This window comes from Ziziphus jujuba, chromosome 12 (genome assembly GCF_031755915.1).
Source record: "Ziziphus jujuba cultivar Dongzao chromosome 12, ASM3175591v1".
Lineage (NCBI taxonomy): Eukaryota > Viridiplantae > Streptophyta > Magnoliopsida > Rosales > Rhamnaceae > Ziziphus > Ziziphus jujuba.
Genome location: NC_083390.1, coordinates 12,832,429 through 12,902,938, shown reverse-complemented (window position 1 = coordinate 12,902,938; position 70,510 = coordinate 12,832,429). Strand labels below are relative to the sequence as shown.

The following is a 70,510-nucleotide window of genomic DNA, read 5'->3' as shown; positions in this document are numbered from 1 at the left end:
TAAATTAATTAATTCCTAATTGAAAATAAGGGAATTAATTAATTAGATTAGGAAAAGGAAAGATTCGGTCAAGCTAGAACTCTTCATTGTGTGCCTGGTTTTTCCTAGGGTTTTTAGGGTTTATTTTGTTTCTTTCAAAGCCAATTTAAAGGCTTATTTTTCAATAAGAAAAAAACTTTGATTTGATTAAGAAAATACTAATGAGATTAATTATCTCTTTGTTCTTTGAAAATACCTAAAACACCATTAGAGAATTGGTTGTTTTAGCTTGACTTATCAATAGGTTTTCCATCCCTTATTATAGCGTCTACATTATATTAAGGTTTCTAACCACAAGTTGGTTAGGGGTTGAGATCCATTCCATTAGAACTTGAACTTAATTGAGATCCGGGCTAATATAATACAGATTTAGGAGCAGGTCGTCCTAGGTTCGTATCAGTAACTATAGAGCCTCTGACACTTTATTGTGTTTGTTTAATCTCTTCTATTCCTACCTCTTAATATTCTTGATATACCTACTATTATGGATTTTGTTCATAAGCATAGCTTTCAAATATTCAATTCAATTTATATTCTTTTTATTTTATTTGATTTAGTATTTAACGATATTTGTTTTCTTTATTTTTGAGATGATATTCAATTGGTGTTTAAAACAATGACCTTTCCAAAATAACATTGGATCTAAACAAAATGATAAATTAATGAAGCAACTTCATTGTGGTTTCAATACTTAGTTTTTCACTATAACCATTTTATAATTATTTGTATAATTATGAGTGGAAATCTCACAACAATTTGAAATTAAATTGTTGTTAGTCTTAGCCACTGATTTTCTTTCTTAAACGACAGTCAAGGCAAATAGAAAAGTTAAACCGATCACTTTAATTATTATTCATTTGTATTTTGTTTAATCAATAAGAAAGGTAATGACTAATTTATCTAGTAATCTTTGAAAATCTAATTAATGAAAATTAGGAAGTAGAATATGTTTATATGCTCGATGTTGTTATTCTGGTTAAAGCATAATTGTTAGACATAATTAGTTATAAAGTTTAAATAAACTTATTAACAGCTTAAGTTTTTGGAATCAATAGTAATTTTATCTAATATTAGAATTCAAAATTCTAGACACTTATTTTCAAATCACACTACCATTGATTTAAAAATACTTAATAACCAAAGTAGACTATGAGCGCAGGGGGATGTTAAACATAGTTATCAACATATTAAATTTGCTTTTAGGTTCAATGGAAAAAGATATATAGGCTTTATGAAGGTATGTGAGTGATAAATGAAAAGCCAGGTGAGCTTCTCTAACCAAATTAATATGGACCAATGAATATCATCAATGATCCACATTAAAATCCTAGATTTTAGTTTTAGTCAAAAATTTATCAATGCCTCTCTATTTATATATATACATACAATCCCTATATGGTGGAGATGTCCATACAGTTTTAACTTGTGGACATGCATAGAAACAACAATTATTGAAAAAGTTGTCATCAATATTATCATATAAAAATGATGGTTTCTTCGAAAATCACCTTTTTTATGCATGTCTACATATTAAAATTGTACGGATATCCACACCATAGAATCTATATATATATATATATATACATGATTCCATTAGCCATTTTCTCACTACAAGTAAAAGGCACCAAGTTTCCCTCAATAAAGTTGGCTTCCAAAAGTAAGAAATTCTTGAAAATTTTGAGTTTCAGAATGATTATAGAATTGATCACTAGGCACACCACCAACCATCTCTAAATGAAATGAAGACGATCCTTGTCTATCTCCACTTTACTTTATGTTAATATTTTTGTTACAAAATGGGCATTTGATCATCATTGGAATGAAAAGCTTTTATATGCAATCATTACACGGGTAATGTGGCATGTAACAAGCCACTCATCATTAAACATATATAACAATATTTATGCAAATCTCAATAGGGGAGAATCTATAAACTTTGGTAGGGGGCCAATTTAGAATGCCAATTTTTTAGCAAATTAGCTTCTACAAAATCCATTACTAATGGAGATTTGAGGATTATAATAGAAGATGGAGATTATACTACACATATCAATTATATATATATGGTCATGCTCACATAAAGATAACCTAAGATTTTTTATATTAGGTCTTCCATTATTAGCCCTTTGATCACATCAAGGGCTAGAATTTAAAAATCAAAAGTGGTAAATATGTATATATTAACATACTAAGACTCTATTTAGGGAAAGTAAACCTAGTCAAGACCCGACAATTAATAAATAAAATTTTAGATCTCAGCCCCTGAAGTGATTAAAGGCTAGAAAGGAAATCCTTACCTTAATCCTAATATTAATTACTTGATTTAAGTCTAGTTGTATATATGTATACATATTAGACATAGAGGATTCAAATTTGGAAATAAAAGAGTAGTTTTACTACCATTGTTTGCGTCGGGCCTGCACACATCAAATTTAAATCTTAAATTATAAACTTACTAGGTATAAGGGTTTTTTTTTTTTTGTGTAAAAATCCCTCCTAAACTTATAGAGGGTTTGTAAATTGCACCCTATAATTAACACTCGACACTTATGCCTTCATAGCTTGATTCATCCATATATGGGTATTAAGCTCTATTACATTACGGGTAATATCAAAATTTCCCTTAGCACCAAAACAAAAGGTACAACTAGAATTGTCAATTCGTTGCACTATTTCAAGGGGCATTAGTGCGAAAAATTAAAAGTTTAAAGAGCATTACTGCAAAACCAATTAAATTTTAAGGGGCAATATTACAGAATTAATTAAAGTTTGAGGCATTACTGTAAAATATTTAAAAGCTTATGTGACACATTTGAAATTAACACTTTGTTTCATATGGCATTATGCTTCCTTTTGCCTTGTATAAATGTGTCATGTTTATGCCTTGTTTTGCCTCTTCCAACTCATACGTATATAAACATATTACCAAAAACTATATAAATAAACATATTAAATACCAAAAACTCATTAAGATGGAGAGTAAATGGGGTGGGCGACAAAGAACATAGGAAGAATTCAAAGAGAGAGACAGAGAGAGAGAGAGTATAGTACCTTTGAAAATTCATTCAAGTAAAAACCAATTGTTGAAGACTGTATTTATTTAAAACAAGTCCATTAAGGAGGATGGTCCTAGAGTAGTTTGTTCAAAGTCCTGCAAGAAGGATGGTGTTGGAGTGGTTGATTTAAACAAAACTTAATTAGTAAAAATGATAAGAGTTCCTACAGCTGGGAAAGATGCCACTAGTTCTTCCCAAAATGATGAACACATTCTAGATTGGAATACTGGTGGAAACAAATTTATTTTTGCTAGGTAGAATATTGATTATCCAACAAAGCAAATAGATATTTTTGGTAATCTTAATAAAAAGGTAAAAAGTAAAAGTTTTTTTTTTAATTTTGATTGTTTTCATTGTTGTTTGAAGCGTTTGAAGCAAAAGTTGCATTTATTATGTTTATAAGAAAAAGGAAGCATAATGCCACATGAAACGAAGTGTTTTCATTTTTAATATGTCACATGAACTTCAAAATTTTTACAATAACACCCCTAAACTTTACATAATTTGCAATACTACCTCCTAAAATTTAATTAGTTTTGTTGTAATGCACCCTAAATTTTTTATTTTTTTTGTAGTACTGCCCCCAAATATGGAAAGAATAAAGTTTGGGGGGCATTGCTAGAAAAAACCTGATGTGAATCCATTCGCGCCGAGACAACCGCAACACGCTGGGTTGCTGACCTGATACGGATGAAGACAGGGCCGATCACTAAGGCTCAAGCTAAGATTCATCCAAATTTGCTGCCTTTATCCATGGAGTAATTAATTCTCAAGAGCACTTATCCATACCTGAAGGTCCAAGACCTGTTTTAGGCATACAAGTGGTGGAAGGTGATACGGACCCGAGTAGAGGTTTTAGTGCATTCATGGAGTCCGAGCAGCAGGAAATGGTTCCAACTCTTTATGGATTCAATAAATATCACTAAGAGGTCATGGAAAAAATTTAAGGCAGAAGCAAAACCAACTTGTACGGACTTATACGGACAGCTTCAAAATTTGGCTGAAAATTACTATATTGCTTACTGTCTTTACTGTATTTTGCTGAGTTGGCTTTTTCTCTTTCCGCCAAGCATGGAAAATGTGTGGGACTCCATAATAATCTTATTTGGCATCTTAAAAAGCATATAGAAGCTGATTTGGAGCTAAAACTGGTCAAAAATTGGTCAAAGTCAACTTAGTCAAAAAGCTAATATTTTGGTTTCCTAATTTGATTTCTATTTTTTGTTTTTGGTAATTACCTTTACTTTTGGTTTTTATTTATTTATTTTTAAATATGCAGAACGTGTATGATGATAGACGCAACCTTGACCTAATGCTAAAATTGCAGAATAACACAAAAACAAATAAAGCAAATAAAGATAGATCAAACCTGAACAAAATTCGGTTCTGATACCAAATGATATGAACCTAGGATGATCAGCTCTAATGATACCAAACCCGTATTATATTAGTCAGGATGTAATTATGTTCAAGTTCTAATGGTTACCTCGACCCCTAACCAACCTATGATTAGAAACCTTGGTATATGTTTAGGAAGGTTATTATTTTATTATTTTCATTGTAAATTAATTAATTCCCAATTCAAAATAAGGGAATTAATTAATCGAAATTAGATTAGGAAAGGATGTGAAATTAGGCAATTTCCTAATTGGATTCTATGTTGGCCAAAATATCCTAATCCTTTTAGGGTTTTATTTGTTCATTCAAAGCCTATTTAAAGGCTTATTTTCAATGAGAAATCAAGCTTGAATTTTATACAGAAAATTATTTATGAGATTGAATTATCTTTGTTCTTTTGAACACCTAAAACATCATTAGTGAATGAGTGTTTTAGTTTTGACTTATTAATAGGATTTCCATTACCTATTGTGGCGTTTTTATTATATATCAAGGTTTCTAATTACGGGTTGGTTAGGGATCAAAGTGACCATTAGAACTTAAACATAATTAGATCCGGGCTAATATAGTACAGGTTTAGGAGCAGGTCGTCCTAGGTTCGTATCAAAACCTATAAGTTTAAGGTGCGTAGGTGGTGAATTTAAATATGTGGTGCAATTTTGCAAATCCCCTTAGTTCTGGGGACATTGCTGTAAAATATCCTACATATAATAAGTTAGAAGTATTCATCTAACAATCTTTTTTTAAGTAAAAAAAAAAAAATAGACATATTACAGAACTAATTGAGATAAACATCTAATGTTAATAGAAAAATTTTATAAAAAATGAAATATGCAAATACTTTTAAATTTTATTAAGATAAAATATAATGTTAACTGCAAATTTATAAATCAAACAAGTATATATGTGAAATGGGTTATTCTAAGTTTAATATATAAATAAATATTAAAATTAAAATTAACCATGCAACACAATGATTAGTGAGTTTTATATTCACTAATCTAGCTTATTTTAGCTTAATTATTTGTTTGTTTTCCAAATTTTTTGGTGATATTTGATATTTTTTGTGTGATTTTGTAGAAAGAGCTTCAATTGTGAACAAGAAAGAATATTTGCTCAATTTATGGAATTTTGAAGCTATTTCAAAAACATTTCATCTTCGAAGCCAAAGCAAAGCAACAGTGCAACGAATTATCATTTTTAATTGTACCCTCTGTTTTGGCACCAAGTGATACGAATCCACCCCTGCCCACACAACCGACAATCCATTGGAGTGCTGACCCAATATGGATGAAGACCGAGCCAATCACTCGAGCTTAAAATAAGAGATTTAAGGATAACCGATACGAACCTAGGATGACCTGCACCTAAACTTGTATTATATTAGCCCGGATCTAATTATGTTCAAGTTCTAATGGCCACCTTGACCCCTAACCAAATTGTGATTAGAAACCTTGGTATATAATGAAGAAGCCACAATAGGTGATGGATATTCTATTGATAAGTTAAAACTAAAATACTCATTCACTAATGGTGTTTTAGGTGTTCCAAGAGAATAAAGAGAATTCAATCTCACAAATAAATTTTTGTATAAAATTCAAGCTTGATTTCTCATTGAAAATAAGCCTTTAAATAGGCTAAGATTACACAGCAATAGCTCTAAGAAATTAATTCAAAATCGGACACAAAGTGTTGAGAAAAAGAAAGTAGAGAAAAGGAAAGTGCCTAATTTTTCTTAGTTTCCTAAACTAATTTAGATTAATTAATTTCTTCATTTTGAATTAGGAATTAATTAATTTACAATTGAAATAATAAAATAATAATTTTCCTAAAATTATTTTTTCAGCAAATAAATAAATAAAAATCAAAATACAAGACTAATTTCCTAAAATGAAAAGTCAAAATAAAATTAGGAAACTAGTTGACTAGCTTGACTACTAATGTATCTTTGACCAATCTCCAGCTTGGTTGGGCTCCAAATCAGCTTCACATTCCATTTAGGATGCCAAATATGATTAATAATGATTCCCACATGTTGCCTCTTGATTGGAATAAGTCAAACAAGAAGAAAAGTCAAAGCCAACGATAAAACAGCATATTTTCGGCCAAATTGAGAGGCTGTCTATAAAAGTCCTTTTTAGATGCTTTTGATCCTACCTTGACTGGGTTCCATGTCCTCTTAATGATATTCATAGAGTTCATGAAGTGTTAGAACTATTCCTTGCCGCCCGGAGTCCAAATTTGCACGAAAATAGCTATCCGGGTCCGTATCGGTCTCCGCCACTTGGAGGCTTAAAACGGGTCTTGTATCTTTAGGTATTATCATGCCCTCTTGAGATTAAATCACTCCATGAATAAAGCCAGCCAAATTTTCCTTAAATCTCTTAAGTTGTACCCTAATGATTGGCCCCATCTTCATTTGTATAGGACCCGTACCCCAACGGGTAGTCGGTTGAACGGGCACAGGCGGAATCATATCATTCCCCTCCTCATGAAAAGGATTTGCCCTCAAATCAAAGTCACCACCTGCAGCAAAAGGAGATAATCAGCAATAGTAAATGTATCACTAACATTATACTCACCCGGTAAGTTAAGTTTATAAGCATTTTCATTAATCCGCTCCAAAACTTGAAAAGGTTCATTCACGCGCGGCATAAGCTTTGACTTTTTTTATTTTGAAACCTTTTCTTTCATAAGTGCAACCAAATCAAATCTCTTGGGTCAAACACTATCACAAAAAAATATAAAAATACATGCTCATTATGGCAAAAATTACACTTTTTAAAGTTAGCAAATAATCTCTTTCTAATTTTCAAATTGCCACAAAGTAAAGCTCTCAACAATACAGATAAAGTTCTAAACAGCAAAAGCATCTTTAAATAAGCATCTTTATAATTCATAACCAGCAATGGTTTCTTAATCAAGATGGCTTTATTATCATTCCTAAAACTCAAATAACAATTTTTATTTTTCCTTTCTTTTCTTTCTTTTCCTTTCTCACTCACGGTTTCATTGAATTTTGCATCACTCTCGAATTTTTCTCTAAGTTTCTCACTCTTGGGTTTGTTAAAATTTTTCCACTCAACCTGGTTTTTAGAGGACTTATCTTGGATAGCAAGCTTACCTTTCCCCTCTTGAATGAATGGTGGAATTGTTGGTGTCATACTAGCCTTCTCTTTGAGCCTCTCGGCTTCCCTCCTTTGTTACATTTGTAGTTGGTCTCTAAAAACTTCCTTCGGGGTCAATGGCTCCAGCTTGACCTTCTTACCTTTAAATCTAAAAATTATACAATTCTCTCAACCATAATGAGTAGCATCTTTATCAAATTGTCATGGTCTACCTAATAGTATATGTCCGGCATGCATAGGCACAACATCACACAAAACAACATCCTCATATTTATCTATACTAAATTTTACTTTGGCTTGTTTATTCACTTTCATCTCACCACTATCATTAAGCCCTTGTAATCTATATAGTTCTGGATGTATAATAGTTTTCAAGCCTAATTTATCAACCACAATGTTACTAATCACATTTGTACAACTTCCACTATTAATTATCATACTATAAATCTTACCTTGGATTTCACATCGGGTGTGGAAGATGTTTTCTCTTTGAACTTGATCCTCATCCTTGTATACAGCAAGTACAATCCTAGAAACCAAGTTTAATTCAGCATTGGATACATGGAGTGTCTCAGCTTCATCTTCAAGTTGTTCCTCTGCTTGTTCGATCTCACACTTACTTTCTTCACTTTCCGATTCTAGCTCACCATTACCTTTTAACACCATGATTCTTCTATTCAGGCATTAGCTAGCGATGTGTCCTCATCCCTGGCACTTAAAACAAATAATTTCTCTAGATCTTGAAGGTTTAGGATCAAATTTTACCTCATTCTTTGGTGCTCGGATAGATTCGGCTTTGGACTCCTTTTTTAGCCGATTTGAACTTTCTTCTCCAACTTTCAGCTTTAGGTTGTTTTCAAAGGTAGGATTGTTTCTCCAGCCACTTGGATTTGATCTCCCACTGTTGGAAACACTTCCAAACCGTGAGTCTACACCCATCCTCTTGAATTGATGCTTTAATTTAATAGCCACATGCAACATCTCCTCCAATTCCACATATTGTTGCAATTCTAGTTGATTGGCTATCTCACGTCTGTTGCAATATAGCCCTCATGTCTGTTTGCTCACCACTCCCCGTAACTCGGGAACCACCATGGAATCCTACGGACTCTTCTTCATTAATTCTTAAAGGTGGATCTCCTCTTCTCACCGTTGAATCTACCATGTTAGTATGAATAATACAAAAATAAAATAAATTCTCACCAAAAAATCACTCCCTCACATGTTTCACTCAATCAAGGTATCAACACTCGTGTTTTCACACTAGTTCAGCTTTTACCCTTTTTTAAGCTCACACACTCTTGCCTTTTTCCACTCAGTGAATTATCTCAAAGTTCTAGTTAAAACACCCCAAAAATAGTAATTAGATTACAAGTATGTTTTAATTGAACTTATCAACAAAACAGTAGCAAAAAGTAAGCAATACCAAATGAATTAACAAAACCTAGTTTTCAGGTTTCTAGGCAAAATAAAGCAAAATAATAAGGAAAACTTTGGAATTAGCAAGAACTGGACTAGATGATAAGGGATCACAAACAAGAATTAAATCGAATAAAAATATAAAATAGTGTTGGTTGTTGTCCTTGTAATTCAAGTTTTGTATCAAATCCTTCAACGAATTTTAATCCAAATAATTTAAACACCCAAAATTCAAATATCCAGCAACAAAAAATAATTCTCCAGCAACTCCAAATATTGAATTAATGACAAAACAGCAACTCTAATAATTTCCAACAAACAATTCAAACTCCAACAAACTGAAAAAAAAAAAAATTACTCGGCTTTTCTTCTTCCTTTTTTTTTCACTCACAGATCATAAAACAACTGCTGTAGCAAGAATCAACACCAAAATTTGTGATTCCAACACCAAATAATCACCAAACCCATGACCTCACAAAAAAAATACAAATTGTGCAGTTTTTTTTTTATATATCTATTCGGCTTTTCTTTTTTTATTTTTTTGAATATATGAATGCAAATATTTAAGACTAAAATAGTAAATAAAAATCAATAGAAACCATTAACAAGAACAATGATGAAAAACAACCAACAGACTAGGAAGCAAAAATACGGTAAAACTAGGAAAACCTAATTTGACTAGGAATGAGTTTTTTTTTTTTCTTTTTAAATATGCAGAATGTGTATGATGATAGAAGCAACCTTAACCTAATGTTGAAATTTCAGATTGACATAAAAAACAAAGAAAGCAAATAAATATAGATCAAACCTGAACAAAATTTGGCTCTGATACCAAATGATACGAACCTAGGACGACCTGCGCCTAAACCCATATTATATTAGCCCGGATCTAATTATGTTCAAGTTATAATGGTCACCTTGACCCCTAACCAACCTGTGATTAGAAACTTGGTATATAATGAAGATGCCACAATAGGTGATGGATATCCTATTGATAAGTCAAAACTAAAACACTCATTCACTAATGGTGTTTTAGGTGTTTTAAGAGAACAAAGAGAATTCAATCTCACAAATAAATTTCTATATAAAATTCAAGTTTGATTTCTCATTTAAAATAAGCCTTTAATAGGCTAATATTATAAAGCAAAAGCCCTAAAAAATTAATTCAAAACCGGACATAAAGTGTTGAAAAAAAGAAAGTAGAGAAAAGGAAAGTGCCTAATTTTTCTTAGTTTCCTAAACTAATTTGGATTAATCAATTCTTTTATTTTGAATTAGGAATTAATTAATTTACAATTGAAATACTAAAATAAGAACTTTCCTAAAATTATTTTTCCAGAAAATAAATAAATCAAAATCAAAATAAAAAACTAATTTTCTAAAACGAAAAGTCAAAATCAAATGAGGAAACTAGTTAACTAGTTTAACTACAAATGTATCTTTGACCAATCTCCAGCTTGTTTGGGCTCCAAATCAGCTTTTACATGCCATTTAGGATGCCAAATATGATTAATAATGATTCCCACACGTTGCCTCTTGATTAGAATAAGTCAAACAAGAAGAAAAGTTAAAGCCAATGGCAAAACAACATATTTTTGGCCGAATTGAGAGGCTGTCCAAACAAGTCCTTTTTAGATGCTTTTGATTCTATCTTGACTGGATTCCATGTCCTTTTAATGATATTCATTAAGTTCATGAAGTGTTAGAACCATTCCTTGCTGCCCGGAGTCTAAATTTGTACGAAAATAGCTATCCGGGTCCACATTGGTCTCCACCACTTGCAGCCCTAAAACGGGTCTTGTATCTTTAGGTATTATCATGCCCTCTTACGATTTAATCACTCAGTGAATAAAGCCAACCAAGTTTTCCTTAAATATCTTAACTTGTGCCCTAGTGATTGGCTCTATCTTCATTTGTATAGGACCCGTACCCCAGCAGGTAGTCGATTGAATGGGCATAGGCAGAATCATATCAACAACCTTGCTACCTCTATCTAGGGAGTAACTCATTCTCAAGAGGGCTTGTCTATATCCAAAGATACAAGGCCTATTTTGAGCATACAAGTGGTGGAAGCCGATATAGACCCGAGTAGTGGTTTTGGTGCATTTATGGATTCCAAGCAGCAAGAAATGGGGTCAAATCTTCTTGAATTCACTTGATATCACTAAGAAGTCATGGAAACTGGTCAAGACCAAAGCTAAGCTGGTCATTTAAGTGGTGTTCGCATGAGAGAGGAATTGGCCAACTTTTGCTATATTTTCCGTTGGCTTTACTGTATTTTACTGGGTTGGCTTTTTCTCTTTCCTCCAAGCAAGGGCAACGTGTGGGAATTCATGATCAACCTATTTGGCATCCTACAAGACATATGAAATCTGATTTGGAGCTTAAATTGGTAAAAGATTGGTCAAAATCAACTTAGTCAAAAAGATAGTATTTTAGTTTCCTAATTTGATTTCTACTTTTTGTCTTAGGAAATTACCTTTACTTTTGGTTTTTATTTATTTATTTTCTGGACAAATAAGTTTAGGAAATTTATTATTTTATTATTTTTATTGTAAATTAATTAATTCCTAATTCGAAATAAAGGAATTAATTAATCAAAATTAGATTAGGAAAGGAGAAGACTTTCAGCCATATTAGAAATCTTCATTGCATGGCCGGTTTTATCTATTGTAATTAGGGTTTATTTCATTTTCTCTTAACCTATAAAAGGGCTTGTTTTTGAGGAAGAACACACCATTAATAATATTCAGAATTTATTTTGTAAGATTAAATTTCTCTTTGCTCTTGTAAACACCTAAAACACCATTCGTGAATTAGTGTTTTAGTTTGACTTATCAATAGGCCTTCCATCACCTATTGTGGCGTCTTCATTATATACCAAGGAAGAACACACCATTAATAATATTCAGAATTTATTTTGTAAGATTAAATTTCTCTTTGCTCTTGTAAACACCTAAAACACCATTCGTGAATGAGTGTTTTAGTTTGACTTATCAATAGGCCTTCCATCACCTATTGTGGCGTCTTCATTATATACCAAGGTTTCTAATCACAGGTTGGTTAGGGGTCAAGGTGACCATTAGAACTTGAATATAATTATATCCGAGCTAATATAATACGGGTTTAGGTGCATGTCGTCCTAGATTCGTATCACCAAGGCACATGAAATACCAACGCTACCCCTGACTTAAAGGAGTTTAACGTCCAAATATGGATGGAATAAAACACGGGGGTATTGCTAGAAAAAATCTGCAAGTTCAAGAGACATAGATGGTGAATGTTAAATATGTGGTGCAATTTGCAAATCTCCGTAAGTTCAAGGGGCATTGTTGTAAAATATCCTACATCTAATAAGTTAAAAGTATTCATCTAACAATTTTTTTTTAAATAAAAATATTACAAAACTAATTGAAATAAACATCTAATGTTAATAGCAAAATTAAGAAACAAAAAATAAACGAGATAAACAAATACTTTTTAATTTTATTAAGATAAAAGTATAATGTTAATTGCGAATTTAAAAGTGAAACAAATATATATATGTGAAATGGATTATCCAAAATTTAATGTATAAATAAATATTAAAATTAAAATTAAATGAGCAAGACTAAATGATTTGTGAGTTTTATATTCACTAATCTAACCTATTTTAGCTTAATTATTTGTTTGTTTTCTAAAGTTTTTTGTAATATTTGATATGTTTTGCGTCATTTTGTGGAAAGAGCTTCAGTTGTGAAAAAGAAAGAATATTTGCTTAATTTGTGTTGTTTTGAAGCTATTTCAAAAGCCTTTCATCTTGGAAGCCAAGGCAAAGCAAGAGATGAGCATTTCAAAGATTCATCTTAGTTTCCAAGCTTACTTGAAGTATCAAGCCTTACATTGAGCTCATCAAAGGGAAGGACCCCCTAAGATTCATTATTGCATAGAGAGCAAGGTATGGGTGTGCACACTCCAAAAGAAGGGTGTACACGCCACTCACTTTTGAGGAAGAATCAACCCTTGTGTAGCAAGAGTGGTGTGTACACTCTCCATTTGAGAGTGTATGCACCACCCATTCCACTAGCATCTAAAATTTGGTACATGTGCACACCTAATTTGCCCTTTTGACCTTTTTCCTTGGAATTTGGCTATTTATGGCCTAAGTATTGTGCTTTAATGGAGCATGTGACTTGATATGGACCCATTGATCAAAATCTAAGCTTGAATTGGCTCAAAGAATAGGGCTTTGGTCTTACTTTTGGAAATGGAGGCTAGAAGTTTCTATAAAAAGGGAAATTCACAAAATCAAAAGAGAGCTTTTGGAGAGGAAGAATACACACACTTAGATAGAGAAGCTCCAGTTCTTGAGATAGATTTTGGAAAGATAGACACCACAACACAAAATTTAAAGAGAGGAACTTCAAACTAGAGAAAGAAGATCTAGGATTTGGAGATTTGCTTGAAGATATCAAGGAATTAGAGCATCAAGGGCCTTCGTCTGTTAATTTTCTTTAATCTTTCTACTCTCTTTTAATATATGTAAAGTTTTCATGAGATTTTGTATAAAAATGATGGTATTTATGGAATTCTCTTTGATTATGTTTTGCCCTTATTTATATCTATAAATATGTGCTAGATCTTTAATATATAGCCTTAATTTGGTTGATTAATAATATAATTCATTTTTCAATTATTTGTGTTTCCATGGATTATTTGATACATACACCTAGTTAGATTGAGAAGTTGGTAGGTGTTATCTAGATTTGTGAATTTTAGCTTGAGAAAGCATAATTTGCAAATTGGTTACTAAGAAAACACTATTTAGGCATTAATTGAGCTTGAAAGAGCCTTATAAGGCTTGTGTAACCTAAATATAAGTCTTAATAGAGTTTGAGAGAACTATTTGAGACTAGGATTATAAAATGGCACTTAATTGTGTAGTTAATTGGTAAAATGTGGAAAAGATTTTAATTTGAGTAAATTTTTCATATATCTTGATTGCCTTGAGATATTGTGAGAGTGAAGTTAAAACCCTTTGTTAATAATTGATTGCAATTGGTCATTAATCACTAATCAGGTAGTCACACGACAAGTCTAAGAGAAATCAATGTCCTAGATGCTTGACTTCATATATTTCCTTGAATAATCATTGATGTGTTCCTATTCTTTCTTATTGTATCCAATATATTAGATTAGTATTTAGTATACTATGTTATTATATAGTATTTAACTTAATTTCTATATGTTTGCTTGCCTAAATAAAGTAGGACTATGATTACTATGGTAATGGACCTAGTTTTGCATGTCTAAGCAATCTTTCTGGAAACGATATCTAATTCCTAAGTTACTTTATTACTTGTATGACCTATGCACTCAAAAGTAATCAAACATAAAATTACAAATTTTATTATCTATTCCATTTTATAATATCAAATTTTACATTATTTTCATGATAAATAGGTAAGCTCAATGCCTAAATGTTTAGCGTATGTTTGATATACAAAATTATTATTCCTAATAAAATAGAAATATTTATTCATGGAATTAAATGGTAAATTAAAATCAGGTTTACCTTTTTGAATATTTTTGAAAAAAATTTAATATTTATTAATTCATTTTTACCATAAGATAATCCCATTTTAACCTAAATTTGTCAAATTATAATAAGGATATTTTTGTAATTTATCCATATTAGAAGATAGAAATAGGTAAAAAGTTTCTAAAAGATTAGTTTTTCCTTCAAATGGAAAGCTTATTTATTCCTATAAAATAACTATTCTTAAATTGATAAATGTACCAAATATAGGAAGAATTAAATCTATGGCATAGATATTCTATTTCTACATCTGTTCCACAAACAAAATGTGTTCTTAATTTAAAAAGTCAATATATTCATTTTAGAATTTGTAAATATTTTTTGGACGCCAATTATAATTTTTTTTTTTTGGGCAAAAGCCATTAAAGATTAAATATAGTCATATATATATAATACGGGATTTCCAAAAATTTTAGTGGGTTGTGGCCCCAACTCATGCCCTTCGGATTCGCCCATGAATCCAAATGCTATAATTATCATTATGTAATGTTATGCATGATTATAAATTATTCGATTTATGATACATGTGAAGTTTGAAAACAACATGGATGATATCAATGAAAATGGGAACTCAATCCCCATGTATTGATATTATACTTTTTACACATAACAAAGGGCCATTAAAGCATTCATTAATTTATTTATTTAGTAATTTTGGTATGAATCAATTTTCATATCAAGGGAATGAAATAAATGCGTTACACAATGAAGAACAAGCTTGACCATCATTTTTTTTTTTTTTTGTTCTTTTTTTTGAATTTTTGAATTTTTCTATAAACAAGTAAAAGTTGACTATCAAAATTTCATTTTTTTGGTTTTTGATCCATAGACTATCAGATTGATTACTGACCATATCATAGTTTTAGGGTTGACAAAGACTATAAATAGTCTATAGCCATAATGTTTTAAAGATTTTTATCTTGACCGACATTTGGTTAAAGATTTTAAAAGCACAAAAGTTCAAAATTTTTAATTTAATGCAATATCAGATTTTATCTTCCCTGTTGAGAAACTATGTTATGTGTTTCGACGTGGAGAAGAAAATATATTTGAAAAAATGTCCTCCACTACAGCGCCGAAAACGATGAAACAATATGATCATGTTATTTTGCTAAAGAGAGTGAAATCTCTAAATTTAAGGTGTGCTCCACCAATCACATTCCCCTTGTTTGATATTGCATCCACTATATTATTGCTTTTTTCTTATTAGTTCTTTCTTTATCTTCTTTTTTTATTTGCATATTTGGATTGCTAGGTCTTTCAAACCCTAGCTCAATCTAATTTTTTTTTTTTCCCAAATATTTAACCAAGCCTTGGACTTGGAATGATAATTTGAGTAAAATGTGTTATATATATTATATAAAGCTATACTACGGTGCAGACGGTTTGACGACGATTAGTAAAAAAATTGTCTTCAATTCTCTTACACACATATGAGAATGGACAACAGTTTCTTCAAAAAGCATCATTAATTCCCTTGATTCGCATGCAGATCATCCGTACCGTAAATTCTTTGTATATATATATATATATATATATTGTATGAACTTGACATAATCAATAACTCACTTACAGGGTTCATTAGTGTCATTAATAGGACTAGCTTATTTACTGACTCATATAGTAATGCCCTTGACATGCACTTTCTGTGATACTCCAGTTGGCCCATTAGATTAGAGGACCAGCTATAATTTTAAATGCCCATTTGTCTTATTTATATTTTATTATTATTATATTTATTATTAAATTTTTATTTTGGTGTGAGTTAAAAATAATGAATAAGTCATGTAAGTTACACATGACTGTAGTTTTTAAAAAGCTGGGGCTTTATTGATAGGGCAAGCAAGAGAAAATACACATTGTATTTTTACTTTAGGATTTTGTGTCATCAATTGAGATCGGGTTAGATAGCAACGTGTCCATTTAGGGACTGCTATTATGTTTCCTATTTTACAGATTGTAGATCAAGTTTATCAATAGCTATTTTTGGAGGTTAGTAATTCTGAAATTAATTTATTTGTTGAATTTAATGGAATTTACTATGTGTATAAGATCTATGTTTATATCTACCGCAACAATTGGTATCAGAGCCACACACATGATTAAATTTCTTCATCTGTGTTTTATTGTATTGTTATAATATATATGCCATTGATGTATGATCCATATAAATATTTTTATTTCATTTTTCCTTCTCTGAATTTTGGTATGTATGGAGATTTTGAATTGTTATGCTAGATCATATATATATATATATATATATATATATATATATGTATATATATGTATTATTATATATTGTGCCGCTGTCATATGATAAATTCATTTTGGGTTTTTTTGTAAAAATTTATTTCTGATGAAGCCATGACCTAGGTATTCTTTTTTTTTTCTTTTTTTTTATTAGAATGGAATAATTTTAAGCCTTTATTTTTTGTCTAAAACAAATAAAAAAAAAACTATGAAACCCATGAAAAATTACTCGTGGTATACAAGTTAATTATTCTTTGGTTTTGGATTGAAATTGATCAAAATTGGACCGAGGTCCACTTACCCATCACAAGACAATTGGACCACTACTGGAATGGCTGGAAATAGCAACGGGAAAGGCTATTTTTCAGTTAGGTCAAAACCAGTTCGAGTAACATATCTTTGTGGAATCGGATCGTCCAGCAAACCTGGCTAGGTTTGGAAGATGACCCAAATGACATGTCATTTGGCAATGGTGATGTCAGCATGATCTCAGACAATGTGTCAGTGGTGCTGATGTCAACATGATGTGTTCTACTGACATTAGCACGATGTCAAACGATATGTCGCAAGGGGCTTAGGCTGACATCAGCATGTCGGTTGCTAATGTCAACATGATAATGTCTACGGATCTTTTTTATTATTTAAAAAATAGGATGGTGACATCAGCATATTGATGTCATCATACTGACATCAGCAACCCATTTATAAAAAGAATTTAATTCTTTATTAATTATTATTTCCTTATTTATTTATTTTACTTCTTATTTTTATTGATTTATTAACAAAATTCATTCCAAAATTTTGGTTTAAAATACTTATGTTCAAAATTAAATGCCTTTAACTTTCCCTAAAAAGGCTTTGTGCTTAGTTGATATAGTAGTGTAGGATTTTAGGTACTCATCTATCATGTAACCTATTTTGTCGACATTATGCATATCAATGTAATATGTGTTTACATAATAAATGGAGTTTTAGGCTCTTATCTGTTGTAAGATCTAATTTTATCCAGTTCATGGATGTCGATATGATATTGGCATAGTGGATAGGATTTTTTGGTATTTACCTATTTCATGAAATTGCCAATATATAATTTCCCTCTCGCTTGTCAATTAGGGTTTATATGGATGATTAGTTTACCCTATTAGTGGTTTTAGTTACTTTGTAGGATACTTAAAATGGCAGTGGAAGTTGATTAAATACCATGAATCATAGGCTCTGACTTATCCTATCAATAACTTGGTTCAATGCATCAGATTGTGGTGATTTGATTGACTGTCTTTGTCTCGTGACCTATCTTTAGTGCTACAAAAACCCTAACAATATTTATATTCTTCACTTTATGTTAAGGGGATAAAAAATAGTAATTGCATTGTTTTATGTATTAAATGCTTTGTTGTGTTTGTTATTTTCTCAGCTAGTAGTACCCCAAATGTTCTACCAATGACTACTATGATAAAGTTGGATGGGATAAATTACCAAAAGTGGAAGAAAACTCTATTTATGAATCTAACTTTTATGAAGTTGGATATGGCTTTGAGAATCCACCAAAGATGCCAACAGACGAAAGTAATGCCACAGTTAAGAAGCTGTATAAGGATTGGGAGTATTCTTGATTATTGTATGATGATGATGAAGAGCTATATGGATGAATCTATATATGTAAGTCTTCCAAAGAAGGAAACTGCGAAGAAGCTTCTTGAGAAGATAGGCAAGAAACTTATTAAGTTTGATATGAATGAGAAGTGTCGTTACTTAGATCTTCTGAACAATACCAAGTATGATGGAGTTAAAGGAGGAAGCATATTATGTTACTTTATTCTTATTATCACAAGCTTAAATACCTTAAGGTTGATATTGGAAAGAAGTTCCTGACTTATTTGAGAGTATTAGGTTAAGTTTCAATACCAAGAAGGAAGGATGCAACTTGGAGGAGTTAACTGCCTTTCTTGTCAAGGAAGAAGATGGTATCAAGTTAAACAAGTAAAGGTCCATTGCGATGGTATCACATCAAAGGGACAAGTCTAAGAAGTTTTTCTAGAAGAAGGGACAAAGTTTTAATCCTAATAAGATGAAATTTTCTTGTGTAAAGTCTAAAGGACATAAAGGATAGTGTTTCTCCCTTAGGAAAAAAGAAAGTACTTCAATAGAAAGTGCAACTACTATAATAAGATTAGACACAAGAAGGCAGACTATTGAAAACTAAAAGGAAAGCAAGAGAAGAAAGGTAATCTCTTGATGACTGAGACCAATATTATTGATGTACCTATAAATACTTGGTGCTTAGATACTAGAGCTATAATTCATATTACTAATTCATTGTGGAGATGATAAGTCAAAGGGGGCCAATCAATCTTAAGCAACATGTTTACATCAAAGATAACTCAAGAGTGAAGTTGGATATTATAGGAATGCTGAAGTTGAATCTTACCACATAATATGTTTTAGAGTTACAAGAAAATTTTTATATACCTTCAAACAAAGAAATTTGTTATCTGTTTCTCTTTTGGAGAGTCAGGGTTACAGGTTTTTCTTTGATAATAATAGAGTTGAGCTGTATAAGGATGGTAAACTTGTTGGTTTTGGAACTTTATGTAATAATTTATATCAACTTAATTTATTTAGTAATAGTCTCAATTCTTCTGTAAATTCTATTATTGCTTCCAACTGCCCAAGAATTAATGATAATTTCTTGATATTGCGGCATAAGCATATAGAACATAGTTTTAGACACAGAATAGAAAAGTTAGTGAAGGATGAAATACTTCTTAATCTAGACTTCTGATGATATGAATCTAGGTCGAGTTGCTCCTAAATTCATATTATAATACCCTAAATTGAAATTAAGTTCATATTCTAATGGTTACCTTGACCCCTAATCAACTTGTGATTAGAAACCTTGATATATGATGAAGATGCCACAATAGATGATGGATGTTCTATTGATAAGTCAAACTAAAACACGAAAACTCTATTCCATTGAAAAAAAGCACTTAAATAGAACAAAGAGAATTCTTCTCATAAAAAATTTTTGAATAATAATCTAAGTTGACGTTCTATTGAAAAATAAGCCCTTAAATAGGCTAAAGTTATAAAACAAAAATCCTAAATCAACTAAAGATTAAAGGTAAATTGGGCTAACATAGAAAAGGATTAGGAAAGTGCCGAATTTTTTCAAGTTTCCTAAACTAATTTATATTAATTAATTCCTTAATAAACTATCAACCTTCATAAATTAATTTGGCCAAACAAATAATTAAATAAAAACCAAAAGAAAAAACTATTTCCTAAAATAAAAAGTCAATTTTCAAATTAGGAAACTAGTTGACCAAACAAGTTGTTTTTGTCTAATCACTAGCTAGTTTATGCTCAAAATTAGCTCCAATATGCCATGTAGGATGCCAAATAAAATTAGAATTGGTTCCATACGTTGCCAATGATTGGGCTAAACAAAGCTTACTTGGAATGCAAGGAAGGTCTCTCCTAATGCCAAAATGGTGAATTTCGGCCATATTGAAGGCTTGTGCGTAAATGATGAATTTGGATGTTCTTGCTTGTACCTTAACATGATTCCATGGCCTCTTGGTGATCTCAATCATGTTCTTAAACTAACAAACTAGCCCCTTATTGTGTAGAGTCCATAGATGCACCAAAACGGCTTGCTGGGTCCATTTCTGCCTTAATAACTTGGATGCACAATATGGTCTTTGAATTTTCGGGTATCATTATGCCTTCTTGAGATTTAATAATACCTTGAATGAAAATAACCAAATTGTCCTTAAATCTCTTAGCTTGTGCTCTAGTAATTGGCCCCGTCTTCAATTGCATAGGATCAGCATCCCAATGGGTATTTGATTGCATGAATACAGGCAGATTCTCATCATTCCCCTCCTCTTGAAAATGATTTGTCCTCAAATCAAAATCATCACCTGTAGCAAATAGAGATAAGTTAGCAACATTAAAAGTAGCAATCACATCACCTAGTAAGTCAAGTTTGTAGACATTTTCATTGATTCTCTCCATGATTTGAAAAAAAGTCCATCCCCTCGAGGCATAAATTTTGACTTTCGTTGTTCCGAAAACCTCTCCTTTGTTAGGTGCAACCAAACCAAATCACCCGAATTTGGTAGGGGTAATTGGAGAAAGTGGTCAAAAAAAGTAATCTAATACTCTAATTAATTTAGATTTATATAAATAAATATGATGTTAAATTTATTTTTGTCAAAATAAATTGATTTTGTTGTATATTTTTTGTATTGATTCCAATGATCAAACAAACAATCGAAGCAATTCTATTCCCAATGTTATTCAACTTAATTCCTTTCCATACATTCTATTCAACATTCAATTTCATTCCATTCTCAATTCTTACAATCAAATATGGATTAAATTTCATTCCATTCTCAATTCCTACAATCAAATATGGATTATGTTATTTTATTCTTTACAATAAAAGGAAAATTCCATTTAGATATCATGTGGTTGACCCTCACTACATTTTTTTGCCATGGTTTTGAAATTTCATCATAACTTTACCTTTTTCTAATCTATTAAAGCAATCTCATATATGAGATGTTAAAAAATCAATATTTTATAATTAAATAATATTTGCTAAAATAGAGTTATAAGATTTTTAAACTAAAGATAAAATGTTAAAAATAATTTTTCAAAAGCATATGATTGAAATGCTATTAGGGAAAAATTAAAAGGTATAATTAAAATTTTCCCAAAAAAAAACCAACAACAAGAATAATAATATAAATGAATTCCCCCCCCCCCCCCCCCCCCCAAAAAAAAAAAAAAAAAAAAAAAAAAAAAAAAAAAAAAAAAACAACAACAACAACAACAACAAAAATATGACGATGATGATGCTGTTTTGGAAGCATTGGTCATGGACATCTTGGCTTTTCTAACCTCCCACAGATTCTGAAATCGAGCTTGTGAAAGAAAATTTGCACGAGTGTTCAACTTGATCGATGTACGTATGATGATGGAAATGGCATTTCTTAATCCATTTTATATCAAATCTAATATTTGGAAATAGTAAATTGCACAATCAGAGCTCTTTATGCAGATCTTTTCTTCTGTTTCAAGCAAAAATTAGATTTTGGGAGGCTGCAGAAATTTTGGGGCTAAAGAAGCCAAAGACCCTAAAGAAATAGCATATGATATCTGGTACATAACAAATTGCATAAAATACAATCCCCTCCTAGTGCCAAAATTATAGATACATGTCTAATTCTAGTCATGAAAAACCATGAACTTGGCCATATCGTGTCCTTGTATTGTGCTTCCAATCAACGTGGTATATACGTTACTAGTTCTTAATTCTTCCTCTAATATTAAACTAGTGCTATTGATTTGCTTGATATTTGAATTTTAAATTCCTCTTTTAGGTGATTTTAAACTATCCTACTACCCTGAAAATGGCAAGAAGTTCATTTAAGTCCCTCCCATGAAACATATGTTCTCAACATTCTGACTGTTCTATAATCCAAGGCGTCCTCTTGGACTTAGCACATAACGAGGGCTAGTGACAGCTCTGTTTCAGTAAACCTATTGCCTGTATCTTTACTAAGATTGCTCCTTTGTGCACCTTTGTCCTCTTTCGTAGGTTCCGGAATTCACTAGGCATGGATTTCCTATGGACCCCACTAGTTGACAACAATTAGGTGCCATTGGCACTATTTATGCGCTTGATACTCCCATGGTACTGGAGATATCCTCCTGACCAACAAAGATGAACCAATAGAAATAAGAGTGAAGAAATATGGACGACTTGGCTTGTGAGACCTTGGTTTTGATAAGTCAGTGGGTCACGTAATCTGTTTTGTGTGATAATTTTTTATAAGGTTGTCACGCTTACCTCCTTTTACTTTGTAGAAATTATTCAAAATGCAAACAGTTCTTAGTTTCTAATTCATTATAATCCTTGCTTCTGTCTTGTAATCGAAAAGAGCAGTTTAGTCTTAGGATTCAGAATTTTCTAGATACGGATGGTTGAAATATATATATATATATATATATATATTTGTAAGAAAACTCATTCTCAATTACAGTAGACCTTACTCAAACGTTGTAACTTCAGTTAAACAATCTTTAATGAGAAAATTGTTGGGGTCTCTTATTTATTAATTCTTTCATACCCAGCAATTGATTAATAACTTGTTTGAGACATAATAACAACAAAAGGAGACATAACAACGATAAAATAGCCATATTACTGTTCTTCTTGTCGTGAACTTATGGGAATTTTTTTTTTTATCAACTTCCAATTCCATTTACTTTTTTTATTTTTAAAATCAATCTCTTAATTAGCGTATATAAAATCAAAATTCAAATCAAACAGTAAGTTATATATATCTATTTGTGGGCATTTTTGGAATTTATTGGTCTAGCTCACCTGAAAATTGCCATATGATTTCCCCACAGATTCCTCTCTCCATGTAGTTGAACCATGCTATGTCTTGGTTTCACACTTCCAGTCTTGTCAACCAACAGGAAGTATCCTAACCATTGGCTGTACCCTTTTTATGAGAAGTAACTTAGTCTAGCCTAAATTATTTGAGGGAATATTTATTCATTATTCTGTTTTGTCCCCCAGTCAAGCTGTGGGGTCGTGACAAAGATGCTGCGCCTTGTACAGATTCGAGATAATGGACATCATTTAATTAGGCTAACGTGACATGAACTTTACTACTGAAGAAGTGATTGTTTCTATCACAGATGTAACTTGTGCGCGCTGCATTAGTCCTTTATGTGTGTGTCTCTCTCTATTTCTGTGTGCCTGTATATACACTCAGGTATATAATATATGTATGTATGTATTTAGTTTTATATGTCTCTACGTATATAGCTTCATACATGCTAAGATTTAAGATGAACAGAAAAAAATTCCATTTTCAGCTAAGAATTGTACCATGGAAACGTTACCAAAAAGTTATATTAGCAGATAGATGACAAGTTGGTAAATGCTGGTTTTTAAGCTACTGCATATATGAGGTTTTTTTCTTGGAAGGATTTTATTTTGATTATCCAATTTGACACACTTTTTGTATGCTCAATACGCTAGATGATTATCATATTTCCATGGATGGTGGGCCATTTATGTTAAGGCTGGAATTTGATTGTCCATACTCCAAAAAAGAGATGATTCGCCAAATGTTTCCTTTGAAACTTTAGATAATTGATATCAGCTCACTTTTTTTTTTTTTTAATTAATTCATTGATATGGATCAAATATGTTAATTGTACTTGAAGAATTCTGTCTGCTTGTCATTAGCACTAAACCTGCTCTTTTTAATAGTATCTCTTCATATTTTTGTTTCCCCATTCAAGGGCGTCTTCAACAAATCTGTTCCAGTAAAAAGGAATGTTCAACACGATGGCAAACAAGAAGGCAAACACTTCATTTAATATGTGTAAGAGGAAGAAGAAGAAGAAAATCAAACAAATAAAGAAGATAATAAGCAAACTCTTAAAAAATGCTTGGGTATATGGACATAAACCTTGCTGAAAATAAGTTTGATATGCATAGTTGGATCCACTTCCTATATGCTTAAGCTTTGGAGATAAATGATAACTTAATTAACATGATATGATAACTTAAGCTTTGGTAAAGCTGTATGTCTTCTTGTTTTGGGGGTTGGATTTTTTCTGTTTTCTGCAAATTACTGCCAGTGTTTAATATTGATATGCTGGATTATCGAAAATAAACTCAATATGCATAGTCAGACCCACATCCTGAAGTTTAAACTGTGCTACCGTGATTCAGATGTGTTGTCTTGTATGTCTTTCTGTTTTGGCGGTGGTTTTTTTCTTATTTTTATTTATTTTTCTGCATAGCATGCACTGACAAAGAGTTTTAACATTGATATGCCAGAAATGTACAAGTAGTGTCATCATATGAAAATGCTTCATGGTTATTCGTTTCTTTCTTATGAAGTTCTCCTTAAGCAGTGACTCGGATAATGCAGAAATTACCAAATGACATAATGCTAGCGTCATTTTCAGTGACTGTGCTGGACATAAATTGTAAAAATAAATTTTGGTAATTCTTTGTTGGACAATGACAAGTTCCTTTTGTTTCTCTTTTCCTGATTCCTGAGGCCATATTCTTCTCATCTTCTTTCCATGCTTTTATATTTGTGATCTCCACTAATGGGTCCCGTTGAAGAATAATAATTGATGAGGCACCTTTGGTTATATGACTTTTGATTCACCGGACCTTCTTCTACTGACCTAAAAATACGAGGGGCCGTTTGGCATCATCCCAGAATCTCCTTTACCTGTTATGGAATATATTAAAGCAAGAAAAGGAGCTTCAAGTACAGCAGCTGGTTAAAGAGAAAGGTACTTCAATAACTCTTCTTTCTTTTCTTGTTTTTCAAACATTCGGGCCACAAACCTTGAGAATTTGTCAATAATTATATTCCTTTCTTTGAATGTGAACTAATGAGGTTGCCACTAAATATATTATTAGTTCTAGACAGAAGAAACAGATGCTTAGTCAGGAAGAACCTGCCCCCTCTTGCTGTAAAACTGGCCCACCATTTGTGGGGTCCACGATCATAATCTTTCAGTTAGAGTCTAAAGCTGAGGGAATTATGATGATCACAATCTGATAAGCCAGATTTACCTAAATATAAATACATATATATATATATATATATATATATATATATATATATCTGATAAGCCAAACTTTTTCCTTGCTCTGTGTCTTGCATACAACAAACAGTAAATTGAACTGTGGTGATCAACCAATAGGCTAGAATGTGTCTTTTGATACTTCTAACAACTTCATTGCCACCATTGCTTTATATTCTACTTTTCCTCATCAAGATTAATGGATCTTTTTCTTGTTGATTGCCTGTTTAAAATATTGATTTGGTATGTAAATCTTGTTATCTTTGAATCTCAAGACAATTTTTATGTGCACCAGACCAAAAAACTGAATGTGTGGCACTTGGTATGGCAAATGCTTTGGAAAATCAATCATTGGATTTTGATTCCAGTGATCAAAAACTCTTGACCGAAACCCAAGAAAATCCGTAGATTGATCAGATATAATAGACTTTTACGATTTGCTGTTGGCCATTGTTGGCCTTCTTTTTTTCTTTTCTTTTCTTTTCTTTTTTCGTTGTGAGAAAATTTCTTTTTCCCTTCAGTTTCAGCCTGGATATGGATTACAGGATTAAAGCTAACACTCACCCTTTGGAATATATTTCTTTATGAAACTTTTATGCAGATTGAGTGCTGTTCATTGCTTTCCTACTGCAAAAATTAAATAGAATAAATAATAAATAATAAAAATAATAAAAATAATATTAAAAAAAAGGTGCACAAAACTATAAATAAATTGGACCTTTTTGTAATTTCATTTTGTGTCTGTGTTTGTGTGTATGTGTAGGAGAAAGGCTCAATGGTTATTGGGTTACTTTGTATCTGAAACCACCATGAGATGCTGATCCTATTTTGGTTTCCTGTATTGCTTTATTATCACTATTATCAAGGGATGTTGGTCCAATATTAGCCTTTTGCTTATATGCAGTCATTTTACTGAATTTTATACCAGTAAGTGTGGTCTTTGTTAAATAAAACAGAGGAATAAAGAGCAGAGAATTTTCCATTCACAAAAATGTGCAAGAACGTAGATTCTCTTTCTTTTCTTTTCCTCTGGGAGAAGGCTGTTATTTCATGTATATCCTTTTCATGCGTGTAGATCAGATTTGAGATGAAATATTTAGTTGATCAGACGGCTGTGGAGATAGGATTCACTGATTGATGGTACATCTTGTGTCATCAGTAATACATGTCAAGCCAAGTAAAATTGGCCATATGACAAGCAAAGTTGGCATATAAAATTCAGGGCCTGAAGATTCCACTTTATTTGGATCATCCTACATATACATGACCCTTTTTTTAGTTTCAATTTCTAGAAAAGTAAAAATATTTGGATAGGCTGATCTGATTACATAGGAATGTGTATTTCAATCTTCATTTTAATACGATTGGGAGGTTATTTAATTCAATAAAAAAATTTTTTTTTTTCTAGAGCACTTTGTTTATGGGAAACCCAAAAAAATAAAAATAAAAAATAAAAAATGAAGGGGTCATGGCCTGGGTCCTAAAATCTAAGGTTAGATTCTTTGATTCCTCCTCCCCTACAAAGAACAAAAAGAATCTGCCAATCACACCCACATCCTCATCAGGAAAAGAAAATTGAAGGGAAAAATAAAAAAAATAAACAAATAAATAAAAGGAAAAGAAAAGAAATTTTTCAAAAAGAAAGAAAGACCCATTTGGTTTTCCCTTTCAATCACAAAAAGAAATATCCATTATGGCAATTCACATCAACTTATTTATTTTTTTTATTTTTTCCTTCAAAGCTTCTCACACTGTTAAGAAAGTTGCACCCATTATTCATCATGGTGGGGCAACCTAATTCAGTAGGGAATCAAGGTAAGAGAGAGAGAGAGAGCGCGCGAGGTGGGAAAACAGCAAGATAAAAACAAACCTTACACTTTTCCTCTTTTCTCTCCTTTTAAGACTCAAATTAAACTGTGTTGCTTTCTCTGTTTTTGCTGCATCAGAGATTCTCTCCAAACCCTTTCAGGTCAAAGAGGGAAAAAAAAAAAAAAATTAAAAAGAAAAGTTTGGTAATGAAATGAGAAAGGAGGAAGCACAGCTCATGGCATATATTCTCATCCCAACATAACCCCACTTAATGTTTCCAGATATGGAGTGAGAACATAGGACACTCCAACAACAACTCCAATTTATAAAAGAGAAACTACAGCCTGAGCCTGCCACATATTCAAAACCCATATAATCTTAAAAAGAGTCTAAAACCCATATTTATGCTTCTGTTTTCCATCTGTTTCTTTTCTACAATTCACTTATTATTTTCCAGAATATGCAAAATCAGAATATGAATTTGGTCTTATCCACTGATGCAAAACCCAGACTGAAATGGACTCCAGAACTTCATCAAAGATTTGTCGAAGCAGTAAGTCAGCTTGGAGGTGCAGATAGTTAAGTATATACACTTGATCATGTTTTCATTTTTATTCATTTTTTTCTTTTTTTAAATTAATTCCAAGTTATCTAATGTCTGCTTTTCATATATCGACAGAAGCCACACCAAAGAGCCTAATGAGAGTGATGGGTATTCCAGGACTCACTTTATACCACCTAAAGAGCCATTTACAGGCAATTTTCTCTTTAAACATGATCTCTATCTGATTATTTTCATTAGCAGAATTGAAAATAAGATTGAAAACTTTTTTATGCTTGTTTGTGCAGAAATATAGGCTGGGGAAAAGCCAACAGTCCGAAAACTGCTCTGACCGTAAGCAAGAAGGTAGTTTTTATAACCTATAACAATACGAGATCATAAATGATAATTCTGTTTTGTGATTTTTATGATGTGTTTTATTTTTCATCTTTCATTTTTATCTTTTTGCAGATTTCAAAGAGATTCAGGACGGTGATGTGCATTTCAATGCGGAAATCAACGAGAGAACAGAGAACCAGATTAACGAGTAAGAGTCAGAAATAAATCCCATATGTTTAGATGAATTTGAATTGCAACGGTAAAATTAGAGCTCCTACTAATTAAATGTTGTGTTTGATCAGTAGCTTGCAGATAGCTCAGGCTCTACAGTTACAAATGGAAGTACAGAGGAAACTTCATGAACAGATTGAGGTACGACCTAAACACATTCCATTACAAGCTGTTAAATCTCTGGTTAAAGTACCTCTATATGACAACAAAGCCACTATTTTTCAGGTTCAGAGACATCTGCAGCTAAGAATTGAAGCTCAAGGGAAATATTTACAGTCAGTACTGAAAAAGGCACAGGAAACTCTTGCTGGGTATAATTCTTCTTCTATGGGTGTAGAACTGGCAAAAGCCGAACTCTCTCAATTAGTATCAATGGTTAACTCTGGATTGCCTAGTTCTTCACACTCTGAATTAACAGATAGAAGAGGTTCAAGCCTAAAAAACTTGGAAAGTAAGCAAATGAGAGGCACAATATGTTCCATGGAAAGTTCCCTAACATCTTCTGAAAGTTCAGGGCGAAAAGAAGAGGATCAACCAATGGATCAAAATGGTGAACCCCACAAGTCTAACATGGCCTCCGTCGAACTACAATTGATCGAGGTTCATCCAGAATATAAGCCATGGAATAATGTTCCAAGCAATCAGGCAAGCGGGAGGAAGAGAAGCGGAAGTACCATCTCTGATGGCATTTGTGTTGAGCAACCAGTTCCAAAGAGATCACCAAACCATAGAGACAAAAACACTAACCATATGAGAAAATCAGGATTCCTGGAAACACTTGACCTGAATAGTCAATATCAGAATGACATTGATTCAGGTCCAAAAGCAATAGACTTGAACTGCAAGGGGGTATAGAAAACTCAATGTGTACCTAGGAAGTTCTGGAAACCTGGATTGGATAACATCTGGGTTCTAGTTATATGGTCCATCCTGCAAACTTGATTTTTGGAGTTAAAATCTTTTGTTTGTAAACCTGTACATTGTATATGTCTGGACCAAGGACTTCTGGAAGAATATTCATATCAAAGGAAGGTATAATATATTTTGCTTTGGATACATCCTGTCTATGTAGGCTAAGACCAACCTAAATACTAGTAATACTCATTAATTTGGAACTTAAAAAAAGAATAAAATTCACTTTTTCTGATCACACCCATAACGAAAAAAATGTTATCTAAATCCCACTTTATAGCCAGTTTTTCGCCTGACTTGTTTTAATCATGTCCACTAGTTGTATAGACAGTGGAAAAAATAATAATGATATCTAGACCATTCCTGAAATTCTGGTGAATTTTCTCCATTCGTCAGTTCAATAGTTCATAGAGAAGCATGCAAAGGCATGTTAGATGTAATATATTATTAGCTCTAAAAATTAAAATAAAGAAACAGCGAAGGGAAAGGAAATCATTTTAGCGACAAAATTATGGACGCCCAACAAAGAAGTATGAATCATTGGCTACACCATGCGCATCTTAACTAAATAAAAGCAAAAGAACCATAATCAATTGATTCCACCAGCACACTAGTATTATTATTATTATCATACATCCTACAAGTTTCAATAAATTATATACCTCGTTCCTATTTTTAGCCCAGTTATCTCAAAACACCATACAATGGAGCTTCCAAAGATAGTTCATGGTTACATGCTTCTCATTGCAGTTATTTTCTTGCTTCTTAATCTGTTTGTATTTTCTTCCTCGTTGCCTCAAGGTAAGCTGCTAGTGTCTCTAAGTAGATTTTTTCTGTTTTATCGCAATTATTTGATCTTCTTCTTTAACATTTTAGGAAAACCACTTCCCCATATGACTTCAGATGTCGAAGAAGTCTCAGGCAAGTCCTTTGATTACATTGTAGTTGGAGGAGGAACAGCTGGGTGTCCCCTAGCTGCAACTCTCTCTGAGAGATTCTCAGTGCTCTTAGTAGAAAGAGGTGGCTCATCATTTGAAAATCCCTTCATATTGGAGAAAAAGTACTATGGCTTCTCATTACTCCAAACTGATGAACATACATCACTTGCACAAAGTTTCATCTCCAAGGATGGAATTTCGAATCTCAGAGGAAGAGTTCTGGGAGGATCATCTGCTATGAATGGTGGGTTTTACAGTAGAGCTAGTCAGGATTTTGTCAAAAAGGTTGGATGGAATAATGAACTAGTAAAAAATGCCTACGAATGGGTTGAATCAAGAATTGTCTTCAAACCTGAGTTGACACCATGGCAGACAGTGGCAGAATTTAGCTTTCTTGAAGCAGGAATTTTACCATATAATGGTTTTAGTCTGGAGCATATTAAGGGAACAAAGTTGGGTGGGAGTATTTTTGATGAATGTGGAAAGAGACACACCTCAGCAGATCTTTTATTGGCAGGGAATTTAAACAATATCACAGTTCTTTTGAATGCAACAGTAAAGAGTGTGATCATCCATAACACTGGTAAGCATGAAATCTGCAATTACAATTAGTTATTTAGTATAGGGCTAAAGTACATAATTCTTAAACCACTTGATAAATACTATTAACTGAGATCTCATATTATCAAGTTCTTGAAGCTTATATGCTACTCTTAATGCTGCAGGTAACAGAACTGAAAAAATAGCTCAAGGTATAAGGTTCATCAAAAGCGATGGCAGCTCACTAGAAATTTATGAAGCTTACCTCAACCAACAAGAAAATTCGAGTTTGAGGGGCGATGTTATATTGGCAGCAGGAGCACTAGGCAGCCCCCAAATCCTGTTGTTAAGTGGAATTGGTTCTTATAGACACCTGAAAAACTTTAACATTCCTCTGGTACTCAATTTGAAGAAAGTTGGCCATGGAATGAAGGACGAGCCTGGTATTGCCCTCTTGGTGGACTCCAAGCCAAAAAATCGACAACCAGATACGCCACAAGTTGTGGGTATAACAGATGACTTCAAAATCATAATTGAAGCAGGGATTTTGCCCATAAGCTTCAATGCAACAAGAATGCCAATTGCTGCAAAACTTGCACTTCCAGCATCAAAGGGGAGGCTTAAATTAAACAACACAGACCCCAGGCAAAACCCATGGGTGAAATTCAACTATCTAGCAAAGGAAGAAGATTGTGAAGAATGTGTGAAACTGGTCGAATTGCTCGAGAGAGTTGCAAGGTCAGAATCAATTGCCCTGTTTCTTGGGGCAGAAAGAAAGAATCATGTGTTGTCCGGTGAAGAAGAGATGAGGAAATTTTGCAAAGAAAACGTGAGAACTTTCTACCACTTTCATGGTGGTTGTATTGTGGGATCAGTGGTGGATGACGACTATAAAGTATATGGTGTTCGAGGACTTAGAGTGGTGGACGGTTCAACTTTTGAAGAATCACCTGGCACAAATCCAATGGCAACTCTCTTAATGCTTGGAAGATATCAAGGGGTTAAGATTCTTAAGGAAAGAGAAAAATGATTATGCTTTCAGGTACCCAACAAAACCCATGATAAATTCGTGAGCTTAGAACAATATGTTATAGTCTTGGAACCAAATTGAAGCATAAAACTAGGCTCTGCAACATCTCGATGGGTTTCAACTATGTAAATCCTGTTCCACAATTTCTTCACTGTCATGGTTTATTTTCAATTAGATCATCTTAACAATTATTGACAGGCAACTCATATCATTCTTTTCCACTCCTAAATAAAAGCTGAAAAAATAAAAAAAATAAATTCAAACAAAAATTATTACTGCAATAAACAAACGCTGTATTAAGGGAGAAAAAAAAAATCTATAAAATTCATGTGCTTCATGAACAACTTCTGGACTTGAATTATTTACATCAGAATCAGCTGAAAGAACCTGATTTGAATCGTCAGTTCTCCTACGACTGTTGAATGAAAAGCTAACCCAAAACCTCTCCTCTCCTTCTCTTTCTTCCTTCTTCGTCCCTCTTCTTACCCAACTCTTCCTCATCAACAGGCATCTTGTGCCTGCAAACAGGGCAAGACCCATGAATTCCCAGCCATTTTTCTATGCAATTCCCGTGGAAATTTATGCTTGCAAAGCATTTCTTTAGGTTTTACAACTTTTTTTTTTTTTCCTTTTTTCTTTTGGTTTATTTGTGTTCATCACCGGAAAAAGTGGAGAATGGGGTGCATTGGCAGAAATTTTGATGACGAAAGAAGAGTATTTTACTCATAACCATTATCGATGGGGTCATCGGTTACCTTCGAGAATCAATGTTTAAAACGGAGGCATAGAATAGTTTAACGAGTGCCCATATTAGGTAAATTTAAGAGATCCCTCGATGTCGATCGGATACAAATTGGAACGCCTGGGTATTTATCTACGCCCTATGGATACATATTATATATATATATATATATATATCAATAAGTTTTAAATTTAAATACACATTTCCCCATGAACTATTTTTTGTTTTTTTTTTTTTTCTTCATTTACAATTGTTTTTCTTTTATTCGTTGTTTGTGTGAATGATATATTGACTAACCAAATTTTATTTGATTATATCACACTTTAGTTTAATAATACATTTTTATATTAATTAATCATATACAACTAAGTACTTTATTGGAAAATAGTTTTAATTCTGTCTTATTTCATTTTTTTACTAATATTTATAGCATAAATTTGGCCTGCTTTATTAGAAAAAAATTAAAAAATTACACTAAAATTTTATAAAAGCAATAATTCATGGAGTAATGTGACAATTTTTGGTAAATTGTATAATGTTTAAAGTTCAGGGTAATGTGTATTTCATCCTCAATTTGATAATGGGATATTGGAAATTTGTATGGAAATCCATCGGTCCAGTCTTATTTTATTTTATATTTTAATATTTGCAAAACTAATTCGATCCACTTTCTACAATTTTTTTACAAATTGAATTGAATAATTAAAAGAAATCAAATTAAACTGTACCAACCATCGTTGGTTCAATTCGCTTTCGTTGATTTAGGCTTTGGTTCATATTATCTTTATGATTTTGATTTTTTAATAATTTCTTAAATTTCTTAATAACTTTTTATAAAATATATTATTTTTATTTATAATAATTTGAAATTTATTATCATTAATATCTTAAACTAAATAAATTAAAAGCATAAAAATATATTAGAAACATAATTAGTTGTAATAAAATAGAATTAGTTATATTAAAAATATTTAAAAATAATATATAAATATAATTAATGATAGTTAAAATATTTAATATATATATATATATATATATATGTATAGTCAGTTCGATTTTGTTAAGTTTTGATTAAAAATTATCCAAACTGAATAAAACTGATCATAAATTAAAAATCGAATCAAATCACACTAGTTCAATTAAGTCGATCTGGTTGGCCCTGACCCCTAATTGGCAATTTTACATGCTAGGTTGGTTACCATCATCCCAAATGGGTTGAGTTAGGGATGTCAATTTGCCCCGCCCATCCCCGAAACCGCGGTGCACCGCCCCTAATGGGGCGGTTTTTCCCCGAAAATTCGGGGATGCGGGACGGGCTCGGGGCAAATATCTAAAAACCGAATCGGGGACGGGCCGGGGACAGGGAATAATAACCCCGCCCCGAACCCACCCCGATATATATATATATATATATTTATTTATTATTTTTTTTATAAAATTTTATTTATGTAAAATCATTTTCTTATTTTTTTTATATTTATTTTTCTAAATATGTATTTTATTATAATTGTAAATTTGTTCCTTGATGTATTTTATTATATTTTTATTGCATTGTAGTCATTTTCTTTATATTTTAATCATAAAATAATTTTTTTATATAAATTTTTTTAAAAAATATCAATTAAAAAACAAAACGGGAAAACCGTCCCACCCCGTCCCCGGCCCGCAAAATCCCCGATCCCGCCCCGCACCTAAAGAAACGGGGAAAATCGCAGGGATGGGATGTAAAATTCCCCGCGGGGACGGGGACGGAATTTTAAAAATCGACCCCGCCCCGCCCCGTTGACATCCCTAGGTTGAGTGTGGGATTCAATAAGAGAGTATGAGTCACGGTCGAGATCATGGATAGGCTTTTATGCCCATATTGAGTTCGAGGCAGATTACATCCTCGCAAAACTCGCCAATTTTTAAGTTGTTTTTTCCAACGCCAAACGCTCTTGGCTTTGGTCTACTCCTCCACTATGCCACTTTGAAAATGGACCTCTTTCTCTTTATCTTCGCCCTCATTATGCCATGGGAATTTGCCCATTCGGAAGAATACCATTTCTTTGATTTCCCCTAATGAATTGTCATAATTTCTAATTAAATAAACTTTCTAGAGATTATTGGTGCTAAATAATTGCTATCTTCCTAAAAATCTGTTAAGTAGATTAGTTGCTCTCTAAAAAGGTTTTAAAATTTTACAATAAAAATCAAGGTTCCAAAAGCATGACAAGGCTGACGTATTAAGCTTCAAGCCTTACTGCCTAAGCATGATAAGACATGTCTCCATTTTTATTATTAATTTAATTATTCAAAAACCATTAAATCAATAAAATAATGGAACTTTCAAAGTTAAAATCCATATAAGTTCGTATTGAAATGATTTAGAGGGCTATTTAGCATGTTGTTATCATCTGTTATTTAAAGATATAAATGAAAAGTAATATTAATTTAAAATATTTTTTTATTTTTTAATACTAAATATTTAATTAAAAAAATAAACATTCTAATAGAAATTAATTAAATTTTTCCATAATGTTTAAATAACATCAAATTTTTTTAAAAAAACTTTAAAATTTTATATATATATATATTTTTTATTTTTATTTAATTTTATATTACATTAATATCCGTCATCAATAAACGATCTAATCTATTAAATTTAAATTCTAAAAGTACGTTTTGTAAATAAAAATAAAATAAGTAATAGAATAACAATTTCATAAGATTAAATAAACTTACATTTGATGCATATTTTACTTAATTTTTATGTCAAGAAATGCATATTTTTATGTCAAGAAATGCATATTTTACATAGTTTTTATATCAAGAAATGTATATTTTTTAAAAATTAACTATTTTCTCATTTGAAGTAAAATCCATTCATTATCAAAATTTAAGGAAACGTCATTCATTGACCTAAATATGATAAACCTTTTTATATTATCCTAGTACATCCCATTAATAAGTTAGCAAACAACTAATCATAATAAATTCATAAAAATTTCTTCTTCTTTTTTTTTTTTTTTTTTGAGTCTCCAAACAAAAAGTTAATCTTCAAATGATAAATTACAATTACTTAGCAATTGCAATTAAACAATTAGTATATCATTATAGTCTATTTCTTAGTTAATTGATCTGATCTTCACAAAGATCCTATCTACAATGGAGTGAGCTAGCTTAACACCATGAATCGATTATACCAGCAAAACTAAGTAAACCTTAAACCTTAAAACACTTTCATCAAATTATCATTTTCCATAACTTATAAAAGTCGTTGTTTGATCCTTACAATACTAAAATCCAATATACAAAGCAAATCTCCATATAAAAAGCCAACTACAAGAAGCGATGCTATGTGGCCGTGTGCCTGCATGGACATGCATATAGGTTATTCCTTAAAAGTGCATCTCGGTCACAGAAGAAAAATTGAAAAAGAGTGAAGTTACTTGTGCGCAAAGGGCATGAATAATATTTTCAAACAACTAGCTTATCCTTAAAGGGAATTTAGAGGGTAGCAAACTGCTTGCAGTCATAATAACTACGACAAATAATACAAACTTATGATCAAAACTATAAAAGTTCAATTTTCGTTAATAACAAAATTTAATCAAAAAACCAAAATATGTAAATTGAAATTTAAGTTTCATTAATATCGTGATAACTTAACACAGGTATATAATAATAATAATACTACATAGAAATCCAAATGTACCTGGCTTAACTGCCAATTGGATTTTTCGTTTTATCATGGCTAATTATTAAGATTCTCTATCTAAAAAAATTTTGCAATTTAATATTCTCAAATTGTAACTATCATATGTTAAATTATCACATTAGATCAAAATACAATAAATAAAAATTTAAAAATAAATTAAAATATTTTAAATTTGAGAAGTAAAAGTGTGATTCCTCTTTGTCAAAGATTACTAAAGTGTATATATATATATATATATATTGGATGTTCATTCGCCCAACATGATGTGGCTAGTAAATATTTTCATAACGACCGTAAATTTTTTATCTTTTATTTTGGGATGGTGCGGATGATTTTTGGATTTTTCAAATTTTGAGGAAAAGAATTTATAAAGAATTAATTAGAGATAATATATTTTATTTTATTATTGCGAAATATTTTATTTTGAAGTCATCGCTCACACATAAACGAAATATATTTAATTGGGTACTGATTAGTCACTATCTATGGTCATTATGTATCATTCATCTATCTATCTCATTCATTATGTGTTTTCATGTTCCCGATGCTTGTAATCTACCTATAGTTATCATCGCATATCAAGCCCACAGAATCCGATAAATTATATGCCTCGTTCCTCTTCTTAGCCAGTTATCTGAACACTTCAGACGACGGAGCTTCTATGGATAGTCCATGGTCGCAGGCTTCTCACTGCAGTTATTTTCCTACTTTTAAATCTATCCGTGTGTTTTTCACTGTTGTAGTTAAGCTGCTATTGTAGTTTAACATTTTTCAGTTTTATTACACATCTTAGGAAAAACACATCCCCATATGACTTCACCAGATGTCAAAGAAGTCTCCGGCAAGTCTTTTGATTGCATTGTAGTTGGAGGAGGAACAGCCGGGCGTCCCCTAGCTGCAACTCTATCTGAGAGACTCTCAGTGATCTTGGTCCAAAGAGATGGTCATCATTTGAAAACCCCTTCATATTGGAGAAAAATTTACTTCGCCCTCCCACTGCTCCAAACCGAGGAATATACATCACTTGCATAAGCTTCATTTCCAAGGATGCCATTCCAAACATCCGAGGAATAGTTCTGGGAGGATCATCTGCTATAAGTGATAGGTTTTACAGTAGATCTAGTCAAGATTTTGTCAAAAAAGTTTGGTGGGATGGTGAACTGGTAAAAGATTCCTACAAATTGGTTGAATCAAGAATAGTCTTCAAACCTGAGTTGACAACATAGCAGACGGTAGCAGAATTTAGCATTCTTGAAGCAGGAATTTTACCATATAATAGATTTTGTCTGAATGCATATTCAGGGAAGCAAGTTGGGTGGGAGTATTTTTGATGAATGTGGAAAGAGATGCACCTCAGCAGATCCTTCTATTGGCAGGGAATTCAAACAATAATACTGTTCTTTTAAATGCAACAGCGAAGAGAGTGATCATCCATAATAATGGTAATTGATAAGCATGAAATCTGCCGTTAGTTCTTGAAGCTTATATGGTCCACTTAATGCTGCAATCAACAGAACTGAGAAAATAGCTCGTGCCATAAGGTTCATCAAAAGCAATGGCAACTTATCAGAAATTTTATGAAGCTTACCTCAACCGGCGTCAAAATTCAAGATCGATGAGTGATGTTATATCAGCAGCTGGGGCACTAGGCGGCCCTCAACTTTTGTTGTTAAGTGGAATTGGTCCTTAAAAGACACCTGAAAATTTTAACATTCCACCGGTGCTCAATTTGCAGTGACATGGCCATGGAATGAAAGACTAGCCCCTTGTTGGCCTTTTGATAGACTCTTAAGCTGAAAAATAGACAACCAGATATACCCCAAGTTTATTACCGAAAAATAAAATAAAAGAAAGATACACCACAAGTTGTGGTTACAACCGATGACTTCAAAAATCATAATAGAAGCAGGGATTTTACCCATAAACTTCAAAGCGACAAGAATACTAATTGCTGGCAAACTTGCACTTCACCAGCATCAAAGGGAAGGCTAAAATTAAACGACAAAGCCTCCTGGCAAAACCCATTAGAGAAATTCTACCATCTAGCAAAGGAAAAAGATCTTAAAAAAACTTGTGAAGCTTGTCCAATTGCTTGAGAGAGTTGCAATTGGAGTCAATTATCCTGTTCGTTGGGCAGAACGAAAGAATCATTTGCTGTCTGGTTAAGAAGAAATGAGGAAATTTTTGCACGGAAAATATGAGAACTCTTTTATCATTATAATAGTAGTTGCCTTGTGGGATCGGTGGTTGATGACGATTATAGGGTATATGATATTCATGGGCAGAGAGGGGCGGGTGGTTCAACTTCTCCCGAACCACCAGGCACAAATCCAATGGCAACTGCCTTAATGCGTGGAAGATTCCAAGGATTTAGGATTATTAATAGAGAAAACAAAATGTTAGGAGCTTCAGACAAACAGTTTCAGTTCTCGGGCTAAAATTGAAGCATAAAATTGGGTTCTGCAACATCTTGATAGGTTTCGACTATGAAAATCCTGTTCTACCATTTCTTCGGTGTCATGCTTTATTTTCTGTTAGATTACCACAAGAATTATTGACAGCCAAATCAAATCACTCTTTTCTATTTTTATATTAAAATTAAAAATAAAATAAATAAAAAACAAACCCAACATACAAAAATATATGTTTATTTATTACTGCCATAAACAAACACTGTCAAGCATGGCCCCTGTACAAGTTCATAATTCTTTTAAACCCCCGGAAAAAACCCCCCCAAAAAAAAAAAAAAAGCCGAAATAAAAAATCTAAAGAATTTCTCTAACCCTGTACTTCATGATCAGCATCTGGGCTTGAGGTTGAATCATTTACATCAGAATCAGCTGAAGAAACCTGATTTGAATCCTCACTTCTCCTACCACTATTGAATGAAAAGCTAACCCAAACCTCCCCTCTCCTCCTCTCTCTGCCTTCTTCTTCCCTCTTCTTACCCATCTCTTCCTCATCGACAGGCATGTTATGCCTGCAAACAGGGCAAGACCCATGAATTCCCAGCCACTTCTCTATACAATCCCCATGAAATTTATGCTTGCAAGGCATTTCTTTAGCAACCCCACCAACCTCGAACTCCTCCAAGCAGATCACACACTCCAAACCTTCTTCCTCTGTCTCCACCCCAGGCATGGCTTCTATGGACGCCTTTGACGCAGGAGGCTGACCATCTTTGCCACCCAAATCACGAAGCACAGAATCCAAGCTCGAAAACCCATCGATCACCACCATACCTTGAGTAAAAGGGTTGATAAGGATGACTCTGTCTCTTGAAGTTGCTCTGTTCTCGTTTTCTTCATCCGGATCTTGTGGGTTTGCTCTGGGTAGACTGTTTGCGAACCCGAAAATAAAGGGTAAAAACAAAGACAGGTCTCTGTTCCTCACCAGTCTCTCAAACATGGTAGAAAGCTCAGAAGCGTCGGCTTCAGATGCCATGGAGTCAAGAACAAAGGCAACGAGAGAAAAAGAGAGAGATTTTGGTAATCAATCAGAAACAAAAAATTTTTAAAAAAAAAAAAAAACAGAAAGAATCAGAATTGGGATGGGGTAGATGATGGGTTTTGTGGGTGGATTTAAGAGGAGGAAAAAAGCGTTCACCCACAGGAAATAAGAAGCTTGTGGAAGGATCTGGAATTTGTGCTTATAAGACAATGGCCATGTATATCTTCACACACACCGTCTTTTTCATAATAGGAAAGATATCTAGGGGAGCATTCACCGAAAAACATAAAGATATCTAGGGGAGTGGAATATAAATATAATTAATATTATTTTATATTCATATTATTATATTACGTATTATATTTATGTTTATGATGTGCTGCTGTTCCAATATTGCCTGTGTCCACATCGGCAATGCTCCCGCATGGACCCCAATTAATTGATTTTTTTTTTTTTTTTTTTGTGAATTTTCTTTTGAAAATTGATTATGTGAATTTTGATTAGTAAAAATCCATGTTCATTGTCATGTATAAGGCACTATGCATATAGTTATATAACTCCTTTATGTCGTATTATAATTTTGTATTTTATTATTATATTGGTTTAATTATGTAATTTCTTTAGATAAATTAATAAAATCAATAATTATATTATATTATATGTAGGACTGTTTTTTGGAACAATGATCATAAGTTTGAATTTTTATGTTCTTAATTTATAACCCAAAAAAAAATTTGTTCTACAAAAATGAAATATAATGGGAAAAAATGGTACCATGAAGAGTTAAGATATGTAAGAATATTAGTAGGCAATTAAATTAAATTAAAAGAATTTATATGAAAAAAAAAAGAAAAATATATAAGTGAAATTTTATGATTAAATTGAAAGTATTTTGATGAATTTGTATAATGAAATTAATATAAAAATGTCCTTTTGAAAATTTTAAAATAAAAATAAAAATAAAACAGTTATTAAAAAATAAAGGGTAATATTATTTTTTTGATAAATAATAATGATTACTTCCAAATTATTTTAACATATATATAAATTTTGAAGCCCCATTTTTTTTTAAAAAAAAAAAAGAAAGAAAAGAAAACCATTACCAATGCATTTTCTATTAAAAAAAAATTAAAACAAAAACTAATTCTTTTTTTTTTTGTTTTTTTTTTGTTTTGAGTTTGACAAGTGGAAAACTTATTCAGAAGTAAAAGCATTATCAAACAATGTTTAAAAGGGATACTTCAGCCAAAAAAAAAAAAATGTTTAAAAGGGATACGGCAAGACATCGCTAGAACGTGATCGAAGAATTTAGATCACACAAAAAGGCAGACAATGTGGCATTATTTTTTGCCATATGGCTGAATGAAGCTAATGGAAGATTCAATTAAATTTGGTAGGTTTATTTTATTTATCTGAAGAGAAATATGCTTTAAAGAGACTAGTTACGTTCATGCACAAGAAGACAATGAATAATTAAAAAGGGCCCCAAAAAAAAAAAAAAATCAAAGAATTCTGCGATCGACGTGGCAGGTGTCAGGAGTATTCTAGTACATTCTAGCTCAAACCAAAAAGATATCTCGTGCAACTGTTATTAATATTTTCAGGGTCAAAGTAAAAGACGGCTTATTTTAAACTTATACCAAAAAATACATAAAATTACGTTGACTTTTTGGAAAAACGTGTGCACGGTGTCCATGTGAGTTTGTGACATATGCTTGCTATACATTGGTCCTTTCGTTTTGGCCACTTCATATAAAAAGTTGGTATCTTTTAAAGGTTGTGGCAAGTTTTTCTTGATAATATAAAGGTTATGGCAAGTTGAGGTTCTGATTGTTCAACTTGCACATTTTTTTTTTTTTTCCCTCTCTTTGATCCACCAATTAACCAACTCAAATTGCCATTTTTCTATTTTTAAGGAAGAAAAGGTAAGAAAACAAAAAGTCCAGAACACATTGAAATGTAATCTCAACTTTCAAAGTGTGAGACCATCTTCATTATTGTTGTTGTGAGTGAAGTCAGTATCATTGTCTCACACTCAAACATACTGTCAGTGAAAGGTTAAGCATTCAACTCTTTTTTTTTTTTTCTTTTTTTCTTTTTTTCACTTTGATTTTAGTCTATCTTAGAATTATTACACATGATTCTTTTTCTTTTCTTTCGTGCTTATCAATTTTTTTTTTTTTGGTAGTAAATAAATTTGGCGCAAGAAAGTTCCATACCTAAATTAAGCCACTAGGCTCTGTTAAAGGTGCCCAACATAACTACGTTGCCCGTTGTTTCAGTTAAGTAAAAACTGCACCTGAACTGTTCGATGAAATTCCCCAAAAAAATATCGTCCTTTCGTTCTGCTTTCCTTATTTCTTGTGTTTCTTTTTGCTTTTCTGTCTGCAGCAGGCATTTATAGAAGTTATAATAATCAGCTTCAGGTTATCGTGGTATTATAGTCCTTTATGAGCAATTCACTATTTCAAGAAGCTCACAGAATGGCTCTTTTTACTGTTCCGGCACTGCAATTTAAGAATTCTTCTCTCTTTGGGATCTTCTCCACACCCTTCAACATCCAACCAAAGTGGAATATAAGTAAATCCAGCTTAATTTTTCATCCTTAAGTTATATGGATATTGCTCATTGTTCTCAATTATCTGGGCATTGTGAAGGTGAATAAATGGACTTCATGCTACTTAACATTATAGGTTGACTCTGAATCACTTAACTTGCTACAGATTTATCTGTGAGGCCATTAGTCATTAGAGCAAGGGCAAATACAAGGACGGAAAGTGCAAAAATACGTAACAGAAGAATGCAAAAAAAGGTATCTCTTTCCTCCATTTTTGAAGATAAGTTTGCTATGTGATGACTGTGTGTGTTTCTTAAGTTATGCTTTTTTTAAAGTTCTCATATGCTTATTGTTCACTTCATTTAAATTAAGTACGTCTTAGTCATTAACTTTTCTTTTGCTCATTTAATATAAATATATATATATATATATATTATTTCAAATTTTTCAATGGTTGTGATAAAGAACTATTTAATGCGTTTCTGTAATTTAATGTTTCTATGTCATGGTTAAGCTGTAGAGTTTTAATGTGGAGAAAGTATAGAGGGTAGAGCTTGTTATTCTAACTTTCCTCTGGTAGCTTTAATTACAAAGAGTATCAGGGTAAAGTTAATCTGTTTTCTTTTGGAAGTTGTATTTGACATTTTTCGCTAATGAACTTGACATTTCAAGTACACTAGGGTAAGCTGTAACATTTGTACCTTGATATGCTTGGTAAAAAAAGGTTTTATCTTTTATGATTACCATCTCCTTGTTTCTCTTATTAGGTTTGCATGAAGTTGATTGATGCATGCTTTGCTGGAGACAGTGTTCTGTTTATAGGAGATTGATAGTGAAGAACTTATGTGTGAAAGTCCTTTTAGTTTATACCTTACCCAACAAAGAATTCTCAACAAGGATTAATTGTAGCTCTTTTCTAATTCAGTATAATGGCACACCAAAAAGACCAAGGCTCTCAGTGTTCTGTTCAGACAAACAGTTGTATGCTATGCTGGTAGATGACCAGAACAAGAAGTGTCTTTTTTATGGAAGCACTCTGCAGAAGTCTATTCGTCAGAATCCCCCTTGTAGCACTATTGTAAGTATTCCTTCTTTAGGTTATTACTCTTTTGTTGGAAATAAACAAAACCAAGAATCCAATGTTACCTTTCAGAGGAGAGATCTGTCCCCTGTGAGAAAATCTCATCTGCTCCTAGTTATTTGCCCTCCAACGATAATTACCATACTGTGATTACTAAGTTTTGTGACATAGATCGGTTTGGTTTTATAGGAAGCAGCAAAACGTGTTGGTGAGGAGCTAATTAAGGCTTGCAATGTTCTCAACATAAATGAAATATCATCCTATGACCGCAACGGTTCACCTTGTAGGAAAAAATTGCGAGCCTTTGAGATTGCATTTTCTAGTCATGGATTTTTGTCAAGATAAACTTGTATGTCTCTACTTCTATGAATTTTGATCTTGTTGACAATACTTTTCCTTCATATTTAAAATTTCTTATGCATGTTCCTTTTAATTAAACATTTTCCTTTTACCCCGCCCATCAGCATCGAGGTCAGGTGCCAGATTAAAATCTGTCTCCATCCCAACCAAAAGGGAAGGAAAGAAAACGTGTAGATGCTAAAAAATAAGTAGTGTCAAAAGTGACGTCCACTTTCATTTCTGGTGAATGATTACTGCCTAGCACCAAAATGAGCTTTTGTTTAAACACATATTAATCTGGTGGAATTTGAAATCAATTGTAATCATGGACGGTCGAAACAGCGGCTTTGCTAAAAGGATGTCCTAAATGGACGATGTCAAAATGTTGTCCATCTTATTATATATTATGCTTGAACAGATTTGCAAATGGTGGGAGCATGATCATAACAGATCTTCAATGGGGGACTCGCAAATTGGCTATCCTGTCCTTTTAACATTAAAGAATATGCTATGAATGGTTTATCACTTGATTCTTTACACCTCTTTTATAAAAGGCGAATAAATAAACAAAGAGGTGGCAAACTTTTCATTAAAAAAGGGAAAAATTGAATCAACACAACTTTTCAGAAAAATTGACGACCTTTCTACTTGTTTTTTTTTTTTTTTTTTTTTTAATTTTCTTTAAAAAAAAAAAAAAAAAAAAAAAAAAAAAAAAAAAAAAACATATGTATTTCTTAAAATGACTTCCCACTTCCACATTTGAAAGTGCGCGAATTGTGACGGTCCGGAGGCGGCAGTTAGTTGCCGTTAGAATTTCAAAATTTTTTCAGAACCCTATTTAAAGGGCGGAAATCAAAATAATACTTCACCAAATTACTCATTGAATATCTTCTAGCCTCGTCCAAGAAAAAAGACAATTTTTTTTTTCTCGAGAAAATCTCTACAAAGTCCTGTTATTTTAACGTCTGATAGCAAAACTGTTTGATAGCAAAAGATGGAGAATCGTGTTGAAGACATTGGAATCAAAATCTATACTGCAACTCCACAAAATGACCAAACCTTATACCCATCTTCACCCCAATCGACCATCATCACCACCACCGAAGAAGGTGGCCGCAAAAGACGAGCAATGGCGAAGGGAATGCAGAAAACTCTGTCCAAAACCTCCATGCTCGTCAATTTCCTACCCACCGGAACACTTCTCACGTTCGAGATGCTCCTCCCGTCGGTCTCCGGGGACGGTCAGTGCTCCCCCGTCAGCACCCTTATGATTCACGCCCTACTCGGCCTCTGCACTCTCTCTTGCTTCTTCTTCCACTTCACGGACAGTTTCAAAGGCCCGGACGGGAAAGTCTACTACGGCTTCGTGACCCCGAAAGGTTTGGCCGTTTTCAGATCCGGCCTAGGAGTGGAAGTTCCGAAAGACGAGAGGTACAAAGTTGGGTTCACGGATTTCGTTCATGCAGTCATGTCGGTGATGGTTTTCACGGCCGTCGCATTTTCCGACAACCGTGTGACGGACTGTCTGTTCCCGGGACATGTAAGGGACATGGACGAAGTTATGGAGAGTCTTCCTTTGATGGTTGGGATTATTTGTAGTGGTCTGTTTTTGGTGTTTCCCAACACCAGATACGGCATTGGTTGTATGGCTAATTGATTGTCGTTTTGCTGCTTCCTAGTAGAGTTGTCGCTACGATTTAGTGTTTAGGATTTTTAATTAATTATTTATTTATATTTATTTTTGGGAAGAAGGCAAAAAGGATTTTTAACTTTTTTGTTTCAATTTTAGTTAACACAGTACTAAGAACTTTACAGGGTCTATTATTTGTTACTTCTTGAATAATTCATCTTCATTATTAAGGTAGATAATTTTTGTTCTTTATTTTCTAAAGATATGTAATATTTTCTTATTTGTTTATGCATTTTACATCCAACAGGTGAAAAGTTACTTTTAGTTTGTTTGTTTATATAAAACGGATTTAAGTTTGACTTTCTTTAAAAAAAATATAAAAAAAATAAAATGGAATTGAGCAATGCTATTCGAATGGTCGTACAAATAATAATAACACTAGACGAGGAGTAACATACTTTCCCATAATTTCCTAGAAATACGACTATTACGATCCCTCATCTGGCCAGACGAGAAATGATGTAATGGAATAAAAGAATTTTGCAACTCGTGGTCCTATATAGAATATGAGAATTATACAACACAAATTCTCTGTACCCTACCAAATTCGCGAACCTCTACGTGCCTCTCGACTATATCATATATCTAATTGCTACGTACTATTCCTAAATATACACAAGTGATAAACCACCCTCTCCAACCCAAAGTCCCCCATAAATCTCTCGATAAGCTCGTCCGATTAGAGAGGGTCTTCTGTCAAAATCTTGGTTGGTCAGCAAATCTCTACAAAAAAAGGTCGGTTACCAAGATTTAAAAATTCAAATTAAGTGTCCGAATTATGCTTATCTTTCTCCACAGCATCTAGCACCGTTTCCTTCTTGAAGTTTTTGCCAGAGACAGAGCATCTCTCTTGGACCTTGGTAATGTGCCACGATATAACCGTCCTTGCATCCCTCGTTATAGATTCTCTCTTCCTTCTCATAGCGTACCTTTAAACCCTCCTTTTTCATATCTGCAATCCAGATGCCCATTGCCACATCCTCTAGCTTAAACATCTGTCATAACATGCATCATTTTCTGAGTCTTATCAATAAAATTTTCATGCGGGGGAACGACAGCAATTAAAATCTTGTAGCTTCTCCCGCATGTGGCATTAGACAGATTTGAGTCGTTACCTTTAAATGACCTTTTCTGTGCTTTCTGAAGACTGCCTTTGCTATGTCTCTCGACACCACATAACCAGGACCATGTGCCCACGGTGGGTAAGTCTCTTCAGGCCATTCCTTCATAAGAATAAGCAATTAAGGTACACAAATGAATGAGACACAATAAGAATAGTAATTGCTCTATCGTTGAATAACCAAGGATCAATAGAGAACATGCATATTCCTTCACTAGCATGCAACAATACATTTGTACGCTAATACCCCACAAGTCGTAATTTGCAAAAGCTTACTATTTCTGTGGTCTTCTGTCATCATACAAGCAGAAGATATAACATCCAGTAGGAAAAGTTTTTTAGTTTCCAAAGTCAACTTACAAGAATATAAGAGATCAATTATGCATTATTATACAGGATCAACAAAGACTATTACCTCATTGCTGATATACCACTTGCTATCAGGATTGCGATGAGGCCGGGAATCTGAATTAATGAGTCCATAAAGCAATCCCCGGGTCACATTAATCCTACGTAAAGAAGCTAGAACTTCATCCACACGAACAAATGCATCATCATCCGTCTTCATGACAAACTTGGCAGAAACAACCTCTGTCTGTTGAAGAGATGAGGTGAATAAGATAAAGGAGATACTTCACTAGTTTTAGGAAAAGAGCAGACTTTACCCCAAAGATGCAGATGCCTAGAGTTTTCCATGTGATGAGGCCATAGTAATCTACAAATGGCATCAGCTGTACATCTCCATACGTCTGTGCCTCATTCCAGAGTTCCTCATTAACTATTTGGTTTTTATGCTGCAGTATGACACAAACTTGATTAAGATTCAGCATGCTTAGTGACGGAAAATAACCCTCAAATGTTTATACTAATGACAAATGCAAGCACTTCAGAAGTGTCCATAATAATGATTGTCACTGGTGATACACATGATATCAAAACACGGTATCAGGAACCATCCAATCAGCCGTAAAATTAATTTCCGATTCTGTAAAAATTCCATCATGTCATATTTCATAAATGGTGTGCTTTGAAGCTACTAGAACAGATTGCACAGAAAAGGATCAGCAAATGTGAAGCTCACCAAACCAACAAAAAATCGCACAGCAACTGCCCCATTCCTTACTGCAGCATACTGCATCCACGTTCTTCTAACAGCCATTCGACGCTTAAAATTGTTTGCAGTGGAAAACACACCAATGAAGAGAGTTAATGGTTTCTTAGGAGAGAGAGGAGCTGATTTCAACGCTTCTAAATCAATTATGTGCTCTGAATCCTCTGATGTGGGTAAACCACTGGCCAGGACAGAAATCAACTTCAAGTCTCCATCAATCCTGACTTCACTAACAAGCCATGGCTCCAATGCCTGAATAGTTAACCACCCAAATAGCAAATAAATTCAATGATACAAGTCTATCTATCAGTTGAAATTCTAAAGCAACTGGGAAAAGAAGGGAGAAATTACTTCACGATAAGCAAAGGATGTAATGTGCTTTCCATCAACCGTCATTTGGATTCCTTCAGATCCCACTCTGAGCGTTGCAACAAATGGATAACCTTGCTTAAAAGGGAAGTATTTTCTGGCCTTGGATCCATCTTGCAAACTTGAAGATCGCCTTGAAACATTGGAACGCATACCCAGGAGAATTTGGGCATCACCTTTGCCTACTATCTTGTTGCATTGGTCCAATTCATCCACTGGTAAAGGACACCAAAAACGTCATTAATTAGAAGACCAGCAGATATTGTAAAATGGAACCACCATATGATGCCTTACATGATAAAGCAACAGGGAACAAGCATTTGGCATTATTTTATATGGAAAAATTTACTTCACTACTTCAGTGTTCAGTGAAACTGACAACATAGAAGCATGCCGTGACTCAAATTGAATTGTCATGCTAAGACAGCACAGAATTTGTTGCACAATGGACCGATTGTCTACATACAACTCAATAAGGTTAGGCACGCTTTCAACATTTTTAATTCAACAAAACTAGAAGGCTTTTGTTACATGCTTCTAAGCTTATTACAAACCCTCAAAAGAATGAGTGCCTAAAGTTATATAGCAAGTTAGAATTTTCTAGCCATAACAAACTATCTAACAGTAATTAGCAGGAAGTTTGAATGGACATGAATTATATGGAAAACAGTAACTACCTCATGGACATAAACTATGAAATAACAAACAAGTATTGAAGACAAATTACTTGACTGCAATTAGTCATTTGAATCGGACTTTTTGAGGATGGAAAGTTGGTATACAAATTTTTATGCAGGTCTGTGGAAAACAGAAATACTTAAAAGGGTCAAGCTACAAAGCTGTAATCTAAATATGTTTTGAGCTCAATCAAGTAAAAGAAACAGTAAGGCAACACCTTTCTTATCCTTTTCAGGAGTTGGTGAGGGACATCGTTCCTCTGCACCCCAATCATGAGCAGCAGTCCAGGTGTTTTGGACAATTACAGGGTCTTCAGTTATCTTGTCACCATGAAGTCTAACATTGTAATGCAAAATAATGGGTGGATCAGGCTCCCCTGGAAGTGGTTCCCCTGTCAATTCAATCCGAAAATTACCTAGAATACCATTTGGAATACCAATAACTGTAATTGAAGAACCTTGAGTCAGGCCACAAGGAACCCGCATCTTATAGCCACCATTATCAGGTTCTGTGCCATTCATTTTATTTAAGAAATGAGGACACTGTTTCTCTTTAGCCCTCCCTTGTGAACTTTCGTTAGAATAACCAAGCTTTTCCTCTTGAACCAAAGCCATAAGGCTATTCCATACACCTCCAGCTTCCTTAATAGCATCTATTGCATTGGGTAAACCCTGGGCATTGTTAATTAGATGTTTCATATGGTTCCATGTCTGCAGAGACAGCTGTTCTTCATTGGAGGTGTTCCATTGAGCAAAAAGACTCACTACCATGGACTCTGCAGATATTACTTGAGAAGCACCTTCTGGATTTTGAATGGCTGGTGGAACACCAGAATTTATCCATTCAAGAGGATTAGTACCATTGATGGTGAAGGGATTTGCCAAATAACTCTCCCCGATAGGATTCTTTGTGATGGTATATCTCAGGACTAGAAGCATAAATAAGGATGCAACCAATACACCACCATACCATTTCTTCATTATGAGCACACAAACGCATGAATATCTCAAAGCCCAATTCCTTTTATGACTAAGAATAAATAAACCACAATTCTAACTTGTGATGGTTGCATGAACTACAAAAAAATTAATTGCACATAGAAAATCCAAAAGGCAAGGTGCTAACAAAGAGGAAGAAGAATGATCTACAACTCTAAGCAGTTAAAGCCTGTAACTCATCAGCAGGGTATGAACTGATCATATGCCTATTTGAGCAATACGGCCAATTAGTTCGTGGAAGTATCCATTTCAAGTTCTTCTATTCTCAGTCTGCTGCTTAACTCACATAATCACCACCTTCCACTAGCATCTTTTTCTAGCTTGAAAAGTGGTTGTTCTAGTATGCTGAGTTCCAATGAATCCACCAGAATAGCACTAAGTCATGAAGCATCTACATCGTCAAATATAAGACCATTTTTTCGCTTTATATCTGTGAGTGCAAATCATGTAAGCAAAAGGATCAGTCAACATGATTTTTTTTTTTTCTTTTAAGAAAGATAAAGAAATAAATAAAGAAGAAGAATGTTAAAGAACCTCTCCATAATTAGAAAACGAACAATCATACAGTTTGGAATAGTCCTCTGTTTATGGCCATCAATGGCCTGCATAGTTTTGGAAAAAGAAAGAAAGAAAAGCACAAAAAATTAAATATCAAAGCGGAATTAGAGGCAACACTGCTGAGCTTTGTTACAACTTACAAGTTATCCTAAAATGCCATAAATATAATATGATTCCTGAGTCAAAACACGTCAATGACATTTATCATATAGTTTTCCCTTTTAAATCCACATAAACCGTTGTTTCTCAAATCAAACACCATTACAGAACAGATTTAAAAGATAAAGGGCATTTTCAACAAGAGAAGCATATTCCCTGGAAAATATTTCAACCAATAAACTTTTAGATCCTTCCTAGCTCTTAACCAAGGTGTGAAATTCAAACACCTACTTTCCTCTTTCAACAGCTGTAATTATTGTCTTCTGAAGCAGATAATATTCAAAGCATATATGCACCTAGCGACAGGCGACGGTAACCAATATTTTACAAGGTAATAATGACGAAGGACTAAAGTGCCACCGTTTTTCAATAGCTGATATCAGTGAATCAATTAAAAAACTTGAAAAGAAACGAAAATTAGAGAAAAATGAATTAAAATTCTCGATCAAAGAGTTGCCCACTAATTCATTCCAAAATCAAATAGTTCTTTTATGACTTATGCGGTAGAACACCTTTATTGACTTGTTCCAACTTCCAAGCTTACTTCCGTCCTAAAATTTATAGAAATGCTGTTGGAAAATTTGTTTAGAAAAGAAATAATCCAACTTCCACTAACACACGCAAAAAACAATAATACTAATAATAAAAGAAATTATTAAAAAAGGAAAAGAAAAGAGACGCTGAAAAATTAATCTACTTGCATGAGAGCTTAAAACATATCTGCTATATTTCCGATTCGTTGCCAAGCGGCCTAATCAGAAAAGAAAAGGCTAATTTCATAGTACTAAAAATTTATGATAATTCGGGAGTTAAAATACAACTAATACCTTTACCCATTAAGCCTCATAAAATCCATAGACGCTGGTGAAGACTATTTTATCACTTTACTACCATAATAGCAACTAAAAAAAAAAAAAAAAAAAAAAGCCAAAATTCCAGTATCTCTCTTCTCTGCCTTCAGTCAATTTTCTCGGCGACCAAAATCATCTACAACAAATTTATGAAAAAGAAAAAAAAAAAAAAAGAAAAAAAACCGCCACAGACAGATCCAAACGCATAATACCAGGAGTACGCGACCAGAAAAGAACAACACCGAATTTTCTAATAATTCAACCACACAAAAAAACAAAAAAAAAAAAAAAAAAAAAAAACAGAGAGCTTTAAGCTTTAGAAAACAAGACCGAAAATGACACCGTCTAAGAGAGAACAAAAGCAGAGGAAAATGCTTTGAGTAAAGTTGGGGAGTACGAAATTACCTACCGAAGCTTGTGTCCGAAGAATGCCGGAAAGGGAGCAACGAGAAAATTTTAGAAAGAAAAAGAGAAAAAGAGAAAGAAAGAGAGAGAAAAAAATGCGTTAGATCCTGTGTGGTTTTGAATCCAAGTCTACTTCTATGGTTCTACGCGCAACGGTGGGAAACAAATAAGAAGAAAGGAAGAAGAAACTGTTTGCTTCCGCCCAGCTTTGTTGATTTGGTCCACTTTTTTAAGTCTTCATATGTTCAGTTTTACTTAATAAATCAATTCTGAGAGAAAATGTAAATGCCGTATAAAATAAACAAAAATTAAATAAATATGTACAGGCCAAGTTCTTGACCATTTGAATTCATTTTTTACATAATAATTCAATTTATTTATTTATTTATTATTATTATTATTATTATTATTATTTTATTTTATTTGCTCAATTCAATTCTTTTATTTTACTATTGTTATTATTGACCCGTAGAGAACCAATTCTTTTTCTTTTTTTTTTCTTTTTTTTTTTTTTTTTGAATAAAGTAGAACCAAGTCAATAAGACATTTTGCGCAATTGTAGTCTTTTAAGATTGCAACGTCGTGACGTGGCGAGCTCTGGTAGGACAGGATAAATAATGTGGAAAAATCTGTTTTAATTGGCTTTTACCTTTTATACTATTCCTTTTTTTGGTGGAAGATTTATTTATTTATTCGTCCCCCCTCTTACCGTCACTGGGTCAGTCATCCCCACCAGATTCACAGCTCAGTAAAAAATAAAATAAAATAAAATGCACATAAAGGAAAGTGCTTTATTGCGAATTTGAGATCTTAAAATTTGCTTACTGGTTCCAGTCTTTCCGAACTTTATGTTTAGTAATTCGGAAAAATTGAAGTAAAAAAAAAAAAAAATCTGAAAGTTGGGATTAAAAATATTTTTTTAGAAAAGTAAGAAAATGAATTCTTTTGTTATCTGTTTTGTTTGCTGACTAATTGAAATTAACTATGGCAAATAACGAAACAACATAGCAATCACATTAACGGTTGAAAAAACTATTATAAATTAACAATGATAATAAACAAACTTTTAAATACATAAATGCAACTTTTGTATGTCAATGCCAAAAAGAAAATGCGACTTTAATATTGCTGAGAATTGTTATCATATATATATATATATATATATCCAAAGAATGTTTCAAAAAATAATTATTCATATCCAAAGAATAACTAGTAAATAAACTGGCACTATGCAACAAAAAAAAATGGTAGAGTGTATTATTGAAATTATAATATTTTATTTTAAATTTATGCTCTTGGATTCTAAGAAATAAGTTTTAAAATCTATGGTCAACAAATTGTACTCTTAAAATATTTCATCTCTTTTTTTTTTTTTTTTAACACCAAAATAAATTTTGAATTAAACTATGTTTTCAGCAAATAATAAAAATAAAGATAATTTTGAATATTCTTTTACTTTCTCTTTCTTTGCTGGAACGCCTGACATTAATGAAGGGCGGAGACACCAGGGGCGGTAGCCTTAGAAACTTGCCAAGCCTAAGAAACAATTTCGCTGCGTCAAATGACAGTTAGGTCCTCAATGTTTTACCTTAATGACAGAAAGAATATCTTGCGGTCCGTTGTTGGCGGGTGAGAAGGCACTTTCAAACAACGGTGGTTTTAGCAAAAGGACAGTGTGGCAGTCATTTTTGTAAAAGTTATGGAAAAGCCAATCATTTTGAACCACCTAATCATGGTTTTTTCTTTCTCTCTCTCTTTTATTTATTTATTTATTTATTTTTTATTTGTTTTTTCAAGGAAGCACCTAATCATGAAAGCCCTTCACATTTATGCAAATTGATTGCCAAGCGTTGAAGCTGCCAGAGCACCACCGACAGCTTACCTATCTGATGCTAAATTCAATTCAAAGGTAGTCATTCGGCCTCGAAACAGGCCATACCCCAAAAGCACGTGTTTGAACCCAATCGAAACGCGAAAGGGGCAGTCACCTAACATATCAAACTTATGAAACATTTTCACAAAAATAAATAAATAGATAAAACTTATGAAACATTATCGAATCAAGATGGTAAAATTTTGGCCTTTTATTTCCATGTGTTTAGTGGCTTTGATTGTGAGGTTGTGATTAGCCATGTCATTTTTGTCAAGTTTTTAGATGGAGTTGGACAAATTGAAATGAAAATCTCATAATTAACTATAGAAATATATTATATTAATTTTTTATTGAGACATGTTTTCGGTATAAAATAAAAACTTATGCATATGTTAAAAAATGAAGGTGTTATATCAATTTAATAATTTAAATCAAAAAGTTTATACTAAATATTTATCATGTTAATTAATAGATTTTAGTATGAAATGGGAATTATATTTTTAATGAATCAAAATCCTATATATTTATTCTTGTAAGTATATAATTAAATTGGTTTTGTGAGGTTGAATATGAAAACCATCAAGATGGTAGAATTTTGGTGTAATATACCATGTTTTTATATGCTTTTGTTGTGAGGCTGAAATTTTTGGCATGTCATTTTGTCAAATATTTTAGATGGCATTGAACAAATTGGAATGTAAATCATAATTATTATTATTTTTTGCTAATCATAAAATGGTTTTGTGAGGTTGAATGTGATATATATGGACCTGTTTTCATTGATCAAAACTTCCAAATAGAAAACTTATAGATCTAGAGGAATTTTTTGAAGGAAAATATGCGAACTACGATAATTTTTGTTGTTAAACTTTATTTTATTTTATTTTTTTCTACTAGATGTTTGTTATTGAACTTGCTTTTAATATTTCATTTATATTAAAATCTGTCAGGCATCAACTGTTATCGCCTTGTGTTGTACATGTTGTGAAACCAATTAAGTGGAACACATGGAATAACGTAACACCTAAGAAACTCTACAAGATAATGATGTTATCATGTTTTATTTATATGTCTTTTTAAAAAAAAAAAAATTTAAGTATTTTTTCTTAAATTTGTCATTGTTTGGGAAGGATTTTGAACAAAGGATTTGTGTGGCAGCAATGGCCCAAAGTCTTCAGTATGCCCTTTTTCAACCTTAGCTGAATATCCCCATGTTTTTTTGTGTGAGAGCTAACTCAGGACTCTTGAAAATATCATATGAATAATCTTCGATCTACTTGGTCACAAATATAGTAAATCAAAGTCAACACAACAATTTTGCAACAAAAATAAACAAATATATGTAATTCCAACAATAAATAGATTTAAACTTACAAATAAGGAAAGAAAAGTGGGAGTAAAAACCATGATAAGTTTTGATAGCATCTAGATGATAAAAGAAGACAATTTATGTTAGCTATAGCTTGAGTATTTCAAAAAGAGAGCAAATACGGAGAAACTTCTTTGGTTATTTTGCATGAGAAGCATGGTGAATGTGGCTAATAAGTTGAAGAAAACTAAATGAGAAGATATGAGGCCATGAGTAAGGTTGTTCTGATCTCTTTGGATGAAATAGATCAGTTAAATATACCAGGTCTAATTCATTTTCCTCCTCTTCCTTTGATTAATGCAATAGCCATGATGTTTTTTAATAGATTTTCTTTGTTTCTTCTCATTGCTAAATCATAGATTGGCACATCCTCTGGTCTTTAATCATAATTTTTTCTTTTATAAAGCTTTGTAAATTACTTGTAAATAAAAGAGATTGTCTTCGTTCTATTACACAAAATATTTTAGGGTCGCTTGTTTACTCAATGGAAGGAACATGAAATTGTTTTTGGAGAATGAGAGCTCTAGCTACTATTCCCTATCTCAAACCTCTTGTTTAGATATACGAAAGTCTCTTTTTTCTATTGTACCACTTCAAAGAAAGCTTAAAAAAAGAAAAATGCATGTTTCCTTAAAAAACGTATATATTTACTAGGCATTGAGTAATCTAACTTATTTGATTCTATTTTCAATATCTATGACAAAGCAAAACTTAATGAAAATGATTCAGCATTAGCTTTGTATTCAAATTTGGGCTTAAATTTAAAGCATGGGCTTTAAAATATATTAGGTTTGACGAAAATGAAGATATTATAACTTATCCACTTTTAAAAAAAATGAGTTTATCTTAAAACGTTATTTAAACTAATTACCTATTTATTGATATTATGAATTTATTTTTATGTTAACCAATTCATTTAAAAAGGTTAAGTCGATAAAAGATATATATATATATTTTTTATTTTTTTTTTTAGACTCTCTAGTATATAGGCTTGCTTTTTGAGTTTTGAATCCAATATTTTTTAGATTTCCGGTGTTGATATCAAATTGAATTATACATTTTTTCAAAAATTAAGTTGAAAAGAAATGAATTTTTATTTCTTTTATTATTTTTCTCTTTAACACTTTCTTTATATGTAGGTTAGTCTCTATTATACTAAAACTATAAGAAATACAATTAAATAAATGGACCTTGTAGATTTGACACCACAAAATTGGGTATTAATAACAATTAAGTTTTATATAAAATTTATCATATCTATGCCATATATTATATATATATATATATATAGTTAAACATTTATACATTGAGAAATGCTAATTCAAGAAGGATTATATATAAATCCCAAAAAAAAAAAAAAGGTTACACAAAATTTAAGAAAGCCGAGCTATATAATTGCTTTTTATTTACAAACATTTTATGTGAATATTTGAATTTTTTCAAGACAAGATAAAGAAGAAGAAAATTAAAAACATAAAAGAAAAGAAGACGGAGGAAATTCAAGGGAAAAAAAAATAAAAATTAATAAGATGATACTGCATCACATCGAAGCCCATCCCACAGCCCATAATCAGACCAAGCCCGAATTGACATAGTGAATTCTAAGAAGGCCCTTTGTCCCTCTATCGGCATTAGTATTTTTTTATTTTTGAAAAATAGTAAAAAAATATTATTATTATTATTATTATTATTTTTGGAAAAGTGAACTTTTTTTTTTTTGGGGGTCAAAAAATCAATAATTGCCCTATTCCCCAATATCAACCGAAAAGATCGAAACCAAATTTCGCGTCGCCATTCGAGCCTGTTCACCGTCATCGTTGAGCCAGACTAGCCTTGAAACACTGCAGCCTTTTATTCCCATCAGCCGGTGTGACCCAACAGTGACATTTCTCTTTATCCGCGTGTCTCTCCGGTCGGCAACGCACTTTATTACTGCTCTCCGAACGGCGGCGACCTTCTCTGGTTCTTATTGAAGTTCAAACCAACAGGCCATCCGAATCCCCAAACCTTGCATACCTCCAGACCCCAATCCACTAAACCCGACGTCATGTAAAATCTTATAGTAATTTTTTACATGCTTGTTATTTCTTCTTCTACTTTTGCTCAAGTTGCTTTGCTTCCTGCGCTTATCTTGGAACATTGGAGAGCTATTTCCTAAATTGCTACGTTTGTTAATTTACTTTTTGAAGTCTCATCTCCAAATTGCTACATTTTCCTGTTCTTATTATTTTGTATGAAATTCATTTCTTTCTTTTGTTTTTGTTTCATTGATGTAAAAATTTTATTAGGTGGGGTTCTACTTGTAACCCATGGGAAATTATAAGTAAATCATCTTCTGGTTATATGATTAAGCATCTAAAACTCAATGCTTCTCTCATTGAAGAAGCAATTGCACTGATGAATACTATTCTGAATATACTTTACCTTATGATTCATATTATGGACCTACCCTTTTCAAGTTTTATGATCTCTGGCCTAAAGGACTTATATTTTTTATTTTTCTTTCACAAATAATGGTTATATAAGCTTGACTATTTTATTATTTTGTAGAATCAATTGAACTGTTTAATACATTTCTTTGTAAATTATGCTTATAGTTTTTGTTACTAGTAGCAATTTGTTATAATTTGCATTCTTGTGATAAACATGATTGTTTAGCGTCAGATTATTCAAAACATCTAGCTTGATAGCTTCTTTTAGAGGGGGGATGTTGTATGTTTTCACTTTGAATGCAATGCTTACACATGTTTTTGTTTTACCCCCTACCCTTTGTATATTCTTTCTTTCTGTTGCCTTGTGTTTTTTATTCCCCTTTTTTTTTTTTTTTTTTTTTTTTTTTTTTTTAAATGGGTTCTGATTATTGGACACTCAGACAGTAAAATATGTATCTTTTTCTTATGCGTTTAGGTAAGATAATGGAAAAGCAAGTTTTAACTTTTAGTTAAGAGGCAATTTTTGTTATGTGTATATATTTATACATAATGCAGTGAGAAATCAAAATTTTAATATACTGCATGATCCCATTAAATGCTGGATGTGAAGTCTATATCGTCTATCAAAACGTTGTGCTGTCAAGTTTTGAAATAATTAATAGCTAGAAAGTTTACTAGCTTTGAAGCATATGAGTTGCTTTGTTTGCAACATGATTTTTTCTTTGCTCTTCTTGTTTGAGGAAAGGCTATACCTTATAATAAAATGTCATATAGGCAATTCATGCGGTAGCTAAATTGCTATTTTTGTTCTTATTTTTCTTTTATGAAATTAATGTCTTTCTTTGCTTCTTTCTTTTCCTCTTCTTCTTTTATTTATTTTATTTTATTATTATTATTTTTTTAATGGATGTGAAAGAATTTGCTTGCTTAGTTCTTTAATCCATGGATATGGCCTGTGGGAGTTAGTTATAAGTTAAATTGTCTTTTAATTAAATAATTAGAAATTTAATGTTAAATAAATCATTTTTTGAAGAAGCAATCTGTTCTGTTTTCAATGGATATGAATTTGTAACTTACTTTGTTCTATCTCTTTTGTTGTGATGGTTATTTTCTTGTGAGTTAGCGGAAGACATAGAGGTTGAGAATGTCTTGTCTAGATTGGTGATTTAAATGAATGGTGACTTCTTTTTATTTCTTTTGAAATTAATAAATCGAGTACTCTTGTCTTCTGTTTGTCACTGGTGATTGGTGTTTATTGCCTACTTTGATGTCCTGAATTCGTTGTTTGCTATTGGGGGTGCTGTTTCAGTAATTGCATGTTTACGGGTGCCTTCAACTCTATCTCTCTATTTTGATTTAGTTAGTGGAGTTGCTTCAGAAGCATACTATGGGCTATGCGCAACTAGTTATTGGTCCAGCAGGCAGTGGGAAGGTGACTGACTGGATATTTTCTAATACTACCTACACTGACCATATTTCTTTTGGTTATCCTTTTTTTGTGTTGTTGCTATTCATATTGTGATAGTATAAACCATGTTAGTGAATACTTTATCTGCTGCTGTCAGTCAACTTACTGTTCTAGTCTAAATCGACACTGTGAAACTGTTGGGCGGACAATGCACATTGTCAACCTTGATCCTGCTGCAGAAAACTTTGACTATCCTGTGGCCATGGGTAGGTAGACCTATTGTTTAGATTCCTAGTAGGTTTATCTATTCCATGCGCTTTTTCCCTCCATTTTCTGTGAACTATTATTTTCTCGTTTTGGTACCTGAGCATTTAAATATTGTTGCTTGCAGATATTAGAGAACTCATTTCCTTGGAGGATGTCATGGAGGAACTTGGACTAGGTCCCAATGGTGGGCTTATATACTGCATGGAGTATCCTAATATTATTTTCTCATTTTTATTTTTTCTTTTTTGCTTTTTCCTTTATAGATCGTTTCTTCCTCTTATATGCATGTATAATATAAATAATGTTTATGCTAAAGAACTCAAAATTTTATGTGAAGTGGAATGTTGAGTAATTTGAAAATGTATTGCCTTAATAACATTCACAGACACCTTGAAGAAAATCTGGATGATTGGCTGACAGAAGAATTGGACAATTACTTGGATGATGACTATCTTGTTTTTGACTGTCCAGGTAACAATACTTAGCCCAGTGTATTCTATTTCACTTACTTGTTATTAGATTAATGTACTGATGCATATTGTCATTGTCTACAAAGGGTGCCTGATTGTCATAACATAACTGCCAAAACTTCTGTTGTAATAGGTTGACGCTCTTTCAAATGCATCCAAATTCAAGAAACAAGAACAAACATGCTTAAAGAGTTATGATTACATTTTACGTAAAGTGATTCAGCACTGGTTAACTCGGAAATAAGTTAGGCCTAAAACATGGGACTAATTAGGTTATGTTTCCCCTGCTAGCAAAGAAAACAGATGAGATGAAAAATGATCTGCACGACATATCAAAACTGCTTTTTGGTAGAATGAGAAGTTATATTTAAGAAAATCTCTAATTTCATTACTTCTTTAAAAATTTCCAAGTGAATTAGGAACATTATCAAAAATTACATTTTTTGACTTGGATTGCTGCAAAAAAAAGTTATTCTGATTGATGAGAGAGTCTGTCCATTGAATTCGTGGCAGCTGGGACAATTCTTGTGGAAGGGATTTGGTAATTGCAAAAAGATTTTTCAATGTAATCTATAGATGAAAGATGAGAACCAAAGATGTAAAAGGAACTTCTTTTAGGAGAAAAGAAACCTTTTCTAGGAAAGCAAGTAATGAAAGCAAGTAATGAAAGCTTTAGAGAAAAATAGGCCTTTAGGGCAGAAAAGTTATTTTCAGAACATGTTAAATTACAACCATGCATTTTTCTTTTCATATTTTTTACCAATAAAGTCTACATATATTGAGTTTGAAAATAGTTTTTGAACTTCATATTAAACACATTTCCTTATTTTAAAAATTATTAGAAACCGTTTTTTTGGATTTAATGAAAATTTAAAAAAAAAAAAAAAAGTTTCCAAATCACAAAGCAAACGTAACAAAAGACACTGGTTGACAACTATAGGATAAGATAAGAGCATTTTCTATATGTTTTGTGCATACTGAAAAATTACTATTATTGATGTAACTTTTGACCAAGAGATTTATTATTATTGATGTAACTTTTTACAAAGAGAATCCCTGTAATATGAAAAGTTTAAAAGAGAAGTAGGATAAGAAGTGCCTGCTTATGATGACATTCATGGTTTGAAAAATCGGTGTCATAACTATGATTTTGTAGCTTCTGTCTATTTCTCCTTTGGATATGAAAAAACTATAAGGACCAAAATGATAAAACATGATGAATAAAAAAGGAAGAAAGTATTGGCGTTATCCTTCACATAATCCAGTTTGTTTGGACTTTACAAGGTCATGTATCTTTTTTCTTTAATTTACTTTCAGTAGACAGGATAATGAGTTATAACTTCCATCTCTAAATGCTTTGTAGGCCAGATAGAACTTTTTTCACATGTCCCAGTGCTTCGGAACTTTGTTGAACATTTGAAACGTAAAGGCTTCAACGTTTGTGCTGTATATATGCTTGATTCACAGGTATATACAAATCATTTGCCATTTATTTTCTGTTGGAGCTGGGGGAGGATGGTATTGGAATCATGTGCCTTTGGTTTAGGGTGTACCCAAATTATGAGTTCCTATTTAGGTTGTGTTTGTGGCACTTGTGATATGCCATGCAGTCCATTTCATGGCCAATGGATTGTGTATTCTTCAAAATTATAGATTTCAAACCTTTTCTCTGTCTTCAAAAAATTAAGTACAGGACATTTCCAGTGTTTTTAATTGAAAAATGACCATGATTCTGTATATTTCCTTACCCCTTAAACTTGTTATAAAGAACTTTTTTTAAACACTTAATATATTGCGTATGCAGGGTAGTAATTTCTATTCACCTCTATGGTATGTTTTTAATTGAACCACAAAGAATTATATGTTTCCTAAACAAAACATAGGGGTGTATAGTTGAAATTTTTCCTATCCCCTGCTCATTTTTCATAGTTATCTGCTATTCCGTTCATAATTCTAAACTGAGTGTTCCTATTAAATTTTTACCAGTTTATGACGGATGTGACTAAGTTTATAAGTGGGTGCATGGCATCTCTTTCTGCAATGGTCCAGCTTGAGTTGCCCCATGTTAATATACTCTCCAAAATGGACCTTGTCTCCGACAAAAAGAATATTGAAGAGTAAGTCTAATTACCATCTCTTGCTTTCTCTAATTTGTACATATCAATTTAAATATCTTTTAGTATTCTAATCTGTCTATGGTCGCAACTATTCTTAGCTTTTTGAACCCAGAGCCTCGAGCTTTGCTGTCAGAGTTAAATCAACGCATGGGTCCTCAATTTGCCAAGTTAAACAAATCCTTGATTGAATTGGTGAGTCATAGTCTTCTTAAGAGCAACCTATATTTGGCTTTTGATTTACTGGATGCTTTCTCCATCAGTTTTCTTTGTCAAGATTGTAGAAAAATTTTTCCATAGAAAAGAATGTTTTTTTCTTTTTTATGCAATTTAAAATAACTTTATAATTTTTTAATTATGATTGCAAAGACACATATAGAAAACTGCTTTAGGCTTTTAATTATGAAATATTGCACCTAATATATCATGCATGTATGGAAACCGACAGCATGAAGAAGTGGGAGACTATTAAGCATTTTAGGTAAGTAAGGTCCCCAGAAAGTCAAGGACATGAATATATTTATGTACATATGGTTTCTGTTTGATGCATGTTGTATATACAGTTGGAGAATGTAAAGTGTTTTAATTTCAGTTATTGTTGGAATACATTGGTTATCTACTTGCTATAGCTAGAATGCATGTTTTTCCATATTTGTCTCTTAAAGCAATAACTGATATATTTATGGATATAAGTTTTCTTCCGAATATTTGCAAAATTTACCCATTTGTTTGATTCGTCTCTCTTTTTTCCATAAACTTTATGAAGCAATTTTATCCATAAATTATGACTTAATGCCAATTTGCTTTCACAAAATTGAACTTCTAATATTCAAATAGACAGCATGTACAGACAATATATATTTGGGTCAGATTTTCTGTTTTGGAATAAAATTGATAGAAAATGAAAGGAAACATTAGAAATCTTTTCTCCCCCTTTCAAATGTTAGAAAATGAAAGGAAACATTAGAAATCTTTTCTCCCCCTTTCAAATGTTATATATATTTTTATTTGTAAAGTTTTCAAAGTTTGAGCATATATCGTCTCTATGGACTGCTTATATGGATGTAAGGTGGTCAATTTTGTCAAACTTTAATAGAATATGCATTAAGAGTGTCCAATTGAATATTATGCAATACTTTAGGAGATGTTGTTAACTGAAGTTTAGGGACCTAATCTGCTCGGTAAAGCTATATGTCCAATTGAATATTATGCAATACTTTAGGAGATGTTGTTAACTGAAGTTTAGGGACCTAATCTGCTCGGTAAAGCTATATATAATTTTGTGAAATGTGATCTGCAGATTATGATGAACATTATGCTAGCATATGTTTTAGAATGAAATGTCCTGATTCTTGATTGTGCATGGTATTCCGTTTTACATGGTTTGGCCTTTGTTTTCTCACAATGACTTTTTTCTCTTTTTTGTAGAGATTTGTTTTTCTCCTTAATAAGGGAAAGAGAAGAAAAATGATTTTGTTTTTGGATGCCTTTTTTGGGTGGCATATAATTCTTTGATAATTTTTTTGGTATTAGGTGGATGACTATAGCATGGTAAGTTTTGTGCCACTTGATTTGAGGAAGGAGCGCAGGTATAATCTCTCTATCTAAAATTTGAAGACGAATGTAAAATAAAATTATCAAAAGTATGTTCTTTTAATATTGATTGCAAGTAAAAACAATAAAAGTTAAACTCCTTTTTGACTAATATATTGCGATGCCAAGAGTGGCAGTGTTTAGATTAAGCATATTCCTGATCTTTGCTAGGAGGAGGAACTTTTTTAATAGCTTTCTGTAACTTCAACTTCTAACAAGCCACTGGTGTCTGTTAAAGTCGTACAAGGCCTTTTGCTAGAGCCTCAATACAGATTATGAACAGTAGAAAACCTTGAATAGATGGTAGACAGAAGTTCCCTAACCTGATAGTCTTTATTAGTTTGGCTTTTTAAACTACTGTTTATCTGTCTTATTCTACAAAAGTGAGAGTAGTCTCTGCTTTTGCCTTTTTACTAATGTTCATACGAATAAAACGTAATATTGGATTGTTGGCATTTACAGTATACAGTATGTGTTGGCTCAAATCGACAACTGCATACAATATGGCGAAGATGCAGATGTGAAAGTCAAGGATTTTGATGCAGATGATGATTAAACAATGCTTTTCATAGTTCAAGGTAAATCCATGCTGTCATTTTGATGTAGGCATGGCACAGAATAGTAATGGTGAACCATGGTGGTAGTTTTTGTATAAGATTTACATACAAAGACAATCTGCATTGAGCTTTGTACATTATACGATTGCAAGTATATTATGGAAATGGGGTTTTGTGCAGTTTAAATCAAATTGTAATTGTGGTAATTGAGTGTTCTTTACTTAACTGAATTTTCTATTAAGATTGTGATTCAACAAAAGCATTACAGCCGCTTGGAAGTGTCACTTCTGTTCATATGGCTTTTGCTTGCATTCTGATCCTTTTCACTGCTTTCTCTGACGCTCCTCAAGCAGGCAATTTTTAGACCTAGAAAGCCAGTAGTCAGTCACAGATCGGGGAAACTAGAATAAAAGCAAGCATGGACCTTTGTTTGGTGAATTAGCAAGCATACACTTGACCGCTCGCAAATTTGAAATTGTGAGTCGAATTGACCGACTTGACCGAACGTAAATGGGGCAATAATATGAAAGTACCAACAAATGACGGTAGTGTGTTCCACCAAACCGTTTTTATTGAGTGCATGCCCTCCCATTATCGGAAATGAGGTCCATATTATTGGTAAAAAAAACACTCAGAATTATAAGCACGCATGGTATTTTTGATAGATCAAAAGACTAAATTTTCTGCAAAATCAAATAATTAATTTTGATAATTTTCTAACAATAAATTAATATAAGAAAGTATTAAATTGTGTGCTAAATTTTGGTTGAGTTATACTAGTGTAATCATATTTTGGTATACAACTTTGCATTGTTCTCGTTGGTTTTGTTACTTGTGCATAATATTACTTATAAATTTAAAAAATAATCTAAAATAAAATAGTTTACAAGTCAATTGCTTTATGCAAAATTATTCTTGTATGCAGTAATTAAAAAATGAGTCAACTTGAAAGGTTCATACAATTTATCCAAAAAAAAAAAAGGAAGAAGAAAAAAGATGAAGAATAAAGGTTCATAAAAATTAGGAAATTAAGTTTTTTTTTTTTTTTTTTTGGTGGAAAATATTTGAACCATCAATTTTAAGTAGTCCTATATTGGTTTTCATTTTCCGTTTTTAAACTTCATATATTTCTTTTTTTGTCGACATTGCAATTGGGGAAGAGAAATTTTAGTCAGACTAAAGTTTAAATCCAAGACCTCGGATGTTTTCTTAGTATAATGCGCATTTAAAATGAACAAGTGTTAAAACATGCATTAATTAAGAAGACATAGTGTTGCATATCCTAAACCATGGCTTTATGTTTTTTCTTGTACTTTTAAACTTTCATTATTTATTGGACAAGGACGGCCTTTCAAAAGAAAATATATGGAAGGTGGTAGCTTTTATAATTATTGTAGTTTGAGACTGAAAAATGTTATCTGTCACCGTTGGTGAGTGATTACCAGTATGATCTATCTGTCAAATAGCAATTTAATTAGTTACTATTAAATTACTCATTTTTAGTATTTTAAAATAAAAAATAATATAATTAAATGCTTCAACTAAAATTGTTACATAAGATGATAATTGTCATCAGTGGTGACAAATAATAAAACTCATTGAGAATAAATTTTCAATTAGATTGAAATGGATAAGTGAATTCTAAACAAGTTATATTAATTGGTAAATACATAGTATTAACAAAAAATAACTAAAATAATATTACAATCTTCGTCCACTATTTAAGGATATATATATATATATATATATGTAATGATGCCATAAAAAGGTAAGAGAAAACAAATCACCAAAAAATTTACCTGCCCTACTCTCTCTCTCTCTCTCTCTCTCTCTCTCTCTCTCTCTCACACCAAGAAGAACAAACCCATTTTTTTTCCTTCTTTTTTAACCATGAAAAAAAAAAACATACTTGAGGAACCATTTTTATGGGGGAGGAATATCTTTTAGAGATGACTCCTGACTTAGGCATCGAAGGGTGAATGCCGGTAACTCCGTTGGTGCTCCCTTTAATGCCATTTTTCTATTTTGTACAAGTAAACGAAGCTGGACCAAATGCTGCTATGGAGGGAAATGGAGTGAGACTTAAATGAAAGGAGGTTATGAAATTTGTCTCTAACATTTTGGCGCCATTTAAGATAATCATTTTTTGCGTGATTTCATTCGTTTCTTTTTTCCTTTAATCCTTCCTTTTTCTTTGAATATTTGGTGTTCTATTAACTAAAAATATTTGTTCATTTCTTCCATGACTTCTATAGTTATTTTTTCATCTTAAATATCATTTAGAAACTTTTGTTGTTCCTTTTCGTTCTACCATATATTCTCTAGTTAGCAATTTAATTTAGGTTCTTTATCTTGTTGAGCATTTTGTTCAATTTTTTTTTTCTCATTCACCCAAAAATATAATTTGTTTTTTTGAGTATTTAGACATATTTTGAACTTGTTGAAACTATTAGGACTGAATGGAGGTTTACTAGAAATTTGGTGTTGTAAAAATTTTTCTTGCTTTTGAGAAATTTTGAAGCTGGTGATGGTGTCAAATGACTAGCAAGAGTTAAGGCACACATTTGAAGGAGGTAAACAATCAAATAAAAAAGCTTAAAAAAAGCATGTAGTGGGAACCAACTCAACTTCAAGAAGCATCAATTCCACCAACTAATCATGCCTTACCACACTCTCAACAACTGGTGCCACCACCACCTTTGAGGAGGAGTAAAAGAAGGGTTGCATCTCGCTTAGAATGAGCTCGATTGTCTAACCTAGAAAACTATGTAGATCAGCTCATCAACATTAGCTAATGCATTAAGAGAATATTTCATAAACAAGAAGAAGCTTAGCTCCTGTAGATTCTTCATGGCCTGTGAGAGATCTCAAGTCTGTGGAGAAGGCGGAGTACTAGAGGATTAGTAGAGGACATGAACTAGTGATTTAGGATCTTAGCATAACTTTGCTAGATTAGAATTAGAAGGGTGACATTCAGGAGCACCTATTAAAGAATTAAGGAGAGATGAAAATTTCAAATCCCTAGTTCTGTTAAAGGGTAGATGTGGACAAGGCAACTCCCAATTGAGATCATGAATGAGGCTTTTTCCTTACCAACTATCAAAAGGATAAGGATGACCTCAAATTATCCCTTAATACAAGGAGATTAGCTTGCAAGGAGTATGAGCAAGCATGAGCTTAGAAACGTGAACAATGAGTTCACAACGAAAATGAGAGGATGTGCGCTTAGCTTGAGTAATATAGGAGACAAATACGAATGAAGGAGGAAAGAGTCCAAATTTGAGCTGAGAAAAGAAGGAGAATCATATGAGAGGATGAAAGGAGACATCAAGGGGAGCACTTAAAATAAAGATGGTTGGAGATGAGAGGGCACAAGAGGATTTCAAATCCTGAATTCATTACATCAAAAAATTCAAACACCAATGAACTTTACAAGTGGATTGTGTTATGATGTTGTTGGTCATTGCCTATAACAGACTTCCTTGCCCATCACTAGCAAGGCCTTCCAAGTTGGTATTCATCAAAATTTCAAAGTCCCTACTTTGGAACACTATAAGGTGAAAGGCGATCCCCTAAAGCATTTGGGAGCTTATTAAGTTTACATGGAGTTTAAGAAAGTTGAGGATGCAGCCATGTGTATGGCTTTTCTGTTAACTTTATGTGGCAAGGCCAGGACTTGGTCTACAAGACTAAAACTTGAATCGATTAGCTTGTTTAGCCAACTGGAGGATTTTTTTGCAGCTCATTTCATGGAGCTCACCTAGTGAAGAATCCACTTTCACACTTGGCTTCCATTGCTCAAAGAGAAAATGAGTAATTGAAAAGCCTATATTTAACTTTTTACTAAAGAGATAATGCAAGTAAATGGATGCACTGAAGATAAAGCTATACAATTAATGTAAGATGGGAGTTAAGATGGGCACTTCCATATGAACTATAGTAAAAAAAACCTTTAGAGGACATTTTCAAAAATGTTAATGGAAGCTCAAAAACACCATATCTGCAAAAGAAATTATTGAATCATAAAGGGATCTGAGCAGAGCATGAAACAACATAAAGAGTGAAATCAGGGAAAATCAATGGAAGATACCTTAAAATTATAAAAGGAGCTTTGATGAATCAAGGATCTCAATTCTAGAGGGGAAGGTTTGAGAGATGCACTATTTTCAACATTATTAAAGCTGAGATGTTAATGCTAATTGAGGGAAGTAACATGCTAAAGAAATTGGAGCCGATAAAAATCCTAATCAATTCAAGAATAGAAGAAACTATTGTAGATACCACAAAGACTTGGACATACCACTGATGAATGTTATAAATTTAATGAAGATATTGATGCCAACTTTACCCCAAGTTCCTACTCTTTAGTTCCATTATTGGAAAGGATTAAACCAGCAATAGTAAGGTAGGGAGATTCAGACTATTATAGGAGGCCAAGGAGTTAGAGGTAAATCTAACCAATTATGAAAGGAGTATGTGAGTAGTGCAAGGAGCTTTTACAAGTAATATGAGGTCAATTGCACTCATAGATCAGCTAAAGTGTTGTTAAGGGATATATTTTTCCATGATTTTCATTGATGAGGAGGTCAAGAGAATTCATCATCCTCATAATGATGCAATGTTCATAAAAACATAAATGGTAAATCACATGGTGTACTGCACATTGGTGGATAACAAGAGCTCAGTTGATATTCTATATGTGGAAGCTTATGATCCGATGGGATTTGGAAGAGAGACGTTGAAGCCGATCTGAAGCCCCTCTACTTGGATTTGTTGGAGAGAGCGTCTTTCCTGAATGTTGTATTAAACTCCAATTTATTGTTGGAGAAGCTTCTAATTAATTAACTATGATAGTAAATTTCTGCATCATAAAGTTGCCATCAACTTATAATGCTATCTTGGGAAGGCCATCATTAAATGTGTTGAAGGCGATCATCTTAACTCACTATCTCATGATCAAGTTCCCTAAGGAGGAAGTTGGAATCGATCTAGCAAGAGAAGATTAATATGAATCAAGACAAGAATATACGCTTGGAGACAGTGCATATCACCTTTACCTTTGAGCAAAAAGTTTTGAGCTGAGGCATAAGAGACTTGACCATAAAATGCCATCATTGACTTTTGGTAAAAAAAAATTCCAAGACAACTAGGAAGCATAAATTTCACATAAGGATGGCTTGTAAGAAAATTATTCCTTGAGTAAAAATGCTTCTAACTACCTCTTGGAAAACCAATATCTAAGGAGCTACCAGTTTCTGAGCATAAAATTGAGGAGAAGGCTGAACTAACAGTTAGAAGCAACGTCAAAAAGATGGTTACAAAATCACTATAATGGAAATCAAGGTTGTTGATGAGGAAGCTGATGATGGAATTAAAGGTTATCTAAAAGTTGATAAGAACCAAAACAAGGAGTTTTGTATGGAAAGCCGATGAAAGAGTTCAATAATTTTTAGCTAGATCTAAATGATCCCATGAAGACCATAAGGATAGAAACTATGTTACCCGCAAAGCTCAATAACGCATTGGTGGAATTTCTGAAGGAGAACTATAATGTATTTGCTTGGTTGCATGGGGACATGAATGGTATTGTCCCATAGGTGATGGTGCATAGGTTAAATGTGGATCTAAAGTGAAAAAGGAGATTTTTCAATCCTAAAAGATACGAAGTTATCAAGATGAAGGTGCAGAATTCTTTAAGGCTGGACTAATCAAGGAGGTGTACAATCTAAGCTATTTAGCAAATGTGGTGTTTGTAAAGAAAAGTAATAGGCAATGGAGAGTGTGTGTAGATTTCACTGACCTTAACAAAACTTATCTTAACGATAGATTCCCATTGCCAAGGATCGACCACCTAATGAACTTAACTGTCGGATGCATTCTAAGGCTATAATCAAATTAAAATGCATCCCAAGGACCAAGAGAAAATTGCTTTCATCATAAATTGAGGATTTTATTGCTATACAGTTATGCCTTTTAAATTTAAGAATGCTAGAGCTTCTTATCAAAGGTACAAAATATTTGCCTAACAAATTAAGAAGATGATAGAGGTTTACGTAGATGACATGCTCGTAAAGAGCATAAAAGTAGCTGAATGTCTAGTCCATTTAGATGAAATGTTTAGCATCTTGAGGAAATATAAGATAATAATTAATCCCGCCATATGCATTTTGGATTAGGCAAATCCAAACAAGATCAAAGCAATTATGGAGATGACATAACCTTATACCATCAAGGAGGTTTAAAAGCTCATAGGCAGAATGCAACACCAAACCAATTGTTTTATAACACCTTGGATTTGTAATCCAGCTCCATTAGTATGATATTCTTCACTTTGAGCTCAACCCACATAGTTTTCTTTTGGCTTAAGCTACACTTGGGGTTTTCCTAAAAGGCATCACACTAGTGGGAAAAATGCCCACATATATACACCAGTTAACCATCTCCTGCCCAAGAAATGTAGAATTGTTCACTAGTTTTGCCTTTTTACCATGCATCCTTATCTTGGGTTTGTAATCTAGCTCCACTAGTATGATATTGTTTAGTTTGGGCCTAATCTGCATGGTTTTGTCTTGGCTTGAGCAATACTTAGCTTGCCCATAAGACTTCATACTAGTTAGAGAAGTGCCCACACATATTTAACCATCTCTTTCTTGAGCAATGTGGGATTGTTGACTAGTCTTACCCTTTTATCTTACATCCTTCATGGTTTATATGTCTTACAATTCACCTCTCTTAGGGCTTGACATCTTTGTTGGCAGGGGCCTA

General features: G+C 32.5%; 7 protein-coding genes and 2 pseudogenes across 34 annotated transcripts; 7 read left to right on the top strand and 2 right to left on the bottom strand.

Moving 5' to 3' along the window:
* The first annotated feature begins 27,310 nt into the window (after nucleotides 1-27,310).
* On the top strand, nucleotides 27,311-29,490 carry LOC107429021 (myb family transcription factor PHL8). 4 transcript variants are annotated; one of them, XM_025078396.3, is made up of 6 exons: nucleotides 27,311-27,901; nucleotides 28,003-28,079; nucleotides 28,173-28,230; nucleotides 28,345-28,411; nucleotides 28,509-28,575; nucleotides 28,660-29,490. In XM_025078396.3, exons 1-6 carry the CDS (start codon nucleotides 27,784-27,786, stop codon nucleotides 29,287-29,289), a joined length of 1,017 nt encoding a protein of 338 aa, XP_024934164.3. In that variant the 5' UTR covers nucleotides 27,311-27,783; the 3' UTR covers nucleotides 29,290-29,490. The 4 variants fall into 4 exon arrangements, with proteins under 4 accessions (XP_024934164.3, XP_015895132.3, XP_015895131.3 ...); XM_016039646.4 differs by having other exon boundaries at nucleotides 28,506-28,575; XM_016039645.4 differs by having other exon boundaries at nucleotides 27,318-27,901; nucleotides 28,336-28,411.
* A 140-nt stretch (nucleotides 29,491-29,630) lies between these two features.
* Nucleotides 29,631-32,060, top strand: LOC107429020 (protein HOTHEAD). 2 transcript variants are annotated; one of them, XM_016039642.4, is made up of 3 exons: nucleotides 29,631-30,147; nucleotides 30,223-30,867; nucleotides 31,010-32,060. In XM_016039642.4, exons 1-3 carry the CDS (start codon nucleotides 30,051-30,053, stop codon nucleotides 31,852-31,854), a joined length of 1,587 nt encoding a protein of 528 aa, XP_015895128.2. In that variant the 5' UTR covers nucleotides 29,631-30,050; the 3' UTR covers nucleotides 31,855-32,060. The 2 variants fall into 2 exon arrangements, with proteins under 2 accessions (XP_015895128.2, XP_015895127.2); XM_016039641.4 differs by having other exon boundaries at nucleotides 29,631-30,867.
* Nucleotides 32,061-37,061: 5,001 nt separating this feature from the next.
* On the top strand, nucleotides 37,062-39,124 carry LOC125418765 ((R)-mandelonitrile lyase-like; annotated as a pseudogene).
* LOC125418460 ((R)-mandelonitrile lyase-like) lies at nucleotides 37,852-39,124 on the top strand (annotated as a pseudogene).
* LOC107429014 (E3 ubiquitin-protein ligase MPSR1) lies at nucleotides 38,929-40,019 on the bottom strand. Its single transcript, XM_016039625.3, has one exon. The coding sequence runs from the start codon at nucleotides 39,738-39,740 to the stop codon at nucleotides 39,075-39,077; it is 666 nt and encodes a 221-aa protein (XP_015895111.1). The 5' UTR covers nucleotides 39,741-40,019; the 3' UTR covers nucleotides 38,929-39,074.
* A 1,507-nt stretch (nucleotides 40,020-41,526) lies between these two features.
* Nucleotides 41,527-44,396, top strand: LOC107429015 (uncharacterized). Of its 15 annotated transcripts, none has more exons than XM_048462357.2 (7): nucleotides 41,531-41,803; nucleotides 41,935-42,027; nucleotides 42,141-42,326; nucleotides 42,470-42,558; nucleotides 43,229-43,381; nucleotides 43,574-43,733; nucleotides 44,142-44,396. In XM_048462357.2, exons 3-6 carry the CDS (start codon nucleotides 42,197-42,199, stop codon nucleotides 43,727-43,729), a joined length of 528 nt encoding a protein of 175 aa, XP_048318314.2. In that variant the 5' UTR covers nucleotides 41,531-41,803; nucleotides 41,935-42,027; nucleotides 42,141-42,196; the 3' UTR covers nucleotides 43,730-43,733; nucleotides 44,142-44,396. The 15 variants fall into 15 exon arrangements, with proteins under 15 accessions (XP_024933844.3, XP_048318318.2, XP_015895117.3 ...); XM_016039626.4 differs by lacking the exon at nucleotides 44,142-44,396 and adding an exon at nucleotides 43,849-44,080 and having other exon boundaries at nucleotides 41,532-41,803; XM_025078076.3 differs by lacking the exon at nucleotides 44,142-44,396 and having other exon boundaries at nucleotides 41,527-41,671; nucleotides 41,935-41,994; nucleotides 43,574-43,822.
* Nucleotides 44,397-44,713: 317 nt separating this feature from the next.
* Nucleotides 44,714-45,641, top strand: LOC107429017 (protein DMP9-like). The gene has a single exon (XM_016039635.4). The coding sequence runs from the start codon at nucleotides 44,718-44,720 to the stop codon at nucleotides 45,378-45,380; it is 663 nt and encodes a 220-aa protein (XP_015895121.3). The 5' UTR covers nucleotides 44,714-44,717; the 3' UTR covers nucleotides 45,381-45,641.
* Nucleotides 45,642-45,730: 89 nt separating this feature from the next.
* LOC107429018 (beta-1,3-galactosyltransferase GALT1) lies at nucleotides 45,731-51,939 on the bottom strand. Of its 6 annotated transcripts, none has more exons than XM_016039639.4 (9): nucleotides 51,663-51,939; nucleotides 50,224-50,291; nucleotides 48,909-50,119; nucleotides 47,996-48,228; nucleotides 47,615-47,896; nucleotides 47,199-47,327; nucleotides 46,949-47,128; nucleotides 46,529-46,636; nucleotides 45,731-46,408 (listed from the first exon to the last, which is right to left on the bottom strand). In XM_016039639.4, exons 3-9 carry the CDS (start codon nucleotides 49,669-49,671, stop codon nucleotides 46,196-46,198), a joined length of 1,908 nt encoding a protein of 635 aa, XP_015895125.3. In that variant the 5' UTR covers nucleotides 49,672-50,119; nucleotides 50,224-50,291; nucleotides 51,663-51,939; the 3' UTR covers nucleotides 45,731-46,195. The 6 variants fall into 6 exon arrangements, with proteins under 6 accessions (XP_015895125.3, XP_015895124.3, XP_024934166.3 ...); XM_016039638.4 differs by having other exon boundaries at nucleotides 51,667-51,939; XM_025078398.3 differs by lacking the exon at nucleotides 51,663-51,939 and adding an exon at nucleotides 51,234-51,252.
* A 4,676-nt stretch (nucleotides 51,940-56,615) lies between these two features.
* On the top strand, nucleotides 56,616-63,951 carry LOC107429012 (uncharacterized). 5 transcript variants are annotated; one of them, XM_060813439.1, is made up of 10 exons: nucleotides 56,617-56,953; nucleotides 58,701-58,768; nucleotides 58,902-59,010; nucleotides 59,136-59,217; nucleotides 59,397-59,482; nucleotides 60,845-60,948; nucleotides 61,468-61,598; nucleotides 61,697-61,790; nucleotides 63,129-63,184; nucleotides 63,651-63,951. In XM_060813439.1, the coding sequence occupies exons 2-10, from the start codon at nucleotides 58,724-58,726 to the stop codon at nucleotides 63,742-63,744; spliced, it is 801 nt and encodes a 266-aa protein (XP_060669422.1). In that variant the 5' UTR covers nucleotides 56,617-56,953; nucleotides 58,701-58,723; the 3' UTR covers nucleotides 63,745-63,951. The 5 variants fall into 5 exon arrangements, with proteins under 5 accessions (XP_048318446.1, XP_060669422.1, XP_015895108.1 ...); XM_016039622.4 differs by having other exon boundaries at nucleotides 58,697-58,768; XM_016039624.4 differs by having other exon boundaries at nucleotides 58,646-58,768.
* The last annotated feature ends 6,559 nt before the right edge of the window (nucleotides 63,952-70,510 follow it).

Coding starts and splice junctions, on each gene's coding strand:
- LOC107429021 (XM_016039644.4), top strand. CDS start 27,784: ATGCAAAATCAGAATATGAATTTGGTCTTATCCACTGATGCAAAACCC. Junction 27,902..28,002: donor TCAGCTTGGAGGTGCAGATA/GTTAAGTATATA, acceptor ATATATCGACAG/AAGCCACACCAAAGAGCCTA. Junction 28,080..28,172: donor ACCTAAAGAGCCATTTACAG/GCAATTTTCTCT, acceptor TTGTTTGTGCAG/AAATATAGGCTGGGGAAAAG.
- LOC107429020 (XM_016039641.4), top strand. CDS start 30,051: ATGGAGCTTCCAAAGATAGTTCATGGTTACATGCTTCTCATTGCAGTT. Junction 30,868..31,009: donor TGTGATCATCCATAACACTG/GTAAGCATGAAA, acceptor TTAATGCTGCAG/GTAACAGAACTGAAAAAATA.
- LOC107429014 (XM_016039625.3), bottom strand. CDS start 39,740: ATGGCATCTGAAGCCGACGCTTCTGAGCTTTCTACCATGTTTGAGAGA.
- LOC107429015 (XM_048462357.2), top strand. CDS start 42,197: ATGAGCAATTCACTATTTCAAGAAGCTCACAGAATGGCTCTTTTTACT. Junction 42,559..43,228: donor ACAGAAGAATGCAAAAAAAG/GTATCTCTTTCC, acceptor TTTCTAATTCAG/TATAATGGCACACCAAAAAG. Junction 43,382..43,573: donor ATCCCCCTTGTAGCACTATT/GTAAGTATTCCT, acceptor TTGGTTTTATAG/GAAGCAGCAAAACGTGTTGG.
- LOC107429017 (XM_016039635.4), top strand. CDS start 44,718: ATGGAGAATCGTGTTGAAGACATTGGAATCAAAATCTATACTGCAACT.
- LOC107429018 (XM_016039639.4), bottom strand. CDS start 49,671: ATGAAGAAATGGTATGGTGGTGTATTGGTTGCATCCTTATTTATGCTT. Junction 48,229..48,908: donor TCCTGAAAAGGATAAGAAAG/GTGTTGCCTTAC, acceptor GTCCTTTACCAG/TGGATGAATTGGACCAATGC. Junction 47,328..47,614: donor TGCGATTTTTTGTTGGTTTG/GTGAGCTTCACA, acceptor GTCATACTGCAG/CATAAAAACCAAATAGTTAA.
- LOC107429012 (XM_060813439.1), top strand. CDS start 58,724: ATGGGCTATGCGCAACTAGTTATTGGTCCAGCAGGCAGTGGGAAG. Junction 59,483..60,844: donor TCTTGTTTTTGACTGTCCAG/GTAACAATACTT, acceptor AATGCTTTGTAG/GCCAGATAGAACTTTTTTCA. Junction 63,185..63,650: donor GATTTGAGGAAGGAGCGCAG/GTATAATCTCTC, acceptor TGGCATTTACAG/TATACAGTATGTGTTGGCTC.